The 60948-nt window shown below is 34.4% G+C and overlaps 7 protein-coding genes and 1 pseudogene across 15 annotated transcripts; 3 read left to right on the forward strand and 5 right to left on the reverse strand.

Annotated features, from left to right (window-relative positions):
• Positions 1–13384: 13384 nt before the first annotated feature.
• LOC129880904 (BRI1 kinase inhibitor 1) lies at positions 13385–14455 on the reverse strand. Its single transcript, XM_055955151.1, has one exon. The coding sequence runs from the start codon at positions 14389–14391 to the stop codon at positions 13519–13521; it is 873 nt and encodes a 290-aa protein (XP_055811126.1). The 5' UTR covers positions 14392–14455; the 3' UTR covers positions 13385–13518.
• An 8037-nt stretch (positions 14456–22492) lies between these two features.
• On the reverse strand, positions 22493–25814 carry LOC129880911 (uncharacterized). Of its 2 annotated transcripts, none has more exons than XM_055955164.1 (5): positions 25451–25812; positions 24669–24797; positions 24112–24276; positions 23098–23403; positions 22493–22789 (listed from the first exon to the last, which is right to left on the reverse strand). In XM_055955164.1, the coding sequence occupies exons 1-5, from the start codon at positions 25742–25744 to the stop codon at positions 22649–22651; spliced, it is 1035 nt and encodes a 344-aa protein (XP_055811139.1). In that variant the 5' UTR covers positions 25745–25812; the 3' UTR covers positions 22493–22648. The 2 variants fall into 2 exon arrangements, with proteins under 2 accessions (XP_055811139.1, XP_055811147.1); XM_055955172.1 differs by having other exon boundaries at positions 22564–22832; positions 25451–25814.
• A 2985-nt stretch (positions 25815–28799) lies between these two features.
• LOC129880922 (uncharacterized) lies at positions 28800–33303 on the forward strand. 2 transcript variants are annotated; one of them, XM_055955185.1, is made up of 2 exons: positions 28800–29056; positions 32493–33303. In XM_055955185.1, exon 2 carries the CDS (start codon positions 32520–32522, stop codon positions 33066–33068), a length of 549 nt encoding a protein of 182 aa, XP_055811160.1. In that variant the 5' UTR covers positions 28800–29056; positions 32493–32519; the 3' UTR covers positions 33069–33303. The 2 variants fall into 2 exon arrangements, with proteins under 2 accessions (XP_055811160.1, XP_055811171.1); XM_055955196.1 differs by having other exon boundaries at positions 32514–33303.
• A 680-nt stretch (positions 33304–33983) lies between these two features.
• LOC129880946 (uncharacterized) lies at positions 33984–35208 on the forward strand. 3 transcript variants are annotated; one of them, XM_055955242.1, is made up of 2 exons: positions 33984–34594; positions 34702–35208. In XM_055955242.1, exons 1-2 carry the CDS (start codon positions 34430–34432, stop codon positions 35152–35154), a joined length of 618 nt encoding a protein of 205 aa, XP_055811217.1. In that variant the 5' UTR covers positions 33984–34429; the 3' UTR covers positions 35155–35208. The 3 variants fall into 3 exon arrangements, with proteins under 3 accessions (XP_055811217.1, XP_055811209.1, XP_055811202.1); XM_055955234.1 differs by having other exon boundaries at positions 33984–34591; positions 34699–35208; XM_055955227.1 differs by having other exon boundaries at positions 33985–34594; positions 34699–35208.
• A 166-nt stretch (positions 35209–35374) lies between these two features.
• LOC129880932 (succinate dehydrogenase subunit 5, mitochondrial-like) lies at positions 35375–39978 on the reverse strand. 2 transcript variants are annotated; one of them, XM_055955215.1, is made up of 5 exons: positions 39748–39978; positions 37390–37700; positions 37127–37312; positions 36975–37013; positions 35375–35806 (listed from the first exon to the last, which is right to left on the reverse strand). In XM_055955215.1, exons 1-4 carry the CDS (start codon positions 39905–39907, stop codon positions 36975–36977), a joined length of 696 nt encoding a protein of 231 aa, XP_055811190.1. In that variant the 5' UTR covers positions 39908–39978; the 3' UTR covers positions 35375–35806. The 2 variants fall into 2 exon arrangements, with proteins under 2 accessions (XP_055811190.1, XP_055811182.1); XM_055955207.1 differs by lacking the exon at positions 36975–37013.
• Positions 39979–40834: 856 nt separating this feature from the next.
• Positions 40835–41975, reverse strand: LOC129890013 (probable carboxylesterase 2; annotated as a pseudogene).
• A 2303-nt stretch (positions 41976–44278) lies between these two features.
• LOC129880990 (uncharacterized) lies at positions 44279–48048 on the forward strand. Of its 2 annotated transcripts, XM_055955281.1 has the most exons (6): positions 44287–44419; positions 44523–44755; positions 45310–45568; positions 46133–46312; positions 46752–46907; positions 47490–48048. In XM_055955281.1, exons 1-6 carry the CDS (start codon positions 44390–44392, stop codon positions 47652–47654), a joined length of 1023 nt encoding a protein of 340 aa, XP_055811256.1. In that variant the 5' UTR covers positions 44287–44389; the 3' UTR covers positions 47655–48048. The 2 variants fall into 2 exon arrangements, with proteins under 2 accessions (XP_055811264.1, XP_055811256.1); XM_055955289.1 differs by lacking the exon at positions 44523–44755 and having other exon boundaries at positions 44279–44419.
• A 570-nt stretch (positions 48049–48618) lies between these two features.
• Positions 48619–60341, reverse strand: LOC129880968 (uncharacterized). 3 transcript variants are annotated; one of them, XM_055955267.1, is made up of 16 exons: positions 60118–60341; positions 58478–58840; positions 58172–58397; positions 57849–58094; positions 57638–57753; positions 57124–57222; positions 56917–57004; positions 56124–56353; positions 54879–55063; positions 54565–54764; positions 51971–52309; positions 51784–51885; positions 50503–50800; positions 49549–49697; positions 49178–49462; positions 48619–49087 (listed from the first exon to the last, which is right to left on the reverse strand). In XM_055955267.1, the coding sequence occupies exons 2-16, from the start codon at positions 58765–58767 to the stop codon at positions 48878–48880; spliced, it is 3063 nt and encodes a 1020-aa protein (XP_055811242.1). In that variant the 5' UTR covers positions 58768–58840; positions 60118–60341; the 3' UTR covers positions 48619–48877. The 3 variants fall into 3 exon arrangements, with proteins under 3 accessions (XP_055811242.1, XP_055811235.1, XP_055811228.1); XM_055955260.1 differs by having other exon boundaries at positions 60048–60341; XM_055955253.1 differs by having other exon boundaries at positions 59944–60341.
• Positions 60342–60948: the final 607 nt, after the last annotated feature.

The raw sequence follows: 60948 nt of genomic DNA on the forward strand, positions 1-60948 counted from the left end.
TTGTATATTACTAGTACTTTTAGGCAGGGTAACCTTTCTATATATATATATCCAAGTTCCAACTAAGCACTATCATATAAATAATTTAAATTGTAAGAGAAGTTATATTCTTATTTACTAGATTATATTTTCAAACACATTTTTCATGTGTGACATAAGCTAAGTACTTAAAAATTATTTATGATTAAAAGTGGTGACGAAACTCGAACACATGCTATAACATTTGTTTGCTTTAATATCATGTATGCACTTAATTATTTCATCAAAAAGTTTAATATGATAAAAACAACACATTTTTGTTAGGTTAATAATATTCTTAACAATAATTATTTTAGTTGCCCTCATTATTAATCAATCTAAAAGGGCTAGTTTACTCCGGCGGATAAAGAAATGAATCTAGATCCTAATTTCATTTTTAAAATGAGTAGTTAATTTTGAAGTGAGAGAATTGTTTAAGACCATATAAGGACATTTTTGTATTCATAAAAAATCGATGTCTGACTCTGACACCCTCCTAAAATGCGAAAATTGAAGAATCGCAAGATTATCAAGTACACGTCTAAAAAGAAGGCAGACATATATTATATGATTATTGGCCAATTAAACTAAAGCAACCATGCAAAGGATATTATATATATCAGTTAGATAATGGAATTATATATGTGCATGAATTGTTTAGTCTTTAACAAACAATTAATTTAGATAACCCGTAGTTATGTCTTTTGGTCTGGCCTTTATACTTTTTGCGACCATAATTAATTCTTCTTGATTCTTATTCGAATTAATGTACGTACATCCTCTATTAATATTAAAAAATTATATCAAAGGGTGATTTTATTTACAATACTACGTCTATCTCTCTTTTTTTTTTTTTCATGGTTATCATTATAAAAACAAATTTAGTGTAATCTAGATGGAGTATGGGAAAGATAGAGTGTATGCAAATATTACCCTTATCTTTGAAGAACACCAACAAAATATCCAGCGTAATTTTACAAGTTGATTTAGAAGGTAGAGTGTACGCATGCGGACCTTAATTACTCCTATCTTTGTGGGGGTAAAGAGTTTGTTTTCGATAAATTTTCGGCTCAAAAAAAGTGTAATCAAAGCAAGATATTTTCATGATTACCATTCTTTTTAACTTATTTATGATTAGTTTAAAAACATGTATTCCCAATAATTTTCAATTATTTCTTCATTGTTCTTGCAGTAAAACTAGCTTATGTATAATTACGTTTTTTATTTTAAAGAAATTTTTAAGAAAGGATATTTACAAAATCTATATATAATGTTCTTGAAATATATAGGGTCCAGTGCCTACACCATAATGGGTTATATAAAATTAGTATGAAGAAGACTTTTGGTCTTTCTCAAATTGAGCCATATTACACAGCTACCGCTACCAGATTTGAGTATCACCATTTAAGTTATATTCAAAATAACTTCAAACATACGGTGTTTGAAGTTTTATATGGCTGAAGTTCAGCTATTTTATCTAAACTTTACGTATGTGTGGTTGAATTCAATCATTTTCACTAAAATTTAAATTATATATGGTTGAATTAAGTCATATTTATCTAAACTTTAGCTATTTTTTCTTCCGAATATCTAAAATTATTTTGAAGTGGCAGATGTGCAAAATAAAATCTTACAACTTCGGTACAGGTTAAATAGGAGTGACGGAGAGATCGTGGATGTCATGTTGTTGCAAATTTTTCCAAAAACTCAAAAATATCAAAATCAAATTGATATTTGTTTTGATGGAATGACCTAGGACATCTTTATATTTGTCTCAGATTGTTAACTAGAGTGTCACGCCCCGAGAGGGTACCCTAGACATGGACGACACTCGGAGACCATTGTTGGTCCCAAGAGAACCACTTGGCTTGGCTAACTCACTCAGCGGAAAACTTATCTCATGAAAAGATTTCACATGGGCACAAATAGTATATACAAACATAACTTCTCAAAAAAAAAATCTCAATACTCAAATATATATAGAATAAAACTCAATGTTTTAAAACAATGAACTCTAAAAATAACTGAATAAACTCTATCTGTGACTAGTCTATGAAACCTCTAAAACTGACTCTGAAATAGGTACCGGGACAGGCCCACAGCTACCTCAAACTGATAAATAAAGACTAAAAGTTAAAGATTCATCAAGAGCGCCTCTGAATGTAAAAAGGTCTCACCAAAACTGGATGGAATTCTGATCTCCTACGATGTGCCTGTTGAGGATCTCTATCACCTGTGTCTGTATCATAAAACAATGCACCGCCAAATGGCATCAGTACATGAAATGTATGGTATGTAAATAACTGAAAGGAAACTTACTCATCAAAGATACTCAACTCAACTCATAGGAATCAACTCTGAAAATAACTCAACTCAATAAAGCATACAATATGTGTAAAAGATCGTTTTAAAAGATATGACTAAGTAAATGTAACTCAGTATCTAAAAATATAATACTTTACTTCTTGGGAGTTTCATTAACCGACAACCATCACTTATGAGCTAGTGATGATACAACGAACTGCTGTCTTGCCACAGTAGTCAAATACTTTGCTAGGGTAAGGGATGTAAACTCATCTCTGGATCCAATAAAAGTCCTCTTTTGGGATAATGATGAGTCTTCTGAATGAACAGTACAATCTTATCCTACGCTGGCTACGTAGTTTATGGGGTTTGAATTATTCTATACTCTTACCCAAATTGTTGCTCAATACTACTCCCAAAATATGATTTATTATGTTCATAACTCAAGCGAGTATATTATTCAATTAACTCATTTAGTCTCTTTTAGACTTAGCTTAAAACTCATCTTATCTCAAGTGAACTCTTCTAGTTAAAATAGGTATAATCCCCTCTCAGTGAATGCATTTAAAATAAAAATATAATTTAACTTCTTAACTCAATCTCAAAATAGATGTTTTAATGCAATAATACTCAACTCGTTTGTACTCAAAATACTCATGCTCAAAATAATAATTAAGAAATTTCTCAAACTCATGCTCAAAATAATAACTAACAGACTTCTCAAACCCATTTAAACTCAATGCTCATTCTCTTTCAAAACTCAATAAATATGCATAGACTCAGTTTAAATCATACTTCGTTTAATGCATGAAAACCATTCTCATCAAATCAAAATAAATACATGTTAATATAATGATCTTCAACTCAATTAGGATTCATGTGAATGAACCCATGAACAACAATCTCAAGAATTTAAGGTGTAGAATCAATAACAATCTCGATGCATAATTATATTGTAACACCCCCCAAAATTTTACGCTAAGATTTGAGTATTTCTTCACGTGAGTGTAGACTCGGACCGGAGGACTTGTAATTTTACACAGGAGTTAGGATTAATTCCTAAGTATTTGAAGTGTGTTAGATGTGTTTAGGGGTCATGAGGGATCTCTAACACCAAGTCGAGTCCAAAGAACTCCAATCGATTAAGTTTTCGGATGAGTTAGTATAAGGGTCAACTTCAAACAACCATATCTCCTAGAATATAAATAACTGAATGTCCCACGACCTACCAAATTATAGTTCTTTGAGTCTTCTTTCCAACGCCACCAAAATTTCAATTTTTGGAGTTCGGAGTCAAAAGTTATAGCCATTTTACTACAGACTAGTACAGCAGAGATTTTCAAGCCTGGGTTGCAATTGCTGGAAAACTGGGCTTGGCGCCGCAGTGGCGCGATGCGCCACTATCGCGCCAGAAACATGCCTCAGTAGTTTGGGCTCTGGCGCGACGCGCCACTATAAGGTGTGCAGGGTTTTCCAAGCCAATTTCCAGAACCCAGAAAATATTGGCCTTGGCGCCGTAAGGGCGCGACGTGCCACTATCGCGCCAAGAATGTACCTCAGTAGTTTGGTCCATGGCGCGGCGTGCCACTACGAGGTGTGCAGGTTTTAGGCGTAATTAGCCTGGCGCTGCAAGGGTGCGACGCGCCACTATCGCACCAGGTGTATTTTTGCCTATTTTTTAGAACTTTTAAGAAGGGGCAATTTGGGAATTGTCCCAAATTATATATGTATCACCATAGTCCATTTTAGGATCATTTTTCAGCCCCCACTCTCTCTCTAGAAAAGCCCTAGGGGTTCCTCTCTCTCTCTCTCTTCTTCTTCTTCTCCATTTCCAACAAAAGAGTCCAAGAGCTTCAAGATTTGAGTCCTCCATTGAAGATCCAACATCAAGGTTTTCTTCAAGTCTTCACTAAGGTATGTAAGGCTAACCTAAAATATGGATTTAGTTCTTCCATATGCCCATAGATGTATTGGTTAAGAGTTGTGAAAGAGTTGCACCTTCTAGAAAGGTTTTCTTGAAAGTTTTTCCTAAACTAAGGAATGTTTTTAGATACAAATGGTTGATTGATGATTTTAATGACTCGAGTTACTAAATAGTTATTTTTTTATATTATTAACTACAAATGTATCTTTGTATATAGATTTATAGGTATTGACGATATTCTTGAGTTGAGCTTTGTTGAGAGTATGGGTTCATGTTTCATTCACATGAACCCAAGATGAGATTTCTTGTCATAAATGTCTTGAGGTTGAGATGGATAGTTGTGTGTATATATGTATTGATTGGAATGAAAAGAATGAATTGGTTAGTTAAGAATGCCCCTTTGCTTCTATAAAATGAACATAAGACAAAAATAAGGATTTTGGAGTCGATGTTTGATGATGTGATGATAATATTTGACGATGATGCAAATGATAATATATGATGAAGATGTGATGATGATGTTTTGATGACGGTGTGAGTGATGACGTGAATGATGCTTATTTAATATGTGTAGAATGATTGATGAAGAGGTATATTGATGAGGATGTTATGTGATGGAGCGGATTGGAGTCTTATGAGTATTTTTTAAAATAAAGGATCTTTTGAGAAGGAGTTTTAAATAAATGATTTGTGAGTATTTTTGCCTAAACTATTTATACACTATTTTTGAGTTTAAGAAATGATTATTTTCATCTATGATTTAAAAAGAGTTTAAGCATGAGTTGAGTCGAGGAGTCTTTTAACTATTTTGAACACGAGTATTTTGATTATAAATGAGTTGAGCGTTTTACTTGTTAATATGTCTTATTGATCTCTTTAACCATGTGATTATGTTTGTATGAGCTTTGTCCCCTATTTTGTTTGACTCTATATGTGTTGATGTTGTTGAGTTAAGGAGTCCTAAAATGGGCCTTTATGTGAGTATGAGTTGATGAAGATGAGTTGTTAAATATGTTTGGTTGATCTTCTTAATTATGTAGATTATGATAAAAGATGTTATTTTCTTAAAAATGTTGCCTTTTATAAAGCGTCGATTTAAAGTCTTGAAGTTGTGATGAGTCTCAAAGATTTCTCAAATGGATGAAGGAAATGATTGGTTATGCCTATATGTTGCTATAAATGTGCATTTAGATTTTTTTGAAAGATATGATTGAGATTGATCGGATGGTATGATTGAGAGAGATTTGATCATGATAGAGTTGATGAGTTGACAAGGTTGTAATGAGACTTGTCGATATGATTTGATTGAGTTGATTGGATGGAGTTTTATGAGCATTGAGTCTTGGGAGGAGTATCGAGCACCGAATTGGGCAAGAGTATAGTCCATACTCGAACCCATATAACTGCGTCGCCAAACGTAGGGGGGATGGAACCGTTAAAGTCGGATGCTTCCCCGAGAGTTTTGTCCTGACATTATAGGACCTAGTTGGATTGGATCCATGATTGGTTGATTCGTTCATACCCTGGCAAAGTATGAACGGACGCGGCAACAACGTCGGTTTGTTGTACTTTCACTGGCTCATAAGTGATGGTTGTCGGTTAAGAGAAACTCTCAAATAGGTCTTGATAGTACTCTGAGTCAGAGTGAGTTGAATGGTATGTGATTGGTCCCGTCTAAATCATATTCTTGTTTAGACTTAGGACACTTGAGTGAGTTGTTACATATTTATTGAGTTGAGTCCTTTGAGTTGAATTGTAAAACGTTGCATAATTTAATTTGCATATTTACTGAGTTGAGTCCTTTGAGCTGATTGTTGAGTTGAATGTTGAGTTGAGTGTATCTGATTGGATTGGACTGTATGGTTTATGTTTGATCTTTGTCTAAAAATGTATTTTTACTTTAGACTTATGACGCCTTATTTGAGTCTCTCTTATCTTTCTGATTTGAGATGTGTGGACCGATGTTATTCTTCCTTGAGGTATGTTCCATTCTGCCATCTTACATACTCGTACATTCCATGTACTGACGTCCATTTGGACCTGCATCGTTTCATGATGCAGAGACAAGTTTAGGAGATCGTTAATAGGAGCATCATCAAGGATCTATACACACTCAGCGTATTGGTGAGTCCTTCCCTACATTCGGAGGACACCGCTTATATCATTCTTGCATCGAGTTAGCCCTTTTCATTTTGGTTTGAGGTAGCCATGAACATGTCATTGGCACCAAGTAGATAGTAGTGATAGAGGCTTCATAGACTAGATAGTGATGGGTCGATTGAGTATTTTCTTTTCTTGAAATATTTTGTCAAACTATTTTAATGACAAAGATCGGAGTTTGATTTGTTGGCTCATGGCCTTTCTTTCTTGAGTTAGAGCGTTAATTTGGATTGCCCGCTAAATTATTTCTTTATTTTTAAATCTTCTGTTGATTGAATGAATGAACGGATGTGTGATCAGGCTATGTGGTTCGCTTGGGAGCCAGAAATAGTTTCTGAGTGCCGGTTACGTCTAAGGTACCCTCCCGGGGCGTGACATATATAAAACTCAATGAATGAAGAAATTACTCATTCGAAACTCAAGAAACTAGGACTAAAACTCAACTGTCACGCCCCGAGAGGGTACCCTAGACGTAACCGGCACTTAGAAACCATTTCTGGCTCCCAAGCGAACTACATAGCCTGATCGCACATCCGTTCATTCAGTCATTCAGCGGAAAGTATAAAAATAAAGAATAATTTAGCGGGCAACTCAAATCACCCATCCAGCTCAAAGAATAAAGGCCATGGGCCAACAGATCAACTAAAATATTTGTCATAAAAAAATAGTTTGACAAGAATAACTCAAGGATAGAAATACTCAATCGACTCATCACCATCTAGTCTATGAAACCTCTATCACTACTATCTATTTGGTGCCAATGACATGTTCATGGCTACCTCAAATTAAAATAGAAGGGCTAACTCGACGCAAGAATACATAAGCGATGTCCTCCGAATGTAGGGAAGGACTCACCAATACGCTGAGTGTGTATAGATCCTCAATGGTGCTTCTATTGACGATCTCTTAAACCTGTCTCTGCATCATAAAACGATGCAGGCCCAAATTGACGTCAGTACATGGAATGTACGAGTATGTAATATGGCAGAATAAAACATACCTCAAGAAAGAATAACGTTGGTTCAAATACCCCAAATCATAAGGATAAAAGAGGGACTCAATCAAGGTGTCATAAGTCTAAAGTAAGAATATAATTTTTAGACAAAGACCAATCACACATCATACAATCCAATCCCATCATACACAATACAGTTCAATCAAATCGTATATCATCCGATTCAATCCAATCGTATACAATCGGTTCAATCCGGTCATATACGATCCGATCCAATCCAATCATATACCCTTCCATCGTACACTATCCAATCACATATCATATAATCCAATCCATCGCACATCACCAAATCTGATCATATAGAATCAACTCAACAATCAACTCAAAGGACTCAACTCAATAAATATGCAAATTAAATTATGCAATGTTTTATAATCCAACTCAATCATCAACCAATCTCAATCGAACCAATCATATCATGCACAATCCATTCAATTGGGAGTTTCTCTAACCGACAACCATCAACATATGAGCGAGTGATAGTACAACAAGCCGACATTGTTGCCGCGTCCGTTCATACCTTGCCAGGGAATGAACGCATCAACCAATCATGGATCCAATCCAACCGAGTCCTATAATATCAGGAAAAACATTTTGGGGAAGCATACGACTTTAACGGTTCAATCCCCTCCTACGTTTGGCGACGTAGTTTATTGGTTCGAGTATGGACTATACTCTTACCCAATTCGGTGCTCGATACTCCTCCCAAAACTCAATATGCTCATATCTATCAAGTGAGTAAAGTACTCAAAATGCTCATTTAGTCTCATCAGACTCTTTCAAATCAACCCATTTAGTCTCATTGGACTCTTTTCAAAACTCAATCAGATCTGGCCTCATTGGACCTTCTTTCGAATCGACTCATCTCAAATCATCAAACTCTTCTCTTTAAAATCTATACAATCTCAAAAATCGACATTTTAAAGTAGAAGTACTCAACTCACTTATACTCAAAATACTCGTGTTTAAAAATAATTAAAAGACTTCTCAAACTCAACTCATGCTTAAACTCTTTTCAAATCATAGATGAAAATAATTACTCTTTAAACTCAAAATAGTGTATAACTAGTTTATGCAAAAAAAATGGTTTCAAAATCATTTATTTTCAAAATGCTCATAAGACTCCAACCACATCAAATTAGGTAAATCACATATCACATAATCACATTAGACTCCAATCCACTTCATCACATAACATCCTCATCAATATACCTCTTCATCAATCATTCTACACATATTAAATAAGCACCATTCACGTCATCACTCACATCGTCATCAAAATATCATTATCACATCATCATCATATATTATCATTTACATCATCATCAAACATTATCATCACATCATTGCCAAGTATCATCATCACATCAATCATCAAACATCTACTTCAAAATCCTTATTTTGTCCTATGTTCATTTTATAGAAGCAAAGGGACATTCTTAACTAACCAATTCCTTCTTTTCATTCCAATCAATACATATATACACACAACTATCCATCTCAACCTCAAGACATTTATGACAAGAAATCTCATCTTGGGTTCATGTGAATGAAACATGAATCCGTACTCTCAACAAAACTCAACTCAAGAATATCGTCAACATCTATAAATCTATATACAAAGGTACATTTGAAATCAATAATATAAAAGATAACTATTTAGTAACTCAAGTCATTAAAAACATTAATCAACTAATAGTACTTAAAAACATTCTATAGTTTAGGAAAACTTTCAAGAAAACCTTCTTAGAAGGTTCAACTCTTTCACAACTCCTATCCAACACATCTATGGGCATATGGAAGAACTAAATCCATATTTTAGGTTAGCCTTACATACCTTGTTTGAAGACTTTGAAGAAAACCTTGTGTTGGATCTTTAATGGAGAACTCAAATCTTGAAGTTCTTGGACCCTTCTTGTTGGAAATGGAGAAGAAGAAGAAGAAGAGAGAGAGAGAGAAGCTCCTAGGGCTTTTAGAGAGAGAATGGGGGCTGAAAAATGGTCCCAAAATGTTCAAGGATAGGGTATATATAATTTGGAAAAAGTCCAAGTTGCCCCTCTTCCAAAAATCTGGAAATTTGGGCAAAAGTCTTGCTGGCGTTATAGTGGCGTGTCGCGCCACTGCAGCGCCAAGCCAAAATAAGCTTAAAATCCTGCACATCTAATAGTGGCGCATCGCGCCAAGCCCCAAACTACTGAGGCTGTTTTCTGGCGCTATAGTGGCGTGGGGCGCCACTGGAGCGCCAAGCCTGAATTTCGCCCAGGCCTGAATTTCCTGCAGTACTAGTCTGTAGTAAAATGGCCATAACTTTTAACGATAGAATTTAGATATAGGGCGCGTGGACGAACTCAATCCAACACTATGAATAACCTTACATACCTGGGATGAAGATTATCTAAGCGAAAATCAAAGACTTGGCTTGAAACTCTTGAACCCTAGTTTCTCCTCTTCTCTCCAATCCTTCCTCTCAAAAGTTTTGGGTATTTAATGAGAGAAAAACCCTTTAGAAACTGATAAGGGATGAATTTTGGTCTCAAACGGTCGTGGGTTAGGTATAGGAGGGGTGGAAAAAAGATCATAATGCCCTCACAAAAAAACTGAATCAGTATAGTTTTGCCCCAAAAAATTATCTTTTGATCCGGTTGATCCAAAATTAAACCGAGATCATTTTTCCATATGAGTTTCCCCCTGATCGATATTTCAGCCTCGGATTGGCCAAAAAAGTTAGGGATGGTACGTTATGCCAGCGCGCTATCCTCTAGGGGTATTTTGGAAATTTTCGAGGTATAACATGGACTTCAACTAATGAATTTGTCGATTGAACACTTAAACTCGATCAAAATAAATCTTTTAAACCCCTCTGATTTTATTTTAAAAGTCTTATTTTAATCAAGTTTAAGTGTTCAGATAGCAAAGTCATGAGTAGAAGGATCCAATTGACAATTTGAGCCAAATATAAGAGTCCCAAGCTATTCCACTTTTGTTTTTCTTGGCAACTTCAATTTCCAAACCTTTCAATTCCGTTACTAGATATTATCAATGATTTAAAATCATTTCATTATTTTAGTAATTAATTACTTCCTTATAAAGCCATTCCATCATATAGCAAATCATAATAATAATTTAATGCTCTAATTTTGTCCTAATTAATCAGACTAATATATACGTGGTGTATATTGAACAGTGTCCTAGTTGTTGCCTTGTTGGGATGTGAAATTACTGGACCAAGTATTCAGAATCAGTACATGAATTATTATTTTGTACTTATAATACAAATACAAATTCCGTAGACATCTAATCATCAGACCCACTCTGACTAATCGGTTCGATCCGAAAATTTTATTACGTACCTCACGCAATTAACATTAGTCATACAAGACTTCTTTTTGTCACGCAAAAAAGTGGACTCATATCTTACATTCCATAGACTTTAAGTTCACTTTTTTATATGAAAAAACGATGCCTCTCTAGTATCAGTTGTATGAGACATAATAAAAAAAATTGATCTGATAATTATTTAGTACCCTACTTCCCAAATTTCATTTCATGCTAGTAAATTGAATTGTTTCACAGCGAATTAGTGAAAAATAATTTGTATTATAAAATATAAATTTTTCATTCATTTCTTATCGAATCAGCTCACTGTTGGAAAAATAAATAATGGAAAATAGATTCTCACTCAAATAGTGAGAAGCTTCCTAAAAAATCACTATTTTATTTCTCAACAATTCAATCAAAATATCTACTAAAATAGCTATTAAGGAAGAATAATTGTGTAAAAAAGGCCAAAAACTCAAGGATAATATTGGTGTCACCATTAGAAGAGTTGTCATTAATTAATCCAAAAAAAGGACTAATATTTGACTGGAGAAACATTTTATGAGTTGAGTTGTGCATGAACACATAGAAAGCTACATGATTGTTACACCTGATGGTCCTTTTTTGTTTAATGGGCCGATTAAATATGGATTCGTTGGGATGTTTCACATTGAAATAATTAAATCGCTTTTTAATAAAAATATGACTTTGTATTTAGCAGGATTCAATTTCAAAATCTCTGATTAAGAATGAAGAAATATATATTTACTATATGTATTTAACTTTTATTGACAATATATTACGATGTTAGATTACTTAAAAAGTTTATTGTAAGTAACTCATTTAATAAGTTTTCATTGGTTATATGCACTTTGTTATGATAGATTAAATAACATCGATAATGATATAAAGATTAAGTACTCCTAAAAGGCAATGGTCGTTTATTTGAATCATTATTAAGAAGTTCAAATCACTTTCGTATTAAGTTTGACACATCAAAAACAAAACGAAATTAAATTGGCTTCTTGTCATGGTTTTTTTGTTTGTTTCCCATTTGGTGTATAGAGTCCGAGCTCCGACTAAATTCGAAATGCGTACTGTAGAGTTCATTCGGAGGTGGTGCTCCCAACAAGATTTTTTCTATAGCCAGGGCTCGATCCTGAATCCTCTGGTTAAGAATGAAGCAGTCCGGGGGTGATTTTTCTTTTCCTTCACAAGATCACAACCCGCGCGGCAGTCAACTTCGCAAGCTAACTTCAGCCAACCAACACACGTTTGACACAAGATTATATCAAACACAAAGGAAGCACGCTACAGCGGAAATACACAACAACAACACAAGCATGTACAGGCAAACTGCCCAACTTCTATATATAACTCTCCACAGTTTATACAAAAGAATCACCTCAAGGAGTTTGGAAGGCTAAGGAGCTTTTCTCACAAAACTCTTGCTAACCTTTGCCCATCCAAACTCCCTCTATATATATACAAAGCAGCCAGCAGCTTTAGCCAACTAGGGGGGGTGCTGGCCATGTGCCAGCACCTTACAAAGGGGTACAAGGGAAATACTAAACAATCTGCACGCCTGTCAGAGCCCATGCTGCGCCCATGCCAGCCCATGTACTCTGCCTGCACGCCTGTCTGCAAGTCTGTCAGGTGTCTGTCTGCTGCACGCGCCCGCGCGCACACGCAGCCCACGCTCCTGCCACTGCCCTGCCTTGCCTTGCCTTGCCTTGCCTTGTCTTGCCTTTGCCTCAGCTTTTGGCCTTGGCCCGCCCATGCCAACACGCATGTCGGCCAACGCCAACCCCACTGCTTGCGCACATGCCCGCCTGGTGCCATGTGCCTTCATTGCCACTGACTTTGCCAAGCCTTGCCAACACTCAAGGCCCTTGGCCTTTGCTTGCCTGCCATGCCATAGGCATGCCTGCCGCGCATTGCTTTTCTGCCAACATCGGCCAGTGACAAGGGGCAATGCACAAGCCCTTGCCACTGCCTTAGCCCCATACGCCATCACTGTACCACAAATCCACGACCCATGTTGGTGCTTCTTGTCGTGTGTGTGTGAAGATGATGACTCTTGAACAATAATAAGACTGAAGAAGAATATTTTTTTGTCTTGGAGAAGAATATTGCCCTCAACATGAGGTAATTTGTACTTCTTTACGTTTTCATTAACAGCGAAATCAAAATTTTCATTAGAAATTAAAAAAATACAAAAATAAACTCCTTGCGCCCCTAGCTTCAACGACCCTGATCATTCATGTGACTACTTACCAAAAATACTTGGATTAATATTGAAAATTAATTAAATAAATATTCAAAGAAGATGAAACTTCAAGATTTTAAGTCAATAGAGACTAATTATATTCTTTGCGCAGCCTAATATGATTGACCTTTTAATTAGCAAGGGTTCAAGATAATCAAAATCAATTAGGACACTAATTTTGTAATATGCAAACAAATTAAATTTTCAAATGAAAAATATATGTGGCAACTCCAAGTTATTATATATCAAATATCATGTTGTAAAATACTTGCACATATTTCATTCACAAGAAATTAAAAATCAATTAAAGTATACAAAAATGAGTACTTTAAGCTCAATTCACTAATGATGTAAAAAATATTTATACGATCAGATCATTTAATACGTAATTACAAGAAAATTTCCTAATACATATATAATACTTGGAAATTAATCTAATAAAGATGATAATTAACCTGCTATCACATGTTAAAATTTGTTACACGAAAAATTAAGTAGTACTCATTTAATTTAGTCTTCCATTGAAATAGATTTCTTACAATGGGCAATTGCAGATTGTATAGCAGCTTGTAACTCTTCCATAGTGCTATCTCTTGAAGAATAAGAAGAATTAGTATAATTACTATAACCTCCTCCTCCTCCTGTTGGTGTTGCTACAAGTAGACCACTATTTGTAGGTGATGTTCTTATTGAAGCTGGTGCTGATGAATATTGCTCTTTTAATATTCCTCTAAAATCCTTATTATTCTTTCCTTTTAATAAATTCCCAGAAAAAGAATGAAATTGCATATTCTTTTTGTTTCTAAATGACAAAAATGGCCTTACCATTTTTATATACCTCTTCACAACTTGACTCATCTTCTTGCTATATTGTTGTGATGATCTTTCTTTGTTTTGATCTTTTACTTCATACCCTTTTCTCCATTTTGGTATCCCAAAGAGTGAAAAAGACTTCGTCTTTGGTTTTCCCTTAGAATCACAAGAAGTGTCATCCTTTAATAATACTACTCTTTGATTCTTGGAGTTTTGGACTTTATGTTCTTGTTGATGAAAAAAGTGATGATCTTTTTTGGGAAGAGTGAAACCATCAAGGGAATTAGTGGAAGATCTAGGGGATGATATAGGGAGATGGGAAAGAAGGTGAAGAGGAAGTAAGTGTCCATGGAAGAAAATATCATCAGCTGGAGATAAATCTATAGCAAATGATGATGAAGTAGTAGTAGTAGTAGTAGTTGAAGAAGAAGAAGAAGGTGGGATTTGTTTTGTTTGTTGAAACGAGATTGTGAATGAGAATTCATGTGAAGGAGATGATGAATTAGGTGAGCTATTTTGATGATCATTTTCTTGATTTGTTCTCATGTTTTGGTGTTGTTGGTTGTCCATATGGATATGTGTTTAAAGGGTAATGTAATAAATTTGCTAGTAAGATCTAATATGGGGTGTTTTTAAAACTCTCTTATTGTTCTTCTTTGTATGAAGGGACAAAAAAATACAAAAAAAAAGAAGAAGAAGATAAGGATATGAGAAGAATGTGTCTTTATTATTGGTGGAACATACTTATTCGATATTTATGTTGATGAAAGATAATAAATATTGCATAAATTAATTAAAATGTGTATAAATTAATTAGCCTGCACTCCATAAATATCTTTTTAAAAAATAAGTTGGTGAAGTGGAGGCTGCTCTTGCTTGTAGACTAAAATGTCTTATGAAGGAACAAAAAAGAAAGATAAGGATAAGTGAAAGAATGAGTTTTTGTTATTGATGAACAGAATTACTTGATATTTATATTAGTAGAAGATAGCAAATATTGCATAAAATTAATCGATGTATATATAAATTGACCCGAATTCTATATAGTTATCATAAAAAAAGGTCCTTGTTATTGGAGGGTGCAGGGGACTAAAATAGCTTATGAAGGGACATTACCCTACTAAAAAAAAGCATATGAGAAGAATTCAAGGAGACTATATATATATATATATATATATATATATAGATGGAAGATAATAAGTATCCCATAAAATTAATTAAGATACATGCAAATTGATATCAACCCCATAAGTTAGGTGCATGCAAAAAGATATAGTTGAAGGTTTTGGGCATGTGGTGGACTGGTGGCTCTGATTAACATGATATTTTTTTTTTTGGCCAAAGAGGTGGGGTGGGGTCTTTTTCATGTAAGCAGTTAAAAATGCTAGTTTTTGGGAAAGAACACTGACAGAACAAAGTCCAAGGTTTTCTAACTTTATTACAAAAATTGTAGGTGATATACATAATAGTACAATATAAACTAAATTATGGGTATCTAGTTTTGGATTTTATTTCATATTACTCAAATGATTTGCCCATACTGCTTATTAAGAAAGTCATGCTCACATACATACACATATATTCATAGATGAGGTGAGATGATTTAGATTTCTCCATCCTTAAACATGATCAGTGTCGGGTTTTAATTTTGGAAATAGAGAACATCGTCTTAGTGGAGATTGTTTTACCCTTTTAATGATTTTTATTTTACGTGAAAATGAATTCTGAATACTAAATAATTAATCGGAAAAAAAGTTAAGATGTTTTGCACCTTCCGAGAATAATCTTTGCATTATTTTCTTCCCACTTAGATATGGAAATTTAATTTCATTGTCTTGATATCCTCATTCTGCAGGCAAATGACTTGGGAAAAGATGTTTTGATGTAAGTAACTTTCTTATTCGGTGTTTGATCTTTATTTTAGTGTCTAATTAATTTAGATTTGAGTTGGGATATCCACTTTGAGGGTAAATATATTTATTTTCAAAGATAAATTCATATTCTAGCTTCAAACACGAGATTTTTAGTTAAGAAAAAAGATTATTCATCACTCTGTCACAATCTTCGAAATTGTATTTTACTGTATGACCTCTATATATAAGACTTGGTATCACATATTCTCTTCTGTCTCTAGATCAGTTAACCCACTAAATATAATATTTTGACCAATATATGTGTTTGTTGTATGTAACCAATGGCAATACATAAAAATGGAGTATTTAACAACACAATTAAAGAAAAAAAGTTGTTTGTAATAAGAAGTTTACCAACTCTTTTCATTTTTTTCATTCAAGTTGGTGACAACTTTAATTGATGTAGTCTAATGTAAGAAGTTTTCTTAACCACCAATTTTGAACTTGAATAGGCATTTATACTATGTGTGTACGTTCAACTATGTTATCCATTACATCCGATATGAAATAAAGACAATTTTTATCCAATCTAATAACAAAATAGATATAAGTGAGTCAAAACTATTAACCGCGGGTAAATATGTTTCATTTGTCTAAGAAAATTTTTAATGTCCCTACCTCTAATGAAATGATGATGATTTCTTTATATAACAAAAACAAACCAAATTTCTTTCCAATGTATGACTTTTAGAAGTCTTTTATTAGACTTTTGTCTCTTTAGTTTACTAATTTAGTTGAAAACTGCACAACAAACAAAGAGACGTAAAGAAGAAAAATGAGATTATTTTTTTTGTTGGGTGATGGAACTTGTTAGGTTTATGCAACTTCAAAAGGTTTAATTTAAATAGAGTCAAACAATTCCCATTTAATTAGAATACACATGGACTTGCATATTATGCCTCATTACCCAAAATGGGCATATATCATTTAGCATGTTCCGTACGCTGAAAATATTTTTTAATTTTCTCATGTTTGATTGGAAAATGTAAAATATTTTTTTGGAAAAATAAATTCCACAAAAATTGTATCTTTCTTACTCTCCGACACACCTTATCTTCATCTTCACTCCTTAAGTCCTGTTCGCCGCCACCCCACACCACTATCCACACACCAAACTCTCATGATATTTGTCTATATTACATACAAAACTTTTAAGATAATATTTTATATTTGTTTATCGAACACAAGAAATAAGTAAGACACTCACGTATTTTCCTGAACAATATTTTTTTGGAAGACATTTTTTACATACCAAACACACCATTATGTTGAATTAATTTCCTATGGTCGAAGAATTGATCATTGAACATAAATTGGCAGATTTTTGTGAAGAGGACTAAAGCTTGTTGGATTCGAACTCTTTGTCTTTTAGGCTTACCTGATAGTAAACAGTTGATAAGTTTTAAGTATTGAAATTGATTATATAAATAAGCAATTATGTATTTTTATTGAGATTCCAAACGTGATAATAAGTCGATATATTTGATTAAAAGAAATGTTGATAGTGTGTTTATTTGCCTCAATGACTAAAACTTATAAATATTTTTGGTATTTATGAACCATATTAACAACTTATAAACTTAACAAACATTTTTTTTTTTACGTTTTTTGGGATACTAAAATCTTGTTCATGTGACAAAAGAATGTTGCTATTGCTTTTTTTGTTTGGAGTTGGGGAAGGACCACATACGTGTACTAATAAGTGGTCCTTTTTAAGACTGTTAAAAACACATTGCATCACTTTTTCCGTTCAGTATCGTTTTAACTCATTTTATATTATTAAGAAAAATAATAAATATACGATATAATTTATTAAGTTATTTTTATGTATAATTTTCTACGTTTATTTCTACTTGTCTAGTATTTATAATCTGATTCTTGTATGAGTCGTTTTTCATTCAATTAGTAGTTCCTCCATTCTATTTAAATTGCCGTTTAAACTCAAAAAAATTGCTCAAATAAAAATATTACTTTAGAAATTCAAGACTAAAATAATATTTAAAAAATATATATAAACAACCTTCTTATTTAACAATTGTTTTAGCTTTTTTCACGCCCATTCAGAAAACAAAATGACTTTCAATATATCTGTGACTTTTAGAAGTCTTTATTAATTGGACTCTTGGTTTACTATTTGGTTGAAAATTGCATAACAAACAAATTAGAGACGTAAGAAGAAAATGAATTTTTTGATTGATGGGAACTTGGTGGGTTTATATAACTTCAAAAGATTCGAATTAGATAATCAAATATTCCCATCTAATACTTATTCACATTTGTTATTTACATAAAATCAAAAAATTCAAAAATACTTATTCACATTCATTATTTACATAACACGAATATTAATAAAGTCAAAATTTCACTATAAAAGTCAAAATGTAAAAACTAGACATCAAAAAAACAAAGAAAATTCAACATATAAATATACAATGTAATGTAGGAATTTTTTGTTACCTGTCTACAATTCTAAACAATGTAACTTTCTAGCGAAAGGCGTATCAATTGGCATTCGATGGAAAGGGGTGCGTCTGAGACTGCATAATACATAACTATGATTAAGTAATAAATATATTTATCAAAAATATGTGTCTTACCTTCATTGATTTGAAAAAAATAGTACATTTATAAAAATAAGAGGATCCAAAATATATAGTAGTGTTATACCTTTTAAATTAAATGATAAAAAATTAATAGATCAACTTTTTTTATTTATCAAAACTCATCCTAATTTATATTGTACTACCAATTCAATATATCCACAATTGATTTAATGAACAAGTATAAATAAATCGAATATATACATATATTTTTATATGCAATTATACACTTTCACCAGCTTATAAGCTTAGCCAAACACCCTCGTCCACAAATTTTCCTACGCTAAAACGGCTCCATCATTTTCTCTATTCGTTGCTATTGCTTTTTGGTTTGGGGTTAGGCAAGGACAAAAATAAGTGGTCCTTTTTTAAGACCATGTTAATGTTAAAAAACACATTATAATTTTGGCTACTTATTAGTTAAAAAGGTTATGGATATCTATCAATCATGGTGGCATTATTTGGATGGACATTTCATCTTTTCCACTAGAACCACATTCAATAATTAATTCAAAAAAAAAATATTTATAAATCTAAAGATAAGAAATGAAAGAAAATAAAGTTTGAGGAGTAAAGAAAGAAAGGAGATTTGCAACATTTTATTTTGTCTTATACTATGTTGCTTGCTTACATAAGAGCATGGGGTCAAATTTGTTTTGAATTATGTAAATGGGAAAATTACACAAAATGGATTTAACTGTCAAACTATTTATCTAAATTGAACCCAATTCAAATTATTTATTCTTAATAAATTCATGATCCAAATTATTTATCCTCTTACCCCACTTTCTTTCTTTTAATTTCACGCATGACGTCATGTTGACGTCAGCATCACTGTTATGAAATAATCATCTGTGATACTCATCGGTATATTGATACCATATCGATATCATATACGATTAAGCTTAATTCTCTGTGATAGTCTTTCGGTATATTGATACTATATTGGTATCATATAGGATTGAGCTCTTTTTTAAGAAATAAAAAAATAATTAAGAGAAAAGTATTAAAATCACAATCTTATTTATTAAATTAATTAGTAAATATATTCTCTGTGATACTCTGTCGGTATACTGATATGATATCGACATTATATAGGAATGAGTTTAATCCTCTGTGATACTCCATCGGTATATTGATATTCTATCGGTATCATATAGGGTGGACGCTAACGTCAGCATGACATTAGCGCACAAATTTAAAAATAAATTTATGTCATTTTAAAATAAAAAAGGGATATGAAAGTAATGAAACATTTAAGGATAAATATTTTTCCTTTTTGAAATATAAATATTATTTTCCCTTATGTAAAATGAAATAAATTTATCCCTAATTAATAATTGAGGTCAAATATGTTCTAATCTTTATTAAAATGGCTAAATTTACTCTTATTTTCAAACAACGCTTACCATCGATTGATATCACGTGTCCCTCAATAAGAGATTTTTTTAATAAAAAAAATAATCATAAAATCTAAACCTTTCCCATAGTTTAAGAACAAATTTAACTCTTTTCCCAAAGTATGGATTTTTTTAATTCTTTTTTTATATCTTTCCCTATCACTTCCTCCACCACCAAGCACCCTTTCATTTTAATATAAAAAAAGAAGCATGAAATTTTCAAGTGGCTTAGTGGGGAAAGCAGAAAAAAGGATCTTTGTTGCTATGACTGTGAACTCTTTGTTTTATCCAATGTTTGTTTCTCTCTTTCAGTGCCCCTCACCCCCATCCCCACCCCAAACCATGTCTCTTTAGTCTCCATCAATCTGCATCTCGACTAATTCGCATATATATATATATATATATCGAATGACTATTTATTGAGGCTTGGATAATTGACAAATATGAAAAAATTATTTGGTGTTGTATATTTTTACTTGAATTCAAACTTGAAATTTCATAGTTTTCATTAGGGGTGTACATGGATCGGGTTGGTTGAGATTTTTTACAAATCAAACCAAATAATTTGTGTCGAGTTATTAAATCTATAAACCAAACCAAACCAATAAAATTCGGATTTTCTGATATCAATTTTTCTTGGGTTTTTCGGGTTTTTTTCGGGTTTTTTGGATTTTTTCGGGTTTCTCGAGTTTTTCATAGTATCTAATAAAAAGCACAGAGCAGTGCTTCTTAAAAAGAGTTCTAGTACAAAATATCAACATATAAGATGGAGACAGAACATTGTTTGAAGTTTTAACTTTATAATATAACTTTATAATATGAGTTTTTTTTTTGTATATTATTTAGATGAGCTTCTCAAGTCCAAATCTAAATGTAAGAAAGAAAACAAAAATTATGAAAAAATTTTAAAAAATATTTATAAATTACATTTTAATAAATATTTTTATGTATAACATAATTTAAAAGTAGTATATCTATAATCGAGTCGGTTTGGATTCAGTTTGACTTTTTTTAGTTAAAACCAAACCAACCCTATAATGGTCGGGGGGGTTTTCCAAACATCAAACCAAGTCAAACCAAATCACTAATCAGGTTTTTTTTTCGGTTTGGTGCGGTTTATCAGTTTTCCATATACAACCCTAGTTCTCATACTTCATTGACAAGGTAATTTTTTTAATGTATTGGACCTCTTCTCTTTTAGGAGTTGTTTTCTTCAGTGTACTTGCAGTATTATTGTGTGGGAGAATATCATCTTTTAATCTCTCTATCGATGAATTTTGATTTCAATCCTTATAACACTCGGCTAAGCATTTATAAACTTACTTGACGAATTAGAAAGATTTGTATTCCGATCACCCAATTCCCTATTTTAGGGACATATCAATTCAAATAAGTACATAACTTAAAACACATCTTATATTTAGACTACTTCAAAAAACTAATTATCCTTAAAATAGAAAGTAACAATACAAATTTAACACACGCGGATAATTAAATGATGTAAATGTTAGCCATTCATTTAATATGTGCAAAATTATAAGCATAGGGTTACAAAAAATGCATATTTTTTCAGTTAATATGATGTGTCAATGTTCTAGGGCCAATCCAGCTTCAATGGATGGCTGCCAAAACAAATCAAAGAGTTGTCAATAGTAGTGCCATTAAAGCATAAAGGTATTCCAAATTATAAGAGACAAAAGGATGAGACAAAAACACAAAAACAAGCTGTTCATTGATACTTCCACATTAAGAAGTTGACACACTAAGAAATATAGACTTTGTGTCTTTGGTTCTAAAGGATAAAACCAAACAAATTCAAGACAACTCTTGGTATGGAACAATTTCCCCAGATCTGCAGCCACATGTAATAAAATCTGGTCCCAATATTGACATATTAGAAAGGGAAGTAACATGTCAGCATAGTAGCAAGGTGATTTTTTTTTTCCGGTATCCACTGGTCATAACTCGACTAGTCCAATTTTTAACCATGTAGGGCATGTTAAACGAGAAGTGTCATTGGCCAAAGTTCAAATTTGAGACCTCTGGTGTGATTAGAGGGTGAACGGAGTCCATCCTACAACATGCCACCACACCTCTCGATGGTAGAAGCAAGATGTATAACCATTTGGTATCCAAAATCCACTAATTATGGTCCGATTAGTCCAATTTCTTGTAGGACGCATTAAAGGATAAGAATTATCAGTTATCACCAAAGTTCGAACACAAGATCTCTTGTTAAAGGGTGAACCAATCCAATCCTACAACATTCCACAACACACCTTGATAGTAGTAGCAAGGTGATTTATCATATGTATATCACTTCTCTTTAGGAGTATCATTTTTGCCAATACATAAATTATTAACTTTTTTGGTGGTTGTTGTTTTGTACTACTGTAGTTATTGTTTTATACTACTACAATGTTATCTTCTAGCAGTCTAGTTCTAGAGTATATTTCTGCATTAATGCAATTCAAATTTGAGTTTATGTTTTGTCTACAAAATCTGTACACAATTAAGTTAGGTTGACTTGCAACATGTACCAAACATGTAAAATTTCTAGTAAGGTTTTTACTGTCCAATAACAGAAGCAGTATAATACTTCAACTTGTCCATATTATATGCCGTCAAAGTATCAAATCATAAGTAAACAGAGGTACATTTTAAATTAGCCATAACTAAAATGAAGTGTGATTGTGTATGTTCTTTCATTTCAGTGGCAATTTAGATGAAATTTTCAGGCTACACAAATACGAGGATGTTAAGCATCAATAAATCACTACATATATGAGGCCCGAAACCTGATTTTAGCACCAGAACAATAGCTCGACAAAATGAAATTAATGTGTATTCAGAGTCATCAGAAGTGTAATGTACATGTAATGAAACACCATACATTCTCGATAAATATTACATGTCAGTATTTAATCAATCCCAAGTTCTTTAACCAGGGAAGCACCTCGGACAGACCTACTTTCAAGCTTCTAGGGTGGTAATCCAGTTCTGCCTTTGCCTTATCACAAGAGTAAGCCCATTGATGTCTAAGCACACAGACAGTCTGTTCAAAATGATGTATACAGAGGTAATAAGAATTAACAGATCTGCAGCAATTTAAGAAGGTGCAGTGGAGACGAGGAACAATGCATCCATTCAAACTTGAATTTCAAGGATTAATTTGGCTAGAACCTTGAAAAATAGAAAAAGAAAGCTAAGCCCCATGTATCTGTCATTGTGACATTGCTGCATTAAACAAATTCCCTCTTTTGCTAACTATTTGGTCTCTATTCGCAAAACTACTCAAGGCATATTCCCCCAAGAGAAAACAGTATAACAAATAACAACTTGAAGTATCGATCAGTTACTTACCGGAGGACTGATTAGAGGAAGCTTTCCGGTTAATTTGGAGAAAAAAACAGATATCCAGCCATAAGCTTCAATAATAAATAGGGGGATACAAAACGAAGGCCTCTTTGTCTGAGTGATAATGGCAGCTATGTCGAAAACTTCCTTAAAGGACGCATTATCCCCTGTAAGAAGATACCTTTCACCAGGTTTGCCTTTGTCCATAGCTGCAATATGACCATCAACCACATCATCAACATGGCTAAAAGAACACCTGTCATTTGCTTGGCCAATGTAACCAGGTAAACGCCCATTAAAGCGTTCAATTAGCTGAAAAAAGAAATATGTTTAAACTCAATACCACATAAATTTCTTATGTTTGACAAATCAAATTACAGAAACTAATTAGTAAAATAGTTAAATCCTACGGTTGCAAGCTGAGCATTGACCTTAGCACTATTTTCTCTATCTTGTGTCAACAGGTAATGTATCGAAAGGCAAGGTGAGATGCAGAATCCCTCAATTTTTTCATTGTGGAAACTTAACTTTAACCTTTTTTAGTTAGCTGATACACTTCAAATTTACACATTGAGGAAGTTTTCCCTTCAGTTAGAAATTCATTTGATATTCAAACGCAAATGCGATTTTCCCAGGCAAGTCTAATGATGCACCTCTCCTGATCTTCTACTACTCTCCTCAACTCTTTTTTCTATTTTGATTTTTTGTCTCTTCTTTCGTTCACTTAGAGGCAGAGTAGTTAAAAGAATTTCAAATGATTATTTGCTTATTCTAGGGAAAAGGAGGGAACTTAAAAAAACACCCAACTTATAGAATGATAATTATGGCATCATTGAACATGCCTTAGTCTTGGGAAAAAGAAGTCACTATGCATGAAATGATAGAACATGTCAAAGTTTTTAATCAACTACAAGAGCACTGTCAGCGTAGCTATGACCAAATCCATAACATTAAAATGATTTACCATACAAGAAATGACATTTTCAGACAAAAAGGGAGGAAGAAGGTTGAAATATGTACCATACGGGCAACGACATTTCCAGCCGTGACCTTCCCGGGACCGTATATGACTCCTGGATAAACAGGCACTATTGGCATTCCTTCAGACGCAGCATCTAATGCAACCTTATCAGCAACAGCTTTCGATTTCTCATACTCCGAACAGAAGAATTTCCCAGAATGAGTCTGAATTCAATAAGATTTAATTAAACTTCTATGAGAATAGCACGTCTAAACATATTAAATATGTCATTTAAATTGTTTGAATTGCCTCAACTAAAGCTCAAACTGTCAAAACATGAGAACATATATTTATTTTAGGTATGTATTGTGTGAATTGCCTCATATAAAAGCTCAAAATTTAGAAACATGAGAAATTTATATATTTTAGGTACGTGGCTTGCCTACTAACGTGCTGGCCTGATGCTTTTTCTTGAACTAATATTAGTTTATCAGTGAACCGAACACAAGATTTTGCTTGCTATGACACATGAACCGTCTCATCTAAAGCTTATATTATTAAAGAAGGAATACTTTATTTATTTTAGATCTATAACATAGTCGATTAGCTTTCATACCTGAGTTTCATCAGCAACATATCCATCAGTTGGTCCCAAGGCAAAAAACGATGATGTGTACACAATTTTCTCTATAGTTCCTGTTTCTTTATAAGCTTGCAACACATTCTTCAAGCCTCCAACATTGACCTATAGATACAGTGCAATAACATCAACAAGTCTAAAAGCAGCTATAAATACTTAAAAGTAGCAATAAAGAGTCGATTTCGTTTAGCAGAAAACTGGAATTTTTGTTTTTTGATAACCGTGTGTCCGGCTCGCCTCAACAAAATCCATGAGATACATGTCACCCCCTAACAATAGGTATCAGACAACTCTGTCCACAAAGGCGGCTAGAACAGATACAAAGAAATCATCCCGTGTTAGGTCATTTTCATAAATTTTCCAATTCTTATTGGCTTATAGCCTATCATTCCACCATCAATTAATACTCAAAATTATCAAAAAAGCTTCTCCACCATTTCTTTTAATACTTAGAATACTACATTTGTTCACTTTTACTTGTCACATTTTGTTTCTCGAAAGTCAAACTAATATAAGAAGTAAGATGGATAGCAACATAGGGTATTTTTTCATATAGTTTTCGAACATCTAAATTTTAAATTTAGAATAATGAATTAATATAACTCAATTTAGCTCCTAAAATAAGTCAAATTTAACTCGGGTGAAACAAATATGACAAATAACAGTGAACAGAGTAACCTACTTTATACCTCAACACTGGAAAAAAAAATCGAAAATCCAAAAAATTTCATTAGAAAAAAAAGCATTATTGTGCTTACGGAGATGAATCTAGATGGATCTGGAAGCCATGGCTCGACTAATGCAGCTGCATGAAAAATTATTTGACAACCGGAGCAAGCCTTGAGGAGTGATTGATAATTGGTGACATCTCCGAACACAAGCTCAAGAATTCCGCCGCTACTTCCGCCGTCAGTAGGCGGAGGTAGAGAAGATAGGTCGCTTGTACGGCGGACGAAGGCTTTAACATGGTGGCCGCCGTTGAATAACTCACGGCAGAGACGTCCGCCGAGGTAACCGGAAGCGCCGGTTACCAATACCACTTTCTTCTTCATTTTCAGTTTTCCTTTGTGCTCTTTTTGGTCAACCGTAGGACGTGTCTAATGTTAGTCAACCATAGGATTACTTACACTTTGTTTGGAACCTATTATTTCATAATATATCGTATTGAATTATTTTAATGAATGTAGTATTTGAATTGATTGTATTGTTTTCCGTCATTACATATGTCACACATTTGAATGATAAACTTTAAAAAAAAACAGGCTAAAGTGTAGAGCTTCTATAAAAAGTTAAGGTAAAAGATGAAATATAATTATTAATTAAAAAATAAAGATAAAATGAGAAAAAAATATTAAGATAACGAAGCGATCACACCAAATCGATCGTTACATAAAATGGGTCTTTTCGTCGTTACCTAACGATGGATTTAAACGATACGATACAATAGAATTTAAGTAACAATCAAAATAACTATTGTATTTAAACTAACAATACAATGGGTAACAACCATCCAAACAAGGTGTTAGGCAGGATTTAGAGCCCGTTTAGATTGACTTACAAGTTGTTGATTAGCTGTTTTCAGCTTTTTTGAAAGTTTGGTTGATCAACTTAAAATTATTTTATGCTTAAAATAAGCTCAAAAAATAATTGAATATGTTTGGCTTAACTTATCTAAATGAGCTTATAACAACAACAACCCAGTGAAATCTCACAACGTGAGATTTGGGGAGAGTAAAGTGTACACAGACCTTACTCCTACAAAGGTAGGACGGCTGTTTCCGAAAGATCCTCGACTCAATAAAAACATAAAAAGAGGTTAGATAAGGCTAAGAAGTTCAAAGCGATATGGGAAAGCAAATAACGAGATCGACACAGATAAAATAGAGTAATCAAAGTACAGAAAGTAATAGATAATAACAGAAATCAGAGCACAAGAAATTATAGTGCGCTAATGCGTCTACTAATAAGGGAGAATAACGAGACTATGTACTAGCCTTCTACCCTAATGTGGGTCCTCCACACCCTCCTGTCTAAGGTCATGTCCTCGGTAAGCTGTAGCTGCGCCATGTCCTCTCTAATCACCTCTCCCCAATATTTCTTCGGCCTACCCCTACGTCTTCTGAAACCATCCATGGCTAACCTCTCACACCTCCGCACTAGGGCATCTGTGACTCTCCTCTTCACATGCCCAAACCATCTCAATCGCATTTCTCGCATCTTGTCTTCCACCGAGGCCACTCCTACCTTGTCCCGAATAGTCTCATTTTTAATCATGTTGCTCTTGGTATGCCCACATATCCATCTCAACATTCTCATCTAGGCAACTTTCATCTTTTGAACGAGAGAAACCTTAACTGGCCAACACTCCACCCCATAAAACATAGTCGGTCTAACCATCACTTTGTAAAATTTGCTCTTAAGTTGTGGTAGCACCTTTTTGTCACATAGCACATCTGAAGCGAGCCTCTATTTCATCCACCCTGCCCCAATACGATATGTGACATCATCGTCAATCTCCCCGCTGCCTTGCATGATAGACCCAAGGTACTTGAAACTACTTTTCTTTTGGATGGCCTGGTCACCAAGCCTAACTTCTGCGCCAACCGATTGAGGTGTTTCACTGAACTTGCACTCTAAGTACTCTGTCTTGGTCCTACTTATCTTAAACCCTTTAGACTCCAAGGTATGTCTCTAATCCTCCAGCTTAGTTTTAACTCCACTACGAGTCCCATCGATTAGGACTATGTCGTTCGCGAAAAGCATACACCATGGCACGCCACCTTGAATTTGTTGCATCAATCCATCCATCACCAAGGCAAATAAAAATGGACTGAGAGCTGATCCTTGATACAACCCCATCACAACTGGAAAGTGCTCTGAGTCCCCTCCTACTGTCCTTACCCTGATTTTGGCATCCTCATACATGTCCTTGATCACCCTAATGTACGCCACAGGTACACCTTTAGCCTCCAGACATCTCAATAGTATCTCTCGTGGAATTTTATCGTAAGCCTTTTCTAGGTCGATGAATACCATATGCAAGTCTCTCTTCCTTTCCCTATACTACTCCACCAGTCTCCTCCTAAGATGGATGGCTTCTGTAGTTGAGCGTTTTGGCATAAATCTGAACTGGTTCTATGAAATAGACATGCCTCTCCTCACTCTCATCTCCACCACTCTTTCCCACACTTTCATAGTATGGCTTAGAAGCTTGATACCTCTATAGTTGTTGCAGCTCTGGAGATCCCCCTTGTTTTTGTATAGGGGGATCATTACGCTCAACATCCATTCTTCGGGCATCGTTGCCTTCTTAAAGATGACATTAAATAACCTAGTCAGCCACTCCAAACCTACGAGCTCGAATTCTTCCAAAATTCCCCAGGAATCTCGTCAGATCTAGTCGGTCTTCCCCAGCGCATTCTACGAACATCACCCTTAACCTCTTCGACCGTAATACTCCTGCAACCCCCAAAATCGTGACGCCTCCCTGTATGTTCTAAATCTCCCAACACAATCTCTCTGTCCCCTTCTTCATTCAAGAGTTTGTGGAAGTATGACTGTCATCTCTGTTTAATGAGGGTCTCCTCTACCAATACTTTTCCATGCTAGCTTATAAGTTGAAAATAATTTATAAATCAATAGAAATAAGTTGGGCTACCTCAACTTATTTTTTTTTGGCTTATATAAGTTACTTAAAATAAGTTAAGTCAAATAGACACTAAAAAAATTTCTTTTTAATAATTATGTATATTTCATTATGACTAATTTGATGGGATATCTATCACTTTCCACCCGTCATCTCAATCTTTTAGTTAAATGTGGATTAGCTATAACATAACACTTAAATCTTCTATTCTTCTTATAATATTTATATATGTGTATGTATTAATTAATAAAGTTTCTACAACAACAACAACAACAAACCCAGTATAATCCCACAATGTGAGGTCTAGGGAGGGTAGAATGTACGCAGACCTAACCCCCACCTTGAAAGGTAGGGCGACTATTTTCGAAAGACCTAACCGACAATAGTAATGATTATTTATTTTTTAATATAATAATTATTTCACATGTACAATGTTTTCTTCACACAATTATGAACTTTTTATGATATTTAAAATAATTAAAGAAATTATAAAAGATAAATTATGACTTAATTTCTACAAACTCAAATTTGTAATTCTAAATCATATTTTTGGAAGAATTTGAGATTGATGTGGGGCATTAATTACAAGCCCAAAATGTATCGGCGATTTGGAGACCAAACACAGGTTGTACTAAAAAAAAAATAAGCGGCAAGAATTGCAGAATATTTCAAAGATTCAATCTTTTAAGAAGAGGATTTATAAAGTTTCTTCACCAAGGTAATTTCTTGAATTTTTTTTCTTTTTGTTCAAATATAATGATGAAATGGGTATTATTGGGTGAATTCTCAAGCTACAGACACTCTTTTTTATTCGTGAATTGAGCTAATCAATTAAGAGATTTTCACCATCGTTGAATTGGTAAAGAAGAAGCTTTGGGCTATGAATTGTTTAAGTAATAAATTCATGAACTCGAAATATGTAATTTATTATGAGTATGAGTTGTAGAAACAAATTGTTGGCCTAAATGGGTTATTTTGAGACTTGTATGGATATACATATATGTTGTTGAATACTTGGAGAACTTGAAGAAGTAATTTTGAGCTAAAATTTTGAGGTGAGTTAAGGTTTATTTGTAAGAAGAGAATTCTTAGTAAAGCGCATGCCCCTTATGTGTTTGATGAAATTGCTAAGAGAAGATGTTTATGACTTAAGTGCTTGTAGGAGAAAGTGAGTGCTTAGTTTAAGACGTTTTTAATCGATACAAACTTAGAATGAGAAAATAATGTAAATGCATGTAATATATGTTGGTCTTATTTGACTAGTGTATTACTTGATTTAGATTTCATAATTTTATTTATGCTCACGAGTATCACTACCTGAAATATGCAATTGTTTGCAATATTTATGCTCAGTTTGTGTTTTTTTTTTCATCCCTTCGTCGAAGCTCCCACCTTTTTTCTCCGTTGGTGACTCGAACCCACAACCTTAAGGTTGGAGATGGAGGGTGCTCAGCACCTGAGGGACCCCCTCTTGTTCTAGACTCAGACGGGAGAGCTAGTCGACCTACCCTTGTGTGAGTGTCATGGAGGCCAGGGTTAGGTACCCCATGCTCGTAGGGAATTAGTTGAGTCTTCCTGCTTATCTTCCTTTTTTCGTGATGTGTCTTCCTGTTAATCATATTTTGTTAGTAATCTGTATTGAAAAAAAAAATTGAAACAGTAACAATAATTTCTGAAAATAAAAGACAGAAACTGAACTGAAACTGGCAAATAAGAATAGTGTCTGGAAAATATGTAAGAACAAAAATCGAGCCCACTGAATGCACAGTGTGCTTAAGAAAATTATTCCCCTCAATATACTCGAGGTTTTGGAATCTTTCCTCCTAGGATAGAACGATTTACTCACCAAAATAGCGATACAACAAATTAAGGAGACTGTGAACCACTCGAATGTAGTATATCACACGATTTTTTTTTCTTTAAGAAGTGCAGAAAAGAAGAAGATGAGTATCAGAATTTTTTCGTAAGCCCCGGAATCTGGGTGTCCGATCCTTATGGACTAACGGGAAAAGTACAACCTGTAAATCCAGCGTGGGGCGTGGAAGGTTTTGATCCTTTTGTCTTTTTACTGTTGTCAATGAATCTCTTCCATGTTCAAGGAGTTCCATTAGTGACTGGTAGATTGGCTCAGGCCATTAAAGGTGGTCAGCGAGGGAAATGTCTGGCGAGGGAGCTATTTCATCCCTTCGAGCCTCTTGCAGTGACATGTTTTTAATCTACTTTTGTCCTTTTAATTGACATAGCCCCCAGTTCTATGATAAAATGAGGATACCACGCAAAGGAACAATTCTGAGGATCAACAGAAATATATTAGCCTGTTTGGGAAAAGGTTTGCAACTTTTCAGAAAAGGTTGCAATCTTTCAGAAAATTCCGTTGGAAAAACGGAGGGAAATGTTTTAAATTAATCCGGGAAAGAAAGAAATGGGTTGGGTCACGGGTCAGGATTTTCAATTAATTAGTTAATTAATTAAATAATAATTAATTAAAATTAAAGGAAATTTGGTCTAAAAAGATTATTAATCAATTAGATCATTTGACCGAATCCAAATCCGAAGTCGAAGCCGAAGCCGAGCCGGACGACGACGACGACGGCGCGAGTGGAGACCCTCTTCTTGACCCTTTAGCAACATGAAGGTGTGCTTCTACTTTTAAGTAGGAGAGACCCTCTTCTTGACCCTTTAGCAACATGAATGTGTGCTTCTACTTTTAAGTAGGAGACCTTTTCTTTCCACCACCTATGAGGGACAAATGCTTATTTCATAAAGAAAGAGGGAACAACTCATTTTTCCTTCCACTTCTTTTCCCTCCATTTCCCATTCAACTTATCAAATAAACCCAACATATTTTCCATATGTTGGTCAATTACTTTATGGACACTGGGGATAGAAAACATAAGTTGATAGTAAAGTCTCTAACAAATAGCTGCTGCTGACCTTTCGCCAATTGATACCTGACTATTACCCTTTAAGTGTTCTCAGGTGCATAGAGTGATAGGCTTTGGCAATTTCTGGCTAGGTCTTATACATAAGCATTATTCTGCTTGCACAGCGCTTGCTAATCAAACACTAAATGTAGCAATTTTATGGATGAGGGAGTAGATTAAGTTATATGTTGACTCAATTCTGGTGGGCATATGTTGTGGTTTCTTCTCTTTGGCATTATAGAGAGAAGCCATTTTAGCTTAAATGCTAAACATAGTGGGTGAAAATGTTTCTGGGTTACGGTTGTGAAACTAGATTTATCTCTCTTACTTCTTGTCCATGGACGTACTGCAGTCCAGACACTGATAAATGCAAATTATAAGTAGAAAAAGATTCACTGCAAAATGAAAAGAAAATGGATGTATTCCGTTGACTGTGTAGTTCATAAATTGAGGTGGCCAAATTGAAATTCTACTGGCAAAAGAAGCTGACTCCCTGATTGGGAGGCTAATCGCATCATTGGTTTCTGACAATGTTGTTGGAGGAAGAAGATCTATGTGAACCTATAATCTTATGTAAACAAGGGACTGATAATCTCTACTTCTACCTGTTAAATTTAGCATCTTGAAAGGATCAAACTAGGTGTCATTAGTTTTATCACTGAAAGGCATTATTGACAGTTAACTCTCTAAAATGATGAAAAGAGGCAAAGGAGTTATCACTCTATGTCTGTAGTAAATGGGCTTTCTTTTCTAGCAATTGCTTCTATATAGTGAAATCAAGGACCCAGGATGCAAAGCGTATAGGATCAAGGCAGACAACGTATGACCCTAGTTAACCCTCAGGCACTTGAGCATCCTACTGGAATCTCTCTCTGCTGATCCTGTTGGTTCTCTCTCTCTCTTCTTCTTTTTCTGGGGGGATCTGGGGCGGTGTCTAGGAGCGAGTTGAGTGATAGGGCATATTGAAGGATGTAAAATTCAAGTCCTGCGGATCAATTAGAGGAATGATCCCCAATTGCAGAAGAATATGCTTTTCTTTTTGTTATATTCTTTTGAACTTTGTTAAGAAGTCTTTTGTACACACATCTTCTTGATACTTGTCCAGGAAAACAATGGAAGAAAGAAGAACTGAACTTTATTCAAGATTCCACTCCTAATTTCGTGTGTTTTCCTGGTGTTAATTTGCAAATCACTCTTAATTTCATGTGTTTTCCTGGTGTTAATTTGCAGTAAAGATTTTTCTTGATATAGGGAGCCATGATTTCAAGCAGCAACTTATTTCATAAAACCCACTATGAGATCCTAGGTGTGAAGGAAGATTCAAATTTGGAAGAAGTCCGTAAAGCCTATCGTTCAGCCATACTTTGTTTTCATCCAGACAAGCAGCAAAATGCATCAGAAACATCCAATTCTGAATGTCTGACAGAAAACAAATTTTTGGAGATACAGAGAGCATGGGAAACCGTTGGCAACCCGAGGTCACGTGCACTTTATGACGCTGAATTGCTAACTTTGAGACAGGATGCAACAATATCTGAAGATGTCAGTTTAGATGACCTTACAGTTCAAGATTCTGGTGATATTATAGAGTTTTCTTATCCTTGTAGATGTGGTGACTACTACCTGATCGATTCTTTTGAGTTAGCAGACACGGGTTGTTCAATATCTCGAGATGGGGATACAGTATCTTTGCTAACATCTAAATCTTTGCCAACATCTGTTGTGCTTCCCTGTGGATCTTGCTCACTTAAAGTCCGATTACTGATCAATGATGATTCTAGGCTTCCCAGAGATGTTCACTTGTAATTGTAACTGTGTTGGAAACACTATTCTCTATGATATTTTTGCTAAATTATTGGAAGTTGAAATGACAAGAAAATAGGAAGTAGGAAATTTGTTGGGTCTTTTTTCCCTTGGTTACTAATTCTAAAATGGTTTGTAGGCCACATGACGGGGCTATTTTCTCATTTGTTTGTATCCAAATGCACCTTATATTTAAGTACTCAAATGCAATTTATTTGCCAGAGACCATTTTAAAGAATGTCCAATGTCTTGATTTTGATATAGAGAACAAATAGCCTTAACTGTGAAAAGAGGTTGTGAAAGAACAATACAAACCTTGTGCTGCTAGGTGAAGCAGTCTGAACGATGGCGAAAGTCTAATAGCTAAACGCATCACTATCTTAGCTATGAGCCAAGGTACATGGGACCGTGGAAATGTGTGTATCAACAAGGACTACCTTGCAAGGCTATTGGTATCCTAATTATGGAAGGTACTGAATTGTGTCTATTGAACCTTATATTAAGAAGATTTAATCTTGTTGCAAGTCATATGTTGTAGCAACTGGTCTAAGTTTTTATTGGAAATGCTAGAAAGACAAGAATATATTACAGTTCCCAGTGCACAAATTCCTGGTCCTGGTCATTGTGTGTGTGGTCATTGTATTCTTAAATAGTTCATGGTACTTTTGATTCTTTGAGAGATGCAACTACCATAAAAATACATCACCTTTCTTCACTCACGCGAGATTGTTGGGTCGAAATTTCTCTCATTGTCCAAGATTTCCAACTACTGCCCCCCACGAGAGTCATGTTAGTTAAACATCATCGCCTTTGTCAGCCTTTACCTAAAGACTACCGAATACTAGGCAGGCTCTTTAAACAACGCCTTTTAGTTTTCTTCACAGTTCGGACCGTTCACCCTTTTTTCCCCAATTCTTTTCACCTCCTGAAGGGAAAAGTTTTCAAGTGGGCATTCTGGAAAGGACAGAGAAAGGCTATATTGACTTTTAACCAAACCAACATTTTTGCACAAAGTCACTTTTTAGTCATACCATCTTCCAGTCAAGAAATATGAATGGACCTGTTCCTGCAAGTGGTCATTATTTGGTACAATGTCCTCTTTTCCCACCTTAACTTTAGGCTGAAGTGAAAGCAATTCACCACAAATTTAGCATCTTGCCCATGACTAAGAAACACCAAGTAGTCCATTGCTTTAGCTTCAGAAAATACCTTACAGGTTCCTTTTTCCGAAGTCTTCACCTTAAAGATTTGATAGAAGGCCACTTCCAAGAAGAAATTTCAAATGGGAAATCAGCTGACAGATGAGTTAACTAACTTTTCACCTACAACTCTCATCAAGAAATATCAGCAACACTTTCAAAAACATGGGCTTTTCTCCTAATCAACAGTCACCAAATCATTCTAAGAGATTCAAATTCCTTGTCTCAACCCTCAAGGATGCTTTTGCAAACTGCCATTCTTTGCGAAGAAAAGGACAATCAAGTCAAGAAGAAGATGATACAATTTGCAATTATGATGATGAAGAAGTAGTACTCATTTAAAGCCATGTAATTCTTCCAAGTTCAATGCTTATTTGCTCATATTTTTCTTATTTGCTCATATTTTTCTGAGAACTGTTTCGCGGTTTTATCAGCAGGTATTTATATCAGCAGTAATAAGCCAATACATGGAGTTGAAATGCAGGAGAAAGACAACCATCACAACTGACAAGTTTACCTGGGCTTTCTCTCCAGCAACCAGAGATTTATTCATCTCTGCAAGACTAAGACAAAAAGAGGAGGAGAAGGAAGATCAAGAAACAGAAGAAAGGGAAGATTTTTACTCTGTTGCAAGTCGTCTTTCTCCCTGCTCCAGTGCTACAAGTTTTGGGGCATTTGTCACAGCTAAGACAGTCTTTTCACGATCATCAAGCTTAGACAGGATTGACTTCCAAGATCCCTGGAGGCGTTCTGTCATTCAAGAATTATCTGACTGTGAAGGATGGCCATTTGGTCTATACCGAAAAGCCTTGTTACTTCCACCTTTGCCAAAATCACCATCTGATTCTTGGACATGGAGTAAGAGTGCTAGAATGGTTAAGATGCACTGATGGTTAACATTTTAAATCAACTACCTCTATTCCACGAAGCAATTTTACATTTTCCATGGAGAAAGGATGCTTGATCTTATGTTTATGTATGAATAATGTTCTTTAATAATGGCTACAATCTTTGCATAATTGATATCAGCTTCTTGATATAGTTCACATGTTCAAAAGCCCCTTCTCTGGTCTCACACTTCTCAACAGCCATACTTATAGTTATCGACAATACTGTCAATCAAAGATGTTCATAAATTCAGTTTGTTCAATTGAACACAAAAGAGATAAAAGTGAGCTGGCTACCTCACAGTGCCATGTCCAATTATCAATCAAGAAAAATTAAACCAGTGGACCTGAATCAATTGACATGAAACACTATCTTTCTGAATACTCAGGAAACTCTTCTTGAAGAAGTTATTAGGATTAGTATCAACTACATATTGCGGCTATCACATTATCAAACTTGCGAAACAACAGTGCAATTTAACGGATCACATCGATATCATCCTGTATTATCTAAAACTTCCTTTTCTTTTTCCAGGAAAATGTTGCATAAGTGACTTAAAGGCAAAAACACTTCGGACTTTCAGCCATCATTGAAGGCTTATGCTCTTTGCTCAACATAGGAACCAGCAAGTCCTGAAGTCCCAAGAACTGTAACCTGGAGTGAGAAAGCCAGAAACACCATGAGAAAACAAATAAAGATAAAAAGTAATTATTAAAGAAATTGACATTGGACCTAACTCAAACCAAAAGCTAGCTCAAGAATGAGAATTGCCCAAAACCATATTAAAGAGACCAAATTTCCTAAAATCCACCAACATGAGATGCATGACTAGGACTGGACATCTGAAGCGTTGGCAAATTAAAATGGGGGCCTAATATCGGGTGATACAATGAATTGAGATGGGCCCAACTCTAAAACCATGATTTAAAAAAAATGGACATTGGGTCTAGCTCAACCCCAAAAGCGCCCAAAAAATGAGAATTGCTCAAGACCATATAAAGAGATCAAATTTCTTAAACCCATCGATGTGGAACTCAACAGCAATTCCTTTAGGAGATCCCATAATAATGTTTATTGTATTTTGTAGAAACATTCTCATTAGTGGTGCTCGAGGAAGTATGATGAAAATTTGTATTTGAAACATCTCATGAAAGAAAGTGAAAAAATCACAATTTAGAACCAAATTAATTTATTTCCATTAAAAAGGCAGTCCGGTGCAAAAAGTATCCCGTGTTCATGCAAGGTGCGGGGATGGGCTGCAACCCAAGGGGTGTAATGTAGACAACCTAACTAATGCAAGCATTAATGACTACTTCCACAGCTCAACCCGTGACCTATAGGTCACACGGAGACAACTTTACCTTTGCTCCAAGGCTTCCCTTCAATTAATTTATTTCCATTAGAATGGTAAATTTTGTATCACAACAAAATGCTTAATGTTTTCTTCATAACAAAGCTATCATGTGGTTATGTTTAAAAAAAAAAAGGTTTTGGCTAAATAGTGAAATGCAGCACAAATCTGGAACGTTTTGAAAAATGAATGGTCAGTAGACTAAGTGCAACATTAGAGAAACTAATTTTCCAGAAGAAACTGAACCCCAATCTATCAAAATATAATCTCAAGTTGTCATAGGTTTCTAAGCTAATTTTTGGATAGTAACTTTATACGCAGAACATAATTTGAAGGCAATGCGGATGAATCACAAAAGGCTAACACTGTATAAGAGTCTGACTATTAATTTTTCGAAACAAACCCAAAAGGAAAATGAAAAGGATTACTTGAGCACAATTTTAGAAGAATTATTTGACTTTCTTAAATTACCTAGGGTGTCCTTCCCTCTCCCACTGCCACTTTAACGCCCTAATACAAGAGAAAAGTAATTTGGGTTGCAGATACTGCTTGTGATGAAGTCATAACCTATTCATTAAAAAAATGAAATATGTGGAACCAACTTGCTGCTAAGTAGATTGTACCTTTCCCCATTCAGAATCAAGGCCACTGCATCTCATTTTCAAGTGTATCATCTTTGTCCCTAGTTCCATCTCAACTTTCTTCTTCAAGTATACCTCTTCTGACCCAAAAGAACTCAAGTAGGTGATGTAACGTTGAAATATTGTTTGGAATGCATCAGAGAATTCTTTTGACATAGGTTTCACATTCTGCAACAATATAAATAATTGAACAGCAAGAACTTGAGAAAATGTGAATGAAGTCCCTAGTTTTAAACTCCTCTTACCTCACCACTTAAACCAATCGCTTCATCGATCTCCATTTTCAGAGATGTGAGGATCCCTGTGAACTCCTCCACTGCCTCTGCTGCACGGAAAACATTGATCAAGGCTTCCTGACCAGCCTTGTCATCAGTACTTTTTGTCAATGCATTCTCTGCATCACCAACAACTGCATTTGGGAGCTCATCCCAGCTTGCAGCCATCAAGTCCTTAAAAGCCCGTTCGACCTCCGGATCTTTTATGTCAGGCATGTGGGCCACATACTCACTAAAAGAACGTGTGCTTCCTATTGCCGTTGTCAAAAGATGTCGCAATTCTAGAGTGTAGCAAAATCTATTTAGTTTCGCATTAGGGAAGTAAGATCCAGAAAATCAAAAGCACTACCATAAGCTGCTTAATGATTTGCAGATACAGAATTTGTAAATTACTCTTTCGAAACCAGTGGAAAAAGTAATCATTGAGGACCTTTCTGCCCAATTAAAATCCTAAATAGGTTGTAGTAACCCTCAATCTAAGTTTTGTTCTCCAGAATCCAACCAAGGAACCAGCACTAGTACTTTTATACATGCCCACACTAATCACAGGGTGAGTGAGCTAAAAACATTTAGCAAAACCATGCTCACTACCAAGACTATGTTTTTGAAGTGGGATAATTTCATGCTCCGAAATTCATTTGCAGTTTTTGCAGTGGGACAATGCCATGTCAGAAATTCATTTGCCTTAGAAACTAGTAAAAACTACCGTCAAAATTATATAAGCTCAATGAGCACTTGTAGTGGGAAAGAATTTGCCTGCTACAATCAGAAATTAGATAGCAGAAGCACAAAAACCAACAGAGATGAAGAATCCCTAAAAGTAACCAGCAGTCCAGCACTACTATAGTTAACATTAAAGGAATGGGAATAAAGACGGACTTTGCATATTTAGGTGCAAGCAACTTCTTTTGCTGCCCTCGTCTACATTCCTCTCCACTAATCATAGGCCTACAACTACCCCGCACCCCCCCCCCCCTCCATCCAAACCACCACCACCCAAAAAAAAAAGATTGAAAAAACTATGAGATTGAGAATCTAATATCTAAGTGAAAATAAGAGCAAGAAAATGATAAAGAACTAAAATTACTTTTTCATATTCCCAAGCAAACGTATGATCAATGTGTCCCATAGCAAGAAAAAAGTCAGTAATATCAAACTTTGGATCCTTTATATTGCAATCAAATCAATAAGCAACGCCCTATAATCTCTTAGAAAAATCCCTTCCAACCAGATATCATATTGAAAATTAGCCACAAATTCAACTTCTTTAATCATCCATTTGTGCCTCAATCCTAAACTAGTTGGCATTCCCGATATGAATCATAGTTTGACGAAATATAACCCTGATTTTATATGAGATTGAGACATACTATACTTTGTTAATGTAACCCTGATTTTATCAGGTTCAACTTCTTACCACAACCACTATCCCTTGATCTTAAAACAAGTCGGGGTTGGCTATATGAATCCTAAATATCCATTCTGCTCCATTTGGACCAGAGTTAAATTTCTTACCATAAAAAAGGTGCTATATATTACCACAAGCTAGTTAAGAGTTTAATTTATCAATCATTTTTGACTATTACTTGACGCCCTCCTTAGCATATAAGCTTAACAAAAAAATTGTTGAACTGAATCAAACCAGTCTCTACATGGGGATATGGATCATCTTTGTACTTAATGTTTCATTTCCCAATTATTTCTTCAAATAGGCAGACAATGATTCAACTTATAAGAACAACATTCATTTGGACTACGTCTCAATCTCAAATAAGTCGTGATTAGGGGCGGAGCTAGATTACCCGGTACCGGTTCGTTAAAAAATTACACTATATATACATGGTCAAAATTTATTTATTTTTTGCATATATAGTTGTTGATACTGAACCCCCTTGGCTTCTTCCTATGATTACTTCTTTATATTTTAAATTTCCTTATTATAGTGAAATTATTGGTTGTAATCAGCTATATGAATCCTTTTGGACGATATCCCAATCTCAAACAAGTCTGATCAGCTAATATATGAATCCTCAAAATCCATTTAGACTATAAAATCAACTTCTCACAATACCAACATTAAAAAGCATAGACATTTCCAATTTGAGCCGAATAAAAATACGATCTTTCGAATTGGGTATGTCCAAGAACATGGGAATATAAACAAAATCGAAGTAAATATACGAAAAACAGATGAAAATGCAAGTACCACGAAAAGGGGTTCTAGGAGAAGCTGAAAAATACAATCTTTCAAATTGGGTATGTCCAAGAACATGGGAATATAAGCAAAATGGAAGTAAATATATGAAAAACAGATGAAAATGCAGGTACCACGATAAGGGGTTCTAGGAGAAGCTGAAATATGAAGGTGGCGGTGGGAGTGGTGGTTGACGGCGGCAGATGCGGCGGCGGTGACGGCGGAAACCGAGAAAGCTGAAGATCTGCGACATACAGAACGATAGAGTGATTGTATCAGTATGAATTTCTGCATTTTTTTGAAAATTTCAGATTCTCACTGACCTAACACTACTCTCTCAGGGAAATGAAGTTTTGTAGTCAGTTAAATCCCTTTTACTTGTCACACGCATTCTCCATTTCGAAAATTAATTTGATTAATTTTATTCAATATTTTAAATTTATAAATTGTACGAAAAATATTTTAAGTTGTATTTTTTAAAATAAAATATAGATGTTAATCAAATTTCATAAGCATGGCAAAATAAAAAGAATGGAGGAAGTATCAAATTGGAAATAGAACGAGTTATTTAATCAACAAGAAACGCGAGTTAAAAAAATTCATATTTTCAATGAAAAAACAAAATACTATGGGAACTGTTGATATCAATTATGATTTATAGTATTTTTTAGATAAGTTATAAATATGTAGTTCTTTTCAGCAATATTTGAGTAAATAGAAGTACTTTTGGTTTCTTTAAAATTTAAATATGATATCTCGTGATTCTTCATCACTTTATGGGCTATTAGATCATGTCTTTAGGTGTCTATAAGAACGACAATTGTTCGTGAGAAAGACCCTTTGATTTTAGCAAAATGAATTATAATTATAAATTTACAAGTATCTAAAATAATTAAGATGGAAATGAAACAATTAGCATAACTACTAGGAGATATTAGGCTGTAACCTCTTTTTTATTTTTATTTTGAGATAAGGGAGTATTTCAAAAATAGAACAATAGAAGAAATGATAGAGCATTGTATGAGTTATGACTTTGTTACATGTATTTTTAAAAACTTAACACTTTATCCTAACATTGGAATGTCATTTCATACTACTCTACTATGTAAACATGTCAATAACTTATTTTTTAAGTTTGAATATACTGTCTTTATTTGAAATAGAAACCAACCTATTGAATGCAATAAGTGAAAAGAAAGATTGTGCTAAAATAATGCAAAAATATTATTCAAATTGTTAAAGCATAAACTAGAGGATATTACATAAATGACTAGAAGGATTATACTTCATAAATCCATCAAAAAATATAAAAAGGCTAATACATTCAAAGAAAATGAGTCCTTTCCCTATTGAAGAAATGGGCCAATTTCTTGATCAAATCTTTGGACTTTTGAGAGTCCAAATCATGCAAATGAAATACATGGTCCTCCCCTTGTGTTTCTTGGATCTCAACCACACCCATCCACCCGCTCCGGCCCAACGCTTGATAATAGGCCCATCCTCTATCCTTCAAAATATCTTTTTCCGCTACACAAATCAAGACTCTACGACATCCCAGACTCATTAAACCTGGTGCACCTTCCGCAATTGGATTAATCCTCGGGTCATCATTATCTGAATTCGAATGACATACGAATGACCACATTCGATCCACGCCCGCCTTCTTATTCGGGTACAAACCCTCCGACCCGATCGGATCCGACCCCCAGAAATACGGGTGGATTAAAGCAACGCCAAGAATATCAACCTTAAGCTCCGGCTCAACACTTCCAACAACCATAGCCAAATTATGCGCTATGTTAGCGCCCGCGCTATCACCAGACATGAAAACACATGCGAAATTTGCGTGTTCATTCAGCCACGGCTCAGGGCCATCGCCATTACAATGGGCAAAAACCCACTGAAGCGCTTGCCATGAATCTTCATATGCAACATGAACAGGATGTTCAGGGGACCTTCTATAATGAACTGAAATCGCGATAACTCGCGATTCGGACACAAGGGTATTAAGGTAATTATGATAGAGAGAGATGGAGGGTACATACAAAATCCTCCACCATGGAAATAAATAACAAGTGGGAATTTTTGGTTATCATAATTAATTGGGAGATAAATACGAACATAAACTTCAGAATCAGGGACTATATTTGAAATATCTTTTGATGATACTCCTGTTTGAGAATCAATACCTGGAGGAATTGCATCAGTACCCAAAAGTCTCTCAACGTGACCATTTTTGTAAACTCTAAGATATGGTAAGAACTCATAATCAAGCTCTAAATTACTTGCAGCCATTTAATTTTTAGCCTTAAATTAAGTATAGTAGTTGTTGTTTTTTTCTTGAAGTATATGTATTTATATTACTATGTTCAAATTCATTATCATGAAGTAGTGTTCTACAGCTGAGCTTAAAATTGAGATATCTATTGAACATTTTACATCCACAAGTTTGGGATGCATATATTTGATACGTAAGATAAGGTGAGATATTGACTTATTGTTTGCTTTTGATCATTGAATGTGATTTCTAGTGTCGGAAAAGAAATTAATACTCCATATTCAAAAGCAACAATAACTTTCTAAATTTGAAAATTATTTGATTAATTTTTCAATCTTTTTTATTTTAATCTTATTGATATGTTTTTACTATGATACAAATGTGATAGTACTACTACTACTATTTTAATCATTCTGAAATTTTGAATTGAAAAACTATACTTTATAACATAATATCTTTGAAAGTTTGAATCAAAGTTAAATTCAAAACACAATATCTTAAAGTTGTAAACCGAAAAATTGAACTTCGAAATACACTATCATAAAGTATGAGGAAGCAAGGAAGAAGCTGCAATATCTGTCCACTTTTTAAGATATGACATATAATTTATAAATAATGATCTTCCTTCCAATACTAAGAAAATATACAACAACAACAAATCCAGTATAATCCCATCATATGAGTCTGGAAAGGATAAAGTGTACGCAGATCTAACCCTCATCTTAAAAGATAGAGCGATTGTTTTCGAAAAACTATTTGCTCAAGAGAGAAAAAAAGATAAAAAGTCTGCCTATATATATTTATTTTTAGGTATAAACGCGTTAAATTCGAGTTATTCTTTTCACATGTTTGTTGTGTCACTGTCAATATCCCTCAATTTTGTGCATGACAGCATGAGCACTCATCCTCTATTAATAAGAAATTTTTGCTCTATCTTTTTCTGTTTTGTTAATTTCATAATGCATGTCTACGTCACAGACAGCTCTATTCATTTTTTTAAAAAAAAATAAATTAAAAAAATGATATATTTTTAATTTTGAAATAATTTAATTTAATTTTTTCTATTATCTTTAAAAAATGTATGTTAATAATCACAAAAATATCATAACATATTTAGAATCACAAATAATTTTAAATCTTTTTTAAAAAATTTTTTTACCTATTCAAATACTGCTATTGTTGTGGATGCATATTTGTACCATATTCTATATATCCCACATAAAATAAATATAAATTCCTGCATAACTATACCTATATTACTAGTGCTAGAAAGTAAATTACTAACCAAACTGAGTATTAGCTAAGTTGAACTTACCGATATACGATGTGATGAAATGATTGAGATTCTGCGATTCTTATTTAGAGATTTTCGATTTGAGTTTGTAAGGATGAAAAGACTTTTATTGGGAGTGTTGTCTCTAGAAATGAGCTTTGCAATTAGCGAATTTCGATTTAATTGAATTTCAATACAGATATCGAATATAGAAAAAAAAGAAGTTATGCTGCAACTTTATGCAAGATTTAAATTAGCAACCAAACAAAGTATTAATAATGCTGAATTTTTTATGTAATTGGAGTGGACGTTCGAACAATTTGACTTGGATATGAAAGTTTCGATTTAGATTTTTTGTTTTCCCATAAAAGAAATTAAAAACCAAAATTCAATCCAAATAAGCTTGCATTAGATTGGAGATGATGTGACTTATTTTTCTTACTTTTATCAAGAAAGCCATTTTTTTTATATTCAAAAAGACTTGTTTTTCAAAATATTTTTCAAAATTTTTGATCAATGAATATGAGAAAATAAAAAAATATTTTCCTCCATATTAAATATACCTTAATCCCGGTTGAGCCAACCTGGGGATATGGATTTCATCCGAACCGCTTTGGGTGAATTAAAAATTATAGTATATACATAATTAACATTATATATATTATAAATTTTGAATTCCTTTGATTTTTTTTATATTTATTTTTTAATATTTTAAATGTCTTAGTGAAAACATCGTTACGTACCTCAACTTTTTTTTTTTTTGTCTTTTGTCACATCTTTTAAGACAACTGTCATAACCGACAAGCTTTTCTTTGTTACCTTTGGAAAAAGGTGACAATATTTTGATTATTGAGAATAACAAGAAAATTAAGATTAAAAAAAAAAACATGAGAGAGACAACAATAATAAGATTCCATATTATAGAATTCATATATTATATCATAATCATGTACCATGGAACTGATCCTGTCAGTTGACAATTGTACAAAGATTAATAAAGTTATCAATATCTCAATTTTTAAAATTTTATATTATAGTACTTTATTACATATGTTGAATTTTAATTTCAAGATTTCAATTCAAGTTGAATTTTTCCAAGTTCAGACTATTTCTTTCTCCTTTTTTTCCTCTAAAACTCTACAAGGTAGATGCACCAATATTCAACCAAAACTTTTTCTAATTTTTTTTTTGAAAAAATCTTCTTTAATTTCCTCTGTTATTTTTTATGGAGATTCCCAAATTATGGAAACCCAAGGTTAGTTACTTAATGTAATTTTTCATTAATTAAATGGTTTGATCTAATTTAAGTACTGAAATAACTTGTAGATGATTCTTGATTATTATTATTATTTTTGCAGGATTTATTTGTGATTAATTCACCGAAGCAATCTTTGAGATTGGTCCTTTTAGTATTTGCAGTAGTTTGTGGAATTTACATATTGTCAATGTGTATAAACCAAACAAGTAATTATCTTTTACAAGCTAAATCACTAAGTATTCATGTGATTAACCGGCATAATTGTCATTATCCTATTTTTCAAGAAGAAGATATTCATTACTTGCATTTCCCAAAGCCTCAAACTTTTACCAGGTACCTCCGATTAATATATATATTGTTCGGACTCTCCAAAATGTTGTCGCACTTGTGTCAGATCCTACTTTTAAAGGATTCGACACGTACCTTAAAACTAACATAAGTTATTCCTTCTTATGGTTTTAGCCTATGTTGCTCAAACTCTTCAAAATATTGATTAGTCTCCCTGTGTTGAATTGTGTTGAATTTTGAAGGATCCTACTTTTGTACCTTAAAACAACATAAGTTATTCCTTCTTATGGTTTTAGCCTATGTTGCTCAAACTCTTTAAAATATTGACTAGTCTCCCTGTGTTGAATTTTGAAGGATCCGACACGTATCATGTGTGGCATTTTTGAAGAGTCTGAGTAACATAGATTATTCCTCCTTATGATTTTAGCCTATATTGCTCGAACTCTTTAAAATATCGACTGGTCCCTTTGTGTCAAGATTTTGAAGGATTTGACACGAGCGCGACAACAATTTTGGAAGGTTGTAACAACATAGGATTTAGTACATACTTATATAGCTTGAATTGGACTAAGTGACATGTTTTGTTGATTGAATTGCAGGGAGGAATGTGCTTGCAATCCTGTACGATTTTTCGCGATTTTGTCGATGCAGAGATCAGGGAGTGGATGGTTTGAGACATTGTTAAATAGTCATACAAATGTGAGTTCTAATGGAGAAATTTTTGGTGCAAAATCAAGGAGGACTAATGCTTCAGTAATATTGGATATTATGGATAATGTCTTTAATCTTGATTGGGTTAGTAGTTCATCAAAGAATGAATGTTCAGCTGCAATTGGATTTAAGTGGATGCTTAATCAGGTAATTAGTTTAATGTTGATTAATTGGACTTGTTTTCTGCCAAATATAATTACTTTAATGTTGCATAAAAGGAGCAAGTCTTTCATTTCTTGATGATGTTTCGTGTTCGATAACAGTTGTTGTGTCCATGACAGTTTGTGCATACTTCTGTAATCTCACAAGTGGGATATAAGGAGGATAGGATGTACATAAACCTTACTCCTATTTCTGTGATTTCTTTCTTTAGGACCCTCTCCTTGATTCCTAACAAGTTCATAAGTCCTTCAATAACTCAAGTTATCTCATTTTCCTCAAATTCAACTCGTTCCGATAAATGGACCTTAAGTCTAACACAATTCAAAAAACTACCTCAAGAGGGGAGGATTGGTCAAGTCTAGAACACTAGTTCATTTCCCAACCAATGAGGGACTACAACACTTTCTACTTGAAAATATATCCATTTCACTAACCCGTTAGACATAACGACGTGATTAGTTTCACAAATCTCAACGATAAACTGTGTTAATCATATTTTCTTCATTTAGAGGGATTGTTCTCAACGTTTTAATATATATGAACTTGAAGGGAGCTTTGGAGTATCATGAGGAGATTGTGGATTACTTCAACAGAAGAGGTGTCTCTGCAATATTTCTATTCAGAAGAAATCTGGTACGCAGACTGATCTCGTTACTCTCTAATTCATACGACAAGGATGCTAAACCATTGAATGGAACACATAAATCTCATACACATTCTCCATATGAGGTAAGTTCTTCCATCCTCGTTCTCTCGCTCAATAGCTATATTGTTCTGACTTTTCAAAATTATTGTTTAGTGTTTATTGAATCCTCCAAAAGATATGCATTTTTCGAGGGTCAACACGACTGAGGCAACATTTTTGGAGGGTCAAAGCAACATAGATTAACTATGTGTTTGGTATGACGGAAGGCAATATTTTTCAATAAGAAGTCATTTTCTGGTAGAAGGAGAATCTTGGCGTAATTGGTAAAGTTATTGTCCTATGACTAGGAGGTCACGGGTTCGAGTTGTGGAAACAACCTCTTGCAGATATGCAGTGTGGTCCGATCCTTCCCCGGACCCTGCTCCCCGATTTACTAACATGAAAAAACTCTCGTAAATGACACAGTGTCTTTCGGATGTGGTTCCTCGTGTCATTAAATTCATGTTTTTAAACCTGTTTCAGGCTAGGGTATTGGCAAAATACAAGCCAGTGGTGAATATGTCATTACTAATACCAAATTTGAGGCATGCACAGAGGAAGGCTAATAGAGCTTTGGAATGTTTTAAGAGTACTCGGCACATTCTTCTTTACTATGAAGACATCGTCCAAAATCGCACCGTAAGGCTTTAGTATTCTCTCTGTTTCAATTTATATGACATTATCATTACTTAGAGAGTCAAAACGATTTTTCTTCTTCATAGTACTTCTTGTTTAGTTTCCACGAAAATGGCTAAAATGTCCCTTAATTATGGAAAATAGACTAAATTTGCCCCCGTTTGGATTTGGTACCGAATATACCATTATCAGTAATGGACTGGCTCAGATTCGAGAAACATATCTGAGCCAGTCCACTAACGATAAGGGCATATTTGGGACCAAAAACGGAGGGAAAATATGTTATATTTCCCACATGATTGAGGTGCATTTCGTCCCTTTTTCCCTAGTTTCCAATGATGTAAACTTTATTTCAAAAGGATTAAGATATGGAAGTCCAAATTAAGAGCGAAAAGATTTGACTATCATACTCCGAACCTCTTCATTCTTTTTGAAACCAATGTATGTTAAACTTGACAGTTGATCACAGCTTGTTCGAGATTGAAGCATATTTGATTGATTGATTGTCTTAACCGTGACAAATTACATTTTATTTTTAATAATCGCGATGACATGGCAACAATGTTTATTTTACTGTATGTGCAGAAACTAGCTGATGTGCAAGAGTTTTTGGGGCTGCCTCAAAGAGAACTCACAAGTGGTCAGGTCAAGATTCATAATGGTCCTTTGTCCCAACAAATAGAAAATTGGGATGAAGTCCAGAAAAAGCTCAAGGGAACACCATATGAGACATTTCTTAAAGAAGACTAACTATACTACAATATATAGTAATACCACATACCACACATTTGATTGAAAATTGGCTATGAAGATTCAGTGCGGTCAGAAATTTATAGAGACACAAAGTGCTTTGACAGTTCTCTTGATATCTAGTGGACCGGACCTCATGATATAATTCAAAGTCGGATGAAGTTCTAACCATCTGTCAAAGAAAAAAGAACAAACGGAGCTCATAAAATTTCCTGCCAAATTCAATCTTGTAAATGTACAACCTCAATTATCAAATTTTGAGTTACTCTTTTTCTGTCACATTGCTTATAGAACATTTTTATTTGTTATTCATACATCATACATGCAATCAAATACTTTTGAGAGTTCAATGAGGTAAGAAGACTTCAAGAATCTCCAACAATTAGATATGGAATTATGACTCTATTTGGCTTTACTTCTTCTCTCTTTCCTTTTAACTTTTGTATGAATAATTGCATGGCTTTGATCAATTGGAAAATGAATTTATAACTCACATTGCTTCAACCAATATGGGACTCTGGAAAAATAACCTGGCAACCCAACATACGACTACTACTTCACTTATTATTTAAGGTTATTATTTAAGTATCAGCTGCCTATCCCAGAATAGAAAGTGGACAAACCAAGAATTAAGATGTGTCCGACTTTGATACAATCAGGGTCCGCCGTTTAGCACCTCCCTTCCAAATAGTGGAGGTAGGAGAAACAAAACCACACTCAGATCAATTACATGTCGTAAGATTAAAAAAATCACACGCGGAGAGCTTAAAAACAAAAATGAACCTTAGCTCATACGAGGCGAGGATTGTCCAATGCCAAAATATAGATACAATCCATTCCTTCAAGCAACACGGAAACTTAACAATTTGCAAGATGCTAACTCTTCTGTGTAGAGTTTAATTCAAGTTGAACATGTTCGAACTACATCATGCAATGCTGGTTTTTCTCATCTTCACAGCATCCAGAAGCAACTAATAACTTTTACTGATGAAATGAGAAAAATTACTCCATTTCGCGTAATATACAGTACTGTATATATTTGATTTGAAGTGCCTTATGACATAAGGCAAAGATAGAAATTTCCACCTATGATTTCAATGAACATTTGCCACAGCTCCACAAATTCCATTTCTTTCCAAAAAGGTTATGATATCAATTACCATCTAAATTCTAAAAGCCTATATGTACAAACTGACAGTAGAAGAGTCTTGTAATCAAATGAGTTATTGATTAACTGACCCGTTCGCTAATTCTGAATCACGCTTTTCAGTCTTTTCAATCACAAATTGGTCAATAATCCGTACAGTATCTACAGGATCTTGATTAGGGGAAGCTGCTCTCCATTTGCTCGGGAATCTCTGAAGGTAACTTGGCTCCTGCGGTTGTTTTGACTCTCCGTCCCATTTAGGATCCAGTTTCCACTCTTTCGGAACCTACAAATTGACAGAGATTGAGGAATCGCCAAATGCAAACAGCTCGATAATGCACTTGACCTTTATTACCACAGGAAAGTGGAAAAATACCTTATCAACTGCAAGGGTAAAAACTTCAAGATCGCCTTTGTTGTTGATATGAAAACGTGTAAATGACTTGTAGTTAGCAATACGAAGTGATGAAAAGGCTTCGTCGAAATGTATATGAAGCCAATTTATGCAAATGTATAGGTAGCTTCCGAAAACCAAAGAAACCACTGGCGTTGAAAAGACCCAAAAATAAAGGAAGACGGATGCATAATAAATTACAGCACCCCCTCGAGATAGGAAATCCATCCCATCCTTGCAGATAGTATTCCTGGTAACTGCCATCACCTGAATATATGCAACAGATTAAAGGCAGACATTATATAATTAAGCGATTTGAGTCATCACAAAGCAATACGCTTATGGATTCTTACCTCCGGAACATCAAAAGCAGACATGAGATATTTAATACATGCCGGGTAAAGGCCAAATGTCCATTGTTCAATTCGTGCCCTAAGACCTGTTGGGTCTGGAAAATGCTCACTCTCCACAGATTTGTACCATTCAAATAAAGTGTGATAACCTGGATTACAACATTCAGTAGTTAGCAAAGGAAATACATAGCTGCAAGCACATGAAACAAGAAATCGGCGCTTAGCTAGGTAATCTCTCAAGAAAGGCTCAAGTAAAACTCAGTTTTCAATGGAGTAGTTAATTAATGGACTCCAGGTCCTCAAATCATTCTAAAAGGATGAAAATTCTCAGCCTCATCAGGGTCATGGTATCAAATGCCTTGAATCATGACTGAGAAAGGGCAGAATAGGAGGTTCTTATTAGTTAAGAGAATTAGGTGAAAATGATTATTTCAAAAAGATACGTGCAATTCATGTGACTTTGGGCATTTAAGTCAGAGCTGTGACGGGAAGTTGAGGCAAAGAGAAACAAAATACAGAATATACATATGAAAATAAATTAAGTAAAGGGTGTGTTCAGTATGAAGGAAAATATTTTTCAGGAAAATAAGTGGATTTTTTGCTTATTGTGGATTTTTTGCTTATTTTCTTGTGTTCGTAGGTAAGAAAAAATTATTATCCTAAAAGCCTTTGTATATGTAATCTAAATAAATACTATGGGAGGTTGGGCAGGGGGTAAGGGTGGTGGGGATAGGGCTACGGGGTGGAGGTGAATATGAGGTGTATAGGAGGGTGAGGACACAATCAATCTGGAATATCACTTGTTTTCCCTACTTCCACTAGGGAAGTCAATTCCTCATTTTTAAGGAACTTATTTTCCTAGAGAAAATGTTTCCCAAAATTTTTGACCAACCGAACATGGAAAAACACACTCAGAGACAATCACACAATAGAAAATAAAATGCAAAATCTCACCAGAAGTTGCAAGTAGTTTATGGCGAATACATGTCTCAATGCCTAATTCCAGCAAGAGCATAAGAATCACAGCTGCAGCAAGGTGTGCAGATACATGAAGAATCCCAATTACTACTTTCTTTTTCCAAGGCACCTTGGATGGCACAAAAGATATTGCAATTATTAATAGCAGGACTGCGCCGGTCAAGGAGACATATGAGCATCCAAATATATACATAAATGTATCCCACACTGTGTCGAAGAAGGTTCCCATGTGACCCGAAAATGTATCATCCTTGAAAATGTGATCTAGCTGACACTAGAAGCAAATGGGAAATAAAACATCTAATTAAATGTGTTACATGAACACGTCTAAACTGAATGTTAGATGAACATAATCACACATTTGATGTACTTGACAACAAAATAAAAGATAAGTTGATGCATAAAAGGCACTTGAAATGTCGAAAGCAATAAAAACAACTGAAAATCATCAATCCAAAAATTTATATATTCGACCAACAACAATAATAAATAAATAAAAGAAGAAACCATAAGTTCATATTGAAGAGTCAGCATTTGAAACTTAACTTTACCTTGTAAAAAAACCAAAAACTCAACATGTTTAACTATTAATGAACACTGATTTTGTAAACTCAGATGGATAATTTAATGAATGTTTTAAAATAATGTATCATAAAGTTAAACAGCACAAATCGAAAATAAATGTGTAATACATTAAAAGCTTGATAAGTTTACAATACATAGAAGGAAACAACTAATATTTCAATGATAATGATCAGATTTTGCAATACAACATCTCCATGACCTATAACTAAGAGATAAAAATTATAACTTAGCCACAGCTGGCAAGTAAGCGTTCCAATTTTGAGCATGTATATCTAGACAATTCAACTCGTCTCCACTATGTCACTTGAAAACTCCAACTTACCAAATGATCATCTAAGACACCTCCAAAATTTATGTGTCACGTTAGCGTTGAGTATCCAAGAGACACGGTGAGGACAAGTTGGAGTGTTTAGTGGTTAGTTGAGACCAAGCTGAGGTGTCTAAAATATGCGCTCTCAATGTTGGAGTGCTTACTTGCCAGCTGAGGCCAAATTTGAGTGTTTGTTTATGTATTATGCCTAAATTATTTTGAGATACAACTTCAACTTAAGCTGTCGGATATTAGTTTTTATCAAACAGCCCCCAACTGGTTTACCATGGGAGGAGAGTGTGGATAATGATACCTAAAGTAACCCTAAAAAGAAATACATCGAAAGTCAAATAGAAAGTTACCTGGGGGAACATAGAAAAGGCCAACATGAAGTATATGATGCCACCAATAAAATCAAATTGCCAATTTTTCTTCCTAAATTTCAATATATTTCCCAAAGCAATCTGCAAATATTTATAGCATATTACAGGCCTTATTTAAGCACCAAATAATCTGTCTATATAACATAAAAGGAGATCGATTACGTACCCTACTTGAATCTTCAAAAGTTGGGTAAGGATTTTTACACTCATAGGTTGTTCCGTATAAATTGTTGAAATTCTTGAAGACATGTGTCGGATGCAAAAAAGCACCCCCACAACCATTAACAAGTAAATGCTGGACATAAACTGGGTTATCCGATTTCGATTCCACAAACTTATGGCGCATATAATGATGCACGTCCCCAGCAATTCGAAGTCTACATCTCCCATTTAAATGGTCACGTATTAAGTATGACACATTCCTTCCAGTAACTTGATCGAAATACCAATCGAGAAGCCAATTAGGTTCATGTGTCATAATGATCACAGAATCATTCTCACCAACCTGAAATCCGTTAATCAACGGTTAAAAGTTTTCAACTCTAAAGGGGGATTGGTTGGGGAAGGGCGTAAAGAAGACATTGTAAATGCACAAATTTATAAGACCGCAACAAGTAACACTTGACGAACCCATAGCTATCTAAATGAACATGATAGGATCATACTAATTCTGCAAACACCGAATCTATGGATCAAATTCTCTCCTTATCCAATACGATCACCATGCACTTTACAAAATCGACTAAAGGCTTGAATTTAAAAAAAGAACGGAAAATAACATAAATGAAGTTCGGACTGAAACTTCCTAGTTAATATAGACAGTCTGATTAACAGTTTTTACTGAAAAAAACATAACATTGTTCAACTCACTGTCTACCATCTAACACCCTAGCAAGACACTGTTAATCATAGTGCTCTAAAATATCTCCTTCAGAGTAGCTGGTACTTTTGTACCAACTGGGCTTTAGGATATTCACAAAGAAGCGCAATTAACTAGCTTCACCTCCATCTTCATTAAAAGGTAGGACAGGTAAAAGAGAGTAGCAGTTTAACTATTTTGCTTATCTCAATGTCATTTAAGGACAGTGATATCATTTACCATTTACTTCTTAACATCCACCAAAAAGTACAAGAATGAATGCTTATATGGAGAGGCATCGAATTGTTCCACTTTTTCTTCTTCCTTGTTTAAGTCCTTGCTATTCAAGAGCCATATGAAGTTTGTTTGGCCAAACTTCTAAAATCAGCATATTTTGGAAAGTGCTTTATCAAAAAAGTACTTGTGGTGTGAAGCAGTTTGTGTTTGGCTAATCAATTTAAAAAACACTTTTGAGCACAAATTAGTGTTTGGCCAAACTTTTAAGAAGTGTTTCTAAGTATTTTATCGAAAGTGTTATTCAAAAAAGTACTGTTGCGGAAAAGCTATTTTTAAGCTTTTGAAAAACAGCTTCTGTTATTCCCCAAAAACACTTATTTTCTCCTAAAAGTTTGGCCAAACACCTCATGTTTTTAAAAATTAGCACTTTTGGCCTCCCAAAAAACTTAGCCAAACAGGCTATAGATCTTACTACAAGGTAATATATTGTGCTGTCCTCCATTTCACTTTCCACTTTCACCCCATCCCGTCCTCCCCTTTTTCCTCCACCAAACATAATGCAAATGTCAGGGGAATTCAGATTCAAGCAAGATGTGACAAAAAAAAGATAGCATGAAAGAGTAAAAAGATTTAGTCACTCTTTAACATATTTACATTCCTACAAAGGTACACAAGAATTTGATCACTTTTTCCAGCCATCAATCAAATCTGAAAGATAAGGAAAACCTAAATGACAGAGACATAACAAGACCAAGAAATCAAAGCTGATATAATTCTTAAATGTGTTGCTGGAAAAGGAGAAGAAAACTGTCTAAATGAAATTTCATAACTAGCTATCAATTGGCAAAACCCTGGATAACATGTCGCCCGACAGGATTAACGAAGTATAATCAACTGCAGAAATAAAAACCAGTACTATTGCTGACTTATGCGTGTCAGTAATTATCATCTATCATTGCTCAGTTTAGCAATGTGAAAACTATTATCTACCATAAGCTACGTTGTTCGGGCTCTTCATAAATGTCAGCAGGTGCATGTCGGATTCTACAAAACTAGTGTATTTTTGGAGAATCTTTGCAGGTGCGGCATCAAAAGTGAAGAGTCTGTGCAACTTAGAACATAAAAACTTTTTTTAAATCATTATCATTTGCCATTTTAACCTAGTGATCCAGGATATTTTGCAAAAATTAACAGCCAACATCTGTACAAAAATGTTATGTCCAGTAAAGTAGAACATCATCTGAACAAGTATGACAAATTTTGGCATATCCAGCAACATAGGTGACTCATAAAATGCAATATGACAACTCTGGCTAGAAAGTAAAAATAAGATACCTTACAATAACAACAACTACTACATACCCAGTGTCGTGCCACAGAGTGGGGCCTGGAGGATAGAGTGTACACAAACCTTATCTCTACCTCGGAGGTGAGGTAGAGAGGCTATTTTTGACAAACCCTCGGCTCAAGACAAAAACAGTTTAGAAAAAGATGTAATGGAAGTACAAGAGACTACAAAAAATAACAAAAAAAATAGATAGTAGCAAAACAGTACCACAAGAATAATCCTATAATTGAACTACACGAAACATCATATAGTAATATAAATCGAAGAACAAGAAACTACAAGAGTAGTACTATGCCTACTAGGACAAATAAGATACCTTGTCCCTTGTTAATTCCGAGAAGAACTTGAACTGGTATATATCAATATCAGAATGTAGGGCAAGATCAAGACCAAATAACCACCACCCTTTAGGAAGCTGCAAGGCAAAATAGCTTTTCTTTTGAGGCATAAACCACCCACCCAACCAGCTCTTGTGACAAATGTACCTCATGAAAGTCTGAAGCCCATCAAACCAGTCTGCAGAAGTACACAAAAAGGACTTTGACTAAACAACAAATAAAACCTACATGAGCCACCCTACAACACTGAAAGACAGAAGTACAAGCGTACAGGCTTAGAAACTAGACTAACCATGATTTCCGGGGATGACAAAACACTGAGGTCCATCATATTGCCTGAGTTCAGTCACGCCGGAAGGTAATTCAGGCTTCTTAACGGCAATATGGTCTTCCTTATACCAGATTGGAGGCTGAAGAGCATATTCAAAGGGACGAAAAAGACGCTTCTCATATGTAAATGCTGATGGGTTCGGATACCTACAGGAAAGCCAAAAACTGAGTATCACTTAACATAGTTTGAACACTATTACACTTCCATGTTCTAAACTCAGAAATTTTAAGATGCAAAATGTCTAGGGTCAATTTAGACGCCAAATAACTGACGTTACCAGGAGAGAAGTCCTGCTTGGTAACATCCCAGAAGCATGATTAGACAGCACATATATGCATTTAATGCAGAGGAAAATAAATTGCTTTTCGCACTAATTATATCCAAAAGGTTGCCCCAGGCTTGGTGTCAGCATGGAGGATGAGGTGTGACGCCTACTTATTTTCAGACATTTCTTCACAATGATTTTCAAGCATCAAATATTGACATGTTAATGTAATTCTGTTAATTCATTCTAGGTATATAAAGTATTTGTTGCACACGCAAAGTGTAGCTTCTTATATTGTGGTTTAAAGATAAGAAATGAACTGATTCAATGATTTTGAAATTTGTAGCCGCATAATAATCAGTTACTTTGTATAACATCATCAAAGACAACAGAGCACCTCATCATTACCACAAAAGTCATCAAAATATCGAAGATGATATCAACATTTTAGCACAAATCTCCCAAGCCGGCCATCAACGATAGTATACACAAAAGCACACCACATCGACACACATGCACATATATGTTAATATTAGGTTGATCAACCAGTTGACACTAATAGCTCAAATCACCATATTCAACTATTATTTTTCATGTCTGAATTTTACTCTATTCAACACATGAAAATTCTTTTGCGAACTTGGTAAGTGGACGGAATAAGTGAATAACAGAAGTAACTCAAAGTACCAGTTGAAGAAAAATATGTGTAAACCGCAGCAATGCACAATATTCTAATCCTAGATATTAAAAAGATATCTAAGAGAGGACACATTATACGCAGCCAAATGATATGGGAAGTAAGCAATAGTTACTGTTTGGTAATAAGTCTGCTTTAACTCATAAGGTGGTGCTATTATGAGCCAAAATGCGAAAAAATTACGCGCAATTGCTCATGTAGAGTGCATAAACCACTATTGTTGTAAAAAAAACTCTGAGCTTACGCAAGGTCACCCCCAATAAGAAGCAGGCGTCCACGTGGCAGTGTAAGCTTGGAATCATTATTTTGGACGTGGATTGAAGGTTGAGCAAGAAGGCGAGTCACAGTGTAGGAAGAATTTCCGCCATCACCAGTATCAGCCATAAAATCAAACCAGATACCATCCTCTTCACTAAACTGATCATACAAAAGATCATCCTGCTTAGCTCCGTCTTCAACCTTGCTCATAGCAGCCTGACAATGGGAAAGATGAGGATGTTAAGGTGAACCTACTTGTATCCTCTTACACAATCATTCAATTCAGGGATAATTATCTAAACTTCTCACTGCACATTTCATTATAGAAAAATATAAAATCCACTTTAAACTCTGCCTACATTTATCATTCTTTGTAAACGTAAGAAAATGCTTTGCTAAAAGTAGGAGGAAACAAATATCCTTGATCCTTTTAAAAGTCAAGCACATTCAAGTATCTTATACTCCCTTCTTTTTATTTTGTTTTACTTTTTTTTTAGTCCGTTTCAAAAAGAATGTCACTTTCTACATTTAGTAACTCTTTACACCCAACATCTTACATGGCATATTTAAGACCACAAGATTCCAATAACATTTTGGTACATTAACACATCTTTAGTTTAAGACCACAAGATTTAAAAGTCTTCTTTCTTTTCTTAAACTCCGTGCCGAGTCAAACTAAGACAAACAAATTGAAACGGAGGGAGTAATCTTTTTACAAGGAGAAATATCACATTGAAAGCTGAATGTTTTTAGCATGAAGCCAGAGCATCATAATGTACCTGCATCATGCGCATATCAAAACGCCCAACAAATACTGTTACCGAGACCATGAGGTCAAACACTGTCTTGAATAAATCAGCAGATGTCCTGTAATTGTGGTAAATAATGACTTTATTTAAGGAAATTTAATCAACTTTCTTCCCTAAGGAACTGCAGCGCCACTGGTTTAAGAAGGGGTCAGAAAGAGATGCAAGTGAAGAGCATACCCTGAATACCAAGGAACCATATCCAAAAACTCTGGTTTCATCTGCTTTTTCTTCAATTTCTCAAACTCCTTGAGTGATAAAGGGCGTGATAGAGCCCATCTGTTGATAACTATACATTAGAACAAAAACCCAGACCTTGGAATATCACATAAGGCCGATAGTGCTACAATCTCCTCTATGCAGGCAAATTAAGTTTAGAACTAAAAAAATAATACTCATAATCTAACCAAATTGCCTATATTAAGCCTTAATACGCTTAAATAGAACCAACCAGGTATAATATTTAGCATAAAAATATGATGATCAGCCAGGAATTAATAAGTTATGTTATGAAGATAGGCCAGTTGCATGTTTGCATAAGCACAACATATCGCATTTAACAGAGACTCAAAAAAAACATATGAGGTTTTCCTCTGTAAAGTCTAAAGCCCCTTATATAGGGTTGTTCACATCCACCATTACAGGGAAAGAGAAAACAAGCTCCAACATGTGAACGAAAAATTGAACTACTCACCCAGATGATCTTTCCACGACGTAATTTGCCATATATAGGCCAATAAAAGTGGCCCATAATGAATAAATTGGAGAAATTTCATCTGATGATTCTGCACATGAGCCGCCACAAGTCAACTGGAAAGGTGAAAGTCAAATGTTAATAGGAATATAGCAGCATAAGATCTCTCAGCCGAAAAGTATGAAAACTCTTAAATTGTGAGAGATAATACCTCTCCATAGATGACCCATTTGGACAAGAATGGGTAATCACTAGCAGACCCAACTGGAGCAAACCAAGATTTGCAAACTTGATCTTTGAATTCAGTCATGCGGATGAATTTCGCAAGCCATGTATTCCCCTCTCCTTTATTCCACAGCGAAAACCATATAGAATTCCTCCAGTCAACTGTCTTTTCTCTTACTATAGCGAGGTTCCCACAGTGGCTATAGAAAACACAGCAGGCTATACTTATAACCTAAGAGATGATGAAGCAATAATATAAGGGACGGAGTAACTTTATGTTATACCTAAAGATGCGTTCTCAAAACTTACAGCACAATTTTGAAAGATCTTCATAATCTCAGGCCTCTTTCCCGCCACACGAGCAACAAGTCCAAGATACCAAAGCCCGATAAACATAACATGGAAAACAAGAAGAAACAAAATGGACGAGACGTATAACGTCAGAAACAAAGAGAGGTTCATCCTGAGATCTACTCCCATTGATTGAAAACTGGGAAGGTGGTATAAAGCTGCTATTAATATCCAGGCAATGTACCTGCAAAACGGAATTTCTGTTGTTAGCTAGATTTTACTCACAAATGAGTTATTACAACATAAAGAGAAAAGATGACTTACCAGCGACTGAAATTTGAATAACTTGGTTTAATTGTTTTCCCAATAAATGGAGACGAAAAGAAGTAAAAGAATCCGAGCAAACAGGCATACATAGACCACCATTTGATATCGAATTTCTGAATAAGTGAGTGCATGTTATCTGATGATATGAAAAACAAGCATCCAACAACCACAGCAATCACAAAATGACGTGAATGCTCGTGTGGGTAAGGATATGAGGGAAAGATGGTCCTGACTGTCTCCATTTTCAGAGTATCAAGAATACCACTCGGCTGCTTATCGATCCCCATTAAGCAGCCTTGGCTTCACGACACTTTACTTGATAAGAGTTCTTGCTGATTAATTCTAGTTCCCAAGAACCAACTGCGAAACAGAGAACTATATATGAATAAAAAAATCTAAATCCAAATAATTGACTAAAGCTGTAAAGCATGCATTGAGCTTACAATTTTCATACATTGTACCTATTTCAAACCAATTAGTCGCGAGAAATAAAACGAAGGGGAGAGGGGGGAAGAAAGGATTATCTATTTATCTTCGACAAAATGCTATCCCAACTCAATCAAGATGAGTAAACTCATAGAAATTCAGCCAAGTTGATTGAGAAAGATTCAACCAATTTCCGCTCACATCACAATAATAGTAACATAGATGAGATAAGAATCCTCTATATGTTCATCTCTACCATGTCGATTTTATTCCAATACTGGTAACTAACTTGTCCGATAAGGTATATTAGGGATTCTCTAAAACTCACCCTTATCCCCACCTGAACCTTAACGTAAGCTTAACAACAAAAATTAACTAACAGGTTTACCCAAATGCAAATTATTCTAAGAGGACTAAAAGACTCCATGAACTTAGAAAGAAACTACTCCATAAACCATAACCATAATCCTGCCCCAAAAAATGATTCACTGCACTACCAAAGATACACATTTTTTTCATAACTATAGTGTCCTAGCTAGCTTGTGCACACTTCGACTAATTCCACCTGCTCCCAAATAACTTCATCAACCAAATATTTGACATATGGAAAAAAAAATCACCTAGTATATTTTGCCTCCACTGGATATTGGACTCGAAAACTCATGGTTCTGAACCCACCTCACTGACTACTAGGCCACACCCAAAGATCACATTAATTGAACTAGTCCTAAAGATAACCAACCCACTGATAATTTATAAGAAAATTTAGCACCCCCATTATAAAGATTCAAACTTTACTGAAAAGGAAAGACATTCAAAGTAAATCCAACCCCAATTTTCTTTATTAAACCACACCCAAATCAAATTCAGAAATTCTTAATCCAAAACTAGCTAGGGTTCCCTGAAAAAATGTTCCACATTTAAAGATTCCAACTTGTGAAAAAGGAAAGAACAATCAAACAATAACATCAATGTAAACTACTAAAAACTAATAAATACCCATAATTCTACAAACAGAAATAGGAAGAAAATGGTACCTCAATTTAGAAACAAAAGCCAATATAGAAATAGAAAGAGAGAGAGAAAAAGAACCAACTGGGTCTGCTTATATATGGAGTATTAAAATAATTTAGTATTTTACTCGCAATATATGTTTGGATTAAGGAACCGACTCAGCAATGTTTATTATGGGAGGATGTCTGCAAGAAAACCTTTTCTTTCCACGGAACCTGCACAGCATATTCCTCTGACTTTTTTGAGGACAAACTCCACAAGTTATTACACAAAATTGAATTATTATCTTTTTAAGGGAGTTGGGATTTGGGATTTGGGAATTGGGAAAAAAAATACAATTTTTATTTTTCCTATTTGGAACTTTGTGATTAAAGACAGTTAGATTGAAGTTTTGCCAGTTTGTTGTTTGTTGATACATGTGGCAAAAGGAAATGTTTTTTGCTGTTCTTGAATCTTTGGTAAATTGTGATTTTTCCCCTTAAGGTTGATAGAAAGCAAAGTTTCACCTTAAAGTAAGTTTTAAAAGTCAAATTCAACGCTCCACTAGTATAGAAAGACATGAGTTGTGTTCCCTAAGGAGAAAAAAGAAATTCATATTTGATTCGTCAAAAAATTTATTACAAAAATCTTTTAAAATGAGTAAAATAATTTCTTTAGTTGAACGATAGAAGTAGGGAAAACAAATTCAATTAATGACGTTTCATATTGATGGTGTTTTTTCCACCTTCCGACACACTTTATCTTCACCCCACTTTCGCCACCACATGCCTTTACATGTCATTGTATTTATCTAAATCATATACTCCATCCGTCTCATTTTCGTTGTCATATTGCGCTTTTCGAAAGTCAATTTGACTAATTTTTAAAGTTAAAATTATATTATTTTAACTCAATATTATAAAGTAAAAAATTATATATTCAGAAATTATACGAAAAGTACTATAAGTTATAATTTTTTTCATATTAATACGATAAAAATATATCTTAAAATGTTAGTCAAAGTTCATATAGTTTGACTCTCAAAAAAA

This window comes from Solanum dulcamara, chromosome 1 (assembly GCF_947179165.1).
Source record: "Solanum dulcamara chromosome 1, daSolDulc1.2, whole genome shotgun sequence".
In the NCBI taxonomy this organism is placed as follows: Eukaryota; Viridiplantae; Streptophyta; class Magnoliopsida; order Solanales; family Solanaceae; genus Solanum; species Solanum dulcamara.

Excerpts from the sequence above, each read along its gene's own strand:
- LOC129880904 (XM_055955151.1), bottom strand. The coding sequence starts at position 14,391 with ATGGACAACCAACAACACCAAAACATGAGAACAAATCAAGAAAATGAT.
- LOC129880911 (XM_055955164.1), bottom strand. The coding sequence starts at position 25,744 with ATGAAGAAGAAAGTGGTATTGGTAACCGGCGCTTCCGGTTACCTCGGC. Across the intron at positions 24,277-24,668 it reads ATGTTGCTGATGAAACTCAG|ACTCATTCTGGGAAATTCTT; the intron begins GTATGAAAGCTA and ends TATTGAATTCAG. Across the intron at positions 23,404-24,111 it reads GAAATGTCGTTGCCCGTATG|CTAATTGAACGCTTTAATGG; the intron begins GTACATATTTCA and ends TTCTTTTTTCAG.
- LOC129880922 (XM_055955185.1), top strand. The coding sequence starts at position 32,520 with ATGATTTCAAGCAGCAACTTATTTCATAAAACCCACTATGAGATCCTA.
- LOC129880946 (XM_055955227.1), top strand. The coding sequence starts at position 34,430 with ATGGGCTTTTCTCCTAATCAACAGTCACCAAATCATTCTAAGAGATTC. Across the intron at positions 34,595-34,698 it reads ATTATGATGATGAAGAAGTA|CAGGTATTTATATCAGCAGT; the intron begins GTACTCATTTAA and ends CGGTTTTATCAG.
- LOC129880932 (XM_055955207.1), bottom strand. The coding sequence starts at position 39,907 with ATGCAGAAATTCATACTGATACAATCACTCTATCGTTCTGTATGTCGC. Across the intron at positions 37,701-39,747 it reads TCCTAGAACCCCTTATCGTG|AATTGCGACATCTTTTGACA; the intron begins GTACCTGCATTT and ends GCTACACTCTAG. Across the intron at positions 35,807-37,126 it reads TTGATTCTGAATGGGGAAAG|GTTACAGTTCTTGGGACTTC; the intron begins GTACAATCTACT and ends TTCTCACTCCAG.
- LOC129880990 (XM_055955281.1), top strand. The coding sequence starts at position 44,390 with ATGGAGATTCCCAAATTATGGAAACCCAAG. Across the intron at positions 44,420-44,522 it reads CCAAATTATGGAAACCCAAG|GATTTATTTGTGATTAATTC; the intron begins GTTAGTTACTTA and ends TTATTTTTGCAG. Across the intron at positions 44,756-45,309 it reads AAGCCTCAAACTTTTACCAG|GGAGGAATGTGCTTGCAATC; the intron begins GTACCTCCGATT and ends ATTGAATTGCAG.
- LOC129880968 (XM_055955267.1), bottom strand. The coding sequence starts at position 58,767 with ATGGGGATCGATAAGCAGCCGAGTGGTATTCTTGATACTCTGAAAATG. Across the intron at positions 58,398-58,477 it reads TATTCAAATTTCAGTCGCTG|GTACATTGCCTGGATATTAA; the intron begins GTAAGTCATCTT and ends TCCGTTTTGCAG. Across the intron at positions 57,005-57,123 it reads ATGGTTCCTTGGTATTCAGG|GACATCTGCTGATTTATTCA; the intron begins GTATGCTCTTCA and ends CCACAATTACAG.